Below are 72,089 nucleotides of genomic sequence, written 5' to 3' on the forward strand. Positions count from 1 at the left end.
TAGAGAATCCATATTCATTCATTACATATATGTTACTTTCTATGATATCTCACCTTTTGTAATAGTCCCATTGAATTTCATGGATTTTAGCCACGAATTTAACATCTCTAATGAATTATTAACGTCTCATAACTTCATCACATACAAAATCTAATAAGGACCAGCAATCAACTATATTCTTCATCAGACATCTCCATGAAATTTGAGAAGTTGTAAAGAGATATTAAAACAAAAATAGGTATACTGCCTATATTATTCATTAATTCACATTATGGAGTATAAAGCATTAACAAAGTAGCATAAAACAAGATTAAAAGACACTCAACATTGTCCGACCAATAACTCTATTTAATTATCAATTTTTTTTACTTCAACTACAATAATTTAATCACTTTACTCTTTAATATTATTCCCGATGAAAATGTACAATACATTTTTATTTCCCCCAAATTCATTCAAGAACCCTAACTTTCCAAATTTCAAATTATTTACCCTAATTCACATAATGGATTAAGTTTCTTGTTCCTAAGATAAAATTCCTAGATCTTGGTATTTGTCTATATAAACTTTTTATCCAAATGAATTCAAATTTCATTTAGTTACATATTGATAATTTTATTTCCAGGTAACTCACTCCCAGTAATATTTTATTCACTTTTTTGTATTTTTTTCGTACTTGGTTTGTTTTAATGCTTATTTGGTAGTTCTGATAAATCTATTCTATAAGCATTTAGATTGCTTTTCTACCTATTTTTCAACTGGGGTTTACATTCTCCCCTCCTTATAAGAAGTTTCATCTCCAAATTTGAGTGATGTACCTAAGTTTATAAACAAGGTGAGAGATTTTTGTCTTATTTTTTGTTCTCTCTCCCAGTTTCTTCCTTGATTTGTGAGCTTCGCCATAAGACTTTGATGAAGGGAACTTTCTTATTACGAAGTTCTTTCTTGCCCTAATCAAGTATCTTTATCGATCTTACCTCAAATGTCAAGTCTTCTTACACCTCCACTGGCACTTGATGTAACACTCTTGAAAGGTCTACATCGGCTTTTCACAGCAAAGAAACATGGAATACATTGTGAACCTTGGCCAATTGTAAGGGCAAGTTTATTTCATATGCTACGGGTCTGATACGTTTCAGGATTTCAAAAAGTCAAATGAACCTCGGAGCTAACTTCCCCTTCATACCGAATCTCGGCATATGCTTCCATGGAGCTACCTTCAGAAATACTTTATCTCCAAGACAAAATTCAAAGGGTCTTCTTTGAATATTTGCATACTTCTTCTATCTATCCTAAGCCACCTTTATGCAATCTTTAATGATTCTCACTTTTTCAGTAGTGATTTGTACTAATTTTGCCCCATACAACTTTATGTCCACAACTTCTTCCCAACACAAGGTTGTACTACACTTGCTGCCATAAAGAGCTTCAAATAGGGCATTCTAATTGTTGTCTGATAACTGTTGTTATGCATGAATTCTACTACCGACAAGTGCTCCGCCTAGTTTCCACTAAATTCCAAAGCACATGCCCTTAGTAAACCCTCTAAGATCTGAATAACTCTCTCAGATTGGCCATCAGTCTACAAATAAAAGGCAATACTGATATTCAAATTTGTTCCTAAGGCACGTTGTATGCTTGGTCAGAGATGTGAAGTAAACCTTGGGTCTTGGTTTGAAACAATTGATACTTAGACTCGATGAAGCCTCATAACTTCATTCATATAAATCTTAGCCAACTTGTCAACTATATCCATCATTTTTACTAGTAGAAAAAGAGTAGACTTAGTTAGTTGATCCATAATGACCCAGATTGTATCATTTCCCCTCCTCTTCCTAGGTAGTCCCAGCATAAAGTCCATTAAGATCATCTCCCACTTCCACTCAGGGATTAGTAATAGTTGTAAGAGCCCTACCGACTTTCGGTGCTCTACTTTTACTTGTTGGCAAATACTACATTTTTCCACATCGGCAGCCTCTTCTTTTCTCATATTTGGCAACCAGTAGTACTATTTTAGATCCTGGTACATTTTAGTACTACCTGGATGCACAGTGAACTTAGACTGGTGGGCCTCTCGTAGTAAGTTTTGTTTAAGGACTTTGTTGTTAAGCACATACATACGTCGCCCCAACATCACTATTCCATCATCTCCCATTCAAAAAAGAGTTTCACCCACCGATTCCAGTTTGATTATTACTTTTGACACTTCATCATCAAGCTGTTCTGCCTCTAATATTTGCTCTTGATATCTTAACTTCACCCTTAGTTGAGCCATTAAGGATCCTTCTGGACTCACATTTAATACTGCCCCCAATCTATCTAGCTGAATCATAGCTTTCTCATCCCAAGTTGCTGGTCCACCCATAATTGCCTTGTCTTTACGGCTGAGACCATCTGCAACTACATTCGCTTTTCCTGGATGATAATCTATAATACAATCATAGTCTTTAATTAATTCCACCCATCTCTATTGTCACATGTTCAACTTCTTCTGTGATATCAAATATTTAAGGCTCTTATGATGTATGTGAAAATTTGAACCTGGGATCTGTATAAGTATTACCTCCATACTTGTAAGGCAAAACATATTACCGCCAATTCTAAGTCATGAACTGGCTAGTTGATTTCATGAGCCTTCAGTTGTCTCGATGCATAGGCAACAACTCTTCCATGTTGTATTAGGACACAATCGAATCCTTTTCTTGAGGCATCACTAGAGACTACAAAACCTTCTATTTTGGATAGAAGGGTTAGTATGGGAGCAGTAGTAAGCCTTCTTTTCAATTCTTGAAAGCTCTCATCGCACTTCTTGGACCACTCCCATCTTATATTCTTCTTGGTGAGTCATGTTAATGGAGTTGCTATTGTTGAAAACCCTTCGATGAACCTTCTATATTTCCTTGCCAATCTAAGAAAACTATAGATTTCAGTTATTGTAGTAGGCCTTTCCCATCTCAGAACTCCCTCCACCTTCTAAGGGTCCAAAAAAATGCTTTATGAAGATACTGCATGCCCTAAAATGGTTACTTCTTTTAACTAGAAGTCACATTTATCCAACTTGGCATACAACTAGCGGCTCCTTAGAGTTTGTATGTTCATACTCCGCACGAGATTTACAGTAAACTAAGATGTCATTAGTGAATACGATAGTAAACTTATCAAGGTACGGTTGGAATACTTAGTTCATTAAATCCATAAAAGGTGTCGGAGGATTAGTTAATCCAAATGGTAGCATTAAGAACTCAAAGTGTCCATAGCAAGTTCTGAAGGCAGTTTTCGTAATATCTTGCCCTTTGATTCGCATTTGGTAGTATCTTGATCTTAAATCAATCTTTGAGAACACTTTAGCACTCTTCAACTGATCGAATAAATCATTTATCTATGAAAGCGGATATCTATTATTTACCATCACTTTAATCAGCTAACAGTAATCTATGCAAAGCCTTACATTCCATCTTTCTTCTTCATAAATAATACAGGTGCCCCCTAAGGTGAGTTGCCTGGTTGTATGAACCCTTTATCAAAGAGCTCCTTCAATTGAATTTTCAACTGAACTATCTCCCACCAAGTCATAGCACTATCTGATAATAATTATGTAGCACAATCTAATCATAGATCATTTGGTATCTTAATTTGAATCATCATTTCTCTACCGTTCTAATCCACCTTCCCGCCACTTCAGCATCATGTTCACTTGAGTAAGGTTTACAACCCATTTCTCTCATACTTTTCACCAATTGAACTATATGTACCACATTATTAGTAGTTGTAGCTGCTTCTGAAACGATTTGTATGATGGGTGCAAGTGGGGGTGCTAGCATAAGAGTGACAGCATTATTCATACTTTCCACTACTACTTTGACTAGCTAGGCCAAGAGCATCATATCAACATAAGAAACAGATGGCCCTAGAGGTATAGTCTAAGGGGGCTCCTCTGCTCGTTCTTGTGGGGCTGACACGATCGGTCGGACATCTCTATTTTGCCTTGGTGTCTGTCTGACTTGAGGCCCTATCAATTCTTCATGCCTTGCTTGAGTCGATATTGCTGGTGCATATGAAGCAATATCTTCCAAATGGCTCTCTTCTTGCCCCTTGTAAAAGTCTATATTTTTATTCTCCCTCCTTGTAGAGCATAGATATATTCTAATCTCTTGGCAGGTACATACCATCCTACAATAAATTAACAAACATCAACAACATCTTTTGAATTCTTCCTAGAATATATAACAAGGCTCTGATACTAGCTGTAATAGACCCAACTGTACGATTTGATCAACGCTAAAAGATCCCAACATATGCTCTCAATTTGAGGGTAAATTTTTTTTTTTTGTAAATAATTCTACTAAAATTTTGGCAAAGTTTTGTTTGTGTTTATGACATCACAAGTTATCGACTACTATTAGTTTACTCAATCTACCCATCATCATAAAATCCTATAATTCCGAACCTTATCTCAATTACTAATATTCAACACCTCATACAATCCACATAATATATATATATATATAACATACAAATAAGTTCAATATGAACATAGACCACAAATCATATTATAAAATTTAAAAGAAAATGAGATGCTAACATGTAAAGAGAGAATTTAAAACATAGTAAGTATTCTTAAACATTTCAAAAGGGTTAATTATAGGATAACTAATGTACTACATGCTGAACTAAGACTTTTTATATATATATATATATATATATATATATATATATCAAGGTTTACACAAAAGCATGCTGCATAATCGCGTTAATTTCATTATGCTTAAGTTAAATATTTATATAAACTTAACAAAGTAGAGTCCTAAACAAATGATCTCCCTGGCCATTTGATGGACTTGTTACACAAACAACCGAGTAAGCATACCATTATGTTGATAAAATAAATATATATGATCATGTAATGTATATGAATGAAGTATAAATTTTCTATCAAATCCATAAGAATTCTAACAATCAACTTATAATTTGCTTGTAAAATCATTTAAACCTAATTAAAACTCATTTTAGGCAATTATATTTATCAATTTCACCCAGATCATTCAAACACGAATACCTTTTACAAATCAAGTCTTATTAATCGTTCTCGAGCGTCCCAACGCGGACATCATTAGCCAAAGCTAATCTTGTAATACATTTCCCGACAATCCTATCACGGATGCTAATAGCTTAAGCTAATCTTATGATTCATCTCCGAGCAATCCTATCACGGATGCCATTAGCCGAAACTAATCTTGTAATTCATTTCCCGGCAATCCTATCCCGGATGCCGTTAGTCGAAGCTAATCTTGTAAATACACTTGACTTTATTTACATTGAACATGGCATTTATTGTAATGGCATTCACCAGAAGAACTTTAAATTGCATAAGTGCAAAAAGGAGGGAAAATCACGCACCTTCTTTGCCTATCTTGTGACCTCCCTCAATAAAAGATCCAATCATGGTTGCTCCTCCTGAATCACAATGAAGTTTTTGGTAATTATCTCTTCAAGTCGAATGTTATAGATAAAATTAACCCACTTTATCAGGTTTAATAATACTATTAAAAAATTCTTCATACTTTTAATAATTTTTTTATATTTTAAAAAACAATTGATCAAACCCATAACAAAGCATAGGGAATATTCTAGTAAACTTGTAAGCGTGGATCATGATGTATGGAACATTTACACATGGTGACATGAAATGAAAATCGCTTTAATGCAGGGGAAATGACATGAATGCCTCCTTGGAATGACCCTAATATTGCGCCCCTTTTTATTTTATTAGTCTACTCTCGAGATAATCAAAGGAACAATATGATTTTAAGTGTTTGAACTTATTGATCTTTAAAATTAGGTGTTTGAACTTTATTTTTATTCAAATAAGTATATTCTTTTATTTCACACGATAAAGTGGATGTATATTAGTTAAATGTTTAGTGTCAATAAAGAGTGAAAATAAAAAATTTATATACATGAACTAATGTGTCTGTTAAAAAATTTATTGTCACAAGTTAACTAATAACATTGTCTAGAATTCTAGTTTGCATGTCCAACATATAAAAATTTATTTTCATGCATTTCTTCCTTTTTTCTAACGTCCTTTCCTTTGTATGCAACACAAGATATTTCTTAAGATTTTATATATTCAAAGTTAACTTCATACGAGCATGCATACATAAATTTGTTTAAATGTTCATGTTTCAACACACCACAACCTCTTGTATGATCCATACTTGTTTATTTTAACATGTGTTGATACTCATTTTTGGACCCCACATGCTGAAGATGGTGTGTACCCCTTTTGAACCAAGTGCAGGAGTGTGGCTCATTTTTGCTGGAAAATTGACAAAAGTGGAGGAGAAAGAAATATTTTTTCGAACCCTATTTGAGCTGTTTTCTACTCTTTTTATCCTCCTCCTTTGTTGCCAAAAGCGTCAGGTTTCTTAGGTTGATAAGGAGTCTTTATATAAATCCATCAGAATTTGCATTTTTTCTAAAAAAATAATTATGTTGCTGTGAAGCCCGAGAATAAAGTATACAAAGAGGGGGAGGTTTATAATAATTCGAAATGTTGTTATAATATAAAATAAAGAAAAAATAATAATAAAAAATAATACTGAAAAAAAAAGGGTGAAAGATGGGCCAAAATGGAATTAAGAAGAGATGGGACTATAAATACCCATCCCTTCTCTCATCCATGGCCGGCTGATAATAAGAATAAGGAGGGGGAGAATTTCAGATTTTTCTTTCATCAAAACTTGGAGTAAACACCTAAAATTAGTAAACCCAAATAAGCCTTGGAATTATTAAGTGGAGGAACACAATCGGGTGGAAGAATTAACAAGAAGAAAAGTGAAGAATTGGTGAAGAAAAGAGGGGGGAGAGTGGCTGACAACATACAAGGAGAAGAAGGCTAAGATTCTTCTAAAATTTGTGAAGTAAAGTTTAGATTTCTATCCAAGTAAGGAGTTCTAATTCCAATTTCTATGAAATCAACTTCAATTTGATTAGAAGTTTATGCCTTTCTTGAATTGGGAATTAGGTTTCTTTAACATAAAATGTTGGGAAAATGCAGAAATGAGTGAGGTTAAATGGATTAGATTAATCTATGTGCCTTAAAGAAGAAGAAGAAATGAGTGCATAAAAGAGAGGAAGGGAACTCTTGGTTCCCTTGGCCACATTCTCTGCTGGATATAGCAGAGAGGGAATGAGAACTTATGATGTGCTTAATTAATTAATTTGGTACCAGTTGATTAGTACTTAAAAGTGCATGTTTATCAAGGTTTTATATCATCATTTTGCACTTGAAGTATCAATAACTCCTTAACTAAATCATGTTTTATAATAACAAGTTTGATATTATAAGATACCTTAATTTATGGTAAATGCTCATTTTAAATGCAGGACTATCACATAAATAAAAGGATTGATTGATGAGTTTAAGCATTGAAAGTTAAAGGACAAAGAGATGGCCAAACTTAGAAAAGAGATGTCGGTGTAGTCCAAACCGGAACATTGCTCGGTAATTGGATCATATCTGGAGCTCTAGATTTCGGATTTAGGTCCACTTTATATGGATGGAAAGGTAAGACAAAGGCCTACAACTTTCATGAGGAGCCCAAGATTTGAAAAGGTCGTTTTGAAGTCCAAATGGAAGGAACAACGAAGAAGTCCGAAGCTGTCCTGCAGCCCAAACACTATTTAGTGTTCAGCCCATATCTTGAGTTCTAGAAGTCCAAATGACCTCATCTTTTTTTTGTTGGAAAGCTGAGATAATTTCCTAGAACATTATTGAGGATTCTGGGCAAATTATGATGTTAGCAATGACGTCTTGATCAGACAAGAAGATAAGGATTGTTATCTAGTCAAGATATGGCCACCCACTCATCAATTAGTCAACAAATCAATAGTTCCAAATTTTGGCCTATAAAAGGAGGCACTTACCATGTATTGAGGCATCTTGGTGTTCAGATCAAGATCATGCTCTTGCTTTCTCTCTTTGTATTGCTTATGTCTTGCTTTCATTAATATCAAGTTTATGCACTTAATTTCCTTTCCTTTACTTAGTTAACTTCTTTCTCATTTATGTTCTTACCTTGTTCATTTATGTTTCTTTCTTTCATTATGTTTAGCTAAGTTAATTATGTCAAGGTGAAAAGGGTACACTAATGGTGTAAGAATAAGTATAATATAAACTTAACATGGACCTTAACGTTGGATACTAACATGTTTTATATTTGTTATCTTATTCACTTTTAATACTTTGCTTGTTAAATGGTTAATCTAGATTTATATTGTATAACACTTGGTACAACAAATACTTGGTACTTTCATAGCCCATACTGTATGGTATAACCGACACCTGAGCTATGAAAGGAACTTGATTTGTTGTTAACATAAGTTATAATCATGAATGCCTGCCAACATTTACAAGTATTAGCTTTATTCGAATAAGATGACTAATGTAATCATGTTAACAATTTATAATCTGATTGGAACCTCCTTTATGTGTGGTTTCCAATTGAGTAATAAGAGTTTATATTATACTTGTTTGAAGTACCATTAGTGGATCCTCTAACCTTGACATTTGTTTTTATCGTTGTTTAATCCTTACATCAACTTTACATCTCAAAGCTCTCTTTATTATTATTATTATTATTATTATTATTATTATTGTTATTATTGTTGTCTTTGTATTTATAATTTATACAATTAACCTCTCTGTGGTTCGACCCCGGTCTTGCCGGGTTATTTATTACTTCGACACTCCTGCACTTGGGAGAAGACATCAAGCTTTTGGTCGTGTCAAGTTTTTGGCGCCGTTGCCGGGGAGGTAAATTCTTGTATAAATTATAATATTTAATTTATTTTCTCTTTTCACTTTTCATTTTATCTATTTTTGTTTCCTTTGTTTTGTTTTGTTTCTTTTTCTTCTCTTTTCTTTTCTTGCTTTTATTCTCTTCTTACACGTGCATGAGAGTTTGGTCTCGTACATTAAGTGGTAGACTTTGTAGGGTATCTTCATCATTTTCAGAAAATATGGCCGAAGAAGATAATCAATCACTTCATAATGAGAATAATGAGAATAACCGTATGAGAACACTTAGAGATCACATGAATCCTACAAGAACAAGTGCACCCTCATGCATAGTTTTCCCTCCTGATGCATCTCATTTTAATTTTAAGCCAGGCATTATTCAACTTTTACCATCTTTTCATGGCTTAGACTTAGAAAATCCATACTTGCATTTAAGGGAATTTGAGGAGGTCTGTAATACCTATAATAACTCAAATTGTAGCATGAACACCATTCGATTAAAGCTTTTTCCTTTTTCATTAAAAGATAAAGCTAAAACATGGCTACAAAATTTGAGACCAGGATCTATTCATGCTTGGGATGAAATGCAACAACAATTTTTAAAGAAGTTTTTTCCATCTCACAGAACAAACTCTTTCAAAAGACAAATCATCACTTTCACTCAAAAACCAGGAGAAACATTTTACCAATGTTGGGATAGGTATCGAGATTTGCTTAATACTTGCCCTCATCATGGTTTTGAAACATGGAGATTGGTTTCACATTTTTATGAAGGTTTAACACCTAGAGATAGGCAAATGGTTGAATTGATGTGCAATGGAACCTTTGAAGATAAAGACCCTAATGAAGCAATGGAGTACCTAGACTTGCTAGCCGAAAATGCTCAAAATTGGGATACCACAGGTACTTATGAGGCACCAAGTAAAACACAACCTCATACATCTAGTGGAGGTATGCACAACCTTAGGGAAGATCATGACCTCCAAGCCAAGTTTGCATCTTTAGCTAGAAAAGTCGAAGCACTTGAATTGAAAAGGAGTGGTAAATTAAAATATGTTCAAGACATTGTGTGTCAAATCTGTGAAACCAATGAACATTCAACAAATGATTGTCCAACTTTGCCTTCTTTTAAGGAATGCCTCCATGAACAAGCCCATGCTTTAAACAGTTTCCAAAGGCCCAACCATAACCCATACTCGCAAACATACAATCCTGGTTGGAGAAATCACCCAAATTTCAGTTGGAAGAGTGATAGCAACAATGCACAAACTTCACATCCACCGTTTCAAGCACACCATAATTTCCAAAATTCTCATGGATATGCACCTCCTTATGCTCCACCTCCTAGAAGAAATCTTGAGGACACATTGCATGCATTCATTGAAAAGCAGGAGACAATCAACACTCAACTTGCTCAAAGCATGACCGATTTTAAAGATGCTCTTGCAAAATTAACATCTGCTCTCAGTTTCCAAGAGAAAGGTAAGTTTCCTTCTCAACCACAGCAAAATCCAAAGGGGCAATACAATGCAAATGCAAGTGGTTCTGGAAGCCAACACATGGATCAAGTCAAATCAGTCATCACTCTTCGTAGTGGTAAGGTTATTGAAAAACCCATTCTTGAACCTTGTGAGAAAGATGATGAGTCTATCTCTGAGGGTAAGGAAGGGGTTAAACCTGAACATTGCAAAGAAAAGGCTGATTCCCCGCCAGCACTTCCATTTCCTCATGCCATGACCAAACAAAGGAAAGTCAATCACAACTCTGAAATCTTTGAAATTTTCAAACAGGTAAGGATCAATATACCTTTGTTGGATGCTATTAAACAGGTTCCTTCCTATGCTAAATTTTTGAAAGATCTGTGCACTGTGAAGAGAAAACTGAATGTGAAAAAGAAAGCCTTTTTAGCCGAACAAGTAAGTGCCATTCTTCAGAACAATATGCTTTGAAATATAAAGACCCTGGTTGTCCTACAATTTCTTGCTTTATTGGAGAACATAAAATTGAAAGAGCCTTACTTGATCTTGGAGCTAGTGTGAATTTACTTCCATATTCAGTTTTTCAGAGTCTCAATCTAGGTGAGTTAAAACCAACCTCTGTAACTCTTTTACTCGCTGATAGATCTGTAAAAGTACCTAGAGGAATAATCGAAGATGTGTTAGTACAAGTCGATAAATTCATTTATCCTGTGGATTTTATTGTCTTGGACACGCAACCTGTTGAAGCATGTAATTCATTTCCTATTATTTTAGGACGTCCGTTTCTTGCAACTTCTAATGCATTGATTAATTGTAGGAATGGACTCATGAAGTTATCTTTTGGAAACATGACATTGGAGATGAATATTTTCAACATTTGCAAGCAACCTGGAGATGATAATGATTTACAAGAAGTAGATCTTATTGAAGAATTAATTCATGATCAACTTGAATCTACTTTGAGTAAAATTGAGTTGGATGAATCTGAAGATTTGCAAATGATTTATTCTCAGGAAGAAATCACGGATGAAAAAGGCACCAAAAATATTGATGTTGATCTTGTGTCAAAAGTGACAACAGATTTGACATTTGACATCCCACCAATCGATGATTACTTTCCTGAAGAATCTTTACTTTCTCTCAGTTCAATGTCTTGGTTTGCTAAAAATATCAATTTTCTTGCAAGATTTGCTAGCTCACTGGAGTACCGAAGACAAAGGAAAGTTTTTGAATGAAGTGAAGAACTTTTACTTAGATGACCCTTACTTATTCAAAAATTGTCCAGATCAAATATTTCAAAAATGCATTCCCGACAATGAGGTAAGTAATGTCATTAAACTTTGTCATTCTGAAGCATGTGGGAGTCAATTCTCATCAAGAGAGACGACTGCAAAAATCTTACAAAATGGATTTTATTGGCCCACCATGTTCAAGGACACACATGCATTCTGCAAAACTTGTGAAAATTGTCAAAAAGTTGATACTGGTCAAAAATTTTTGCTTTATAATTCTCAACTCCATTTATTTCCTAAAAAACTAAGATCAAGATGGAGCGGTCCATTTATTTTGAAACATGTGTATCCTTATGGGGCCCTTGATATTGAGAATCCAAAGAATGACAATGTTTTGAAGGTAAATGAACATCGTTTAAAAGCTTACTTTGATGAGTTTCCTAGTGAAAATGAATCCATTGGTTTGAATAATCTTATTGATAACGGTTGATTATTTTGTTTTTCTCACATTTGTTTTTGTTGCTCTTTAGTGTGACTTTTGTTTTGCTAGTCTCTCACCCCGGTCAAATGGCGGATAACGGTACTCCGTGACTTAAGTCGGTTCTTTCAGTTTCCCAAATAACTGATATCTGTATATATTTGTACAATTCTAAACTCTTTCTCCCTTCTTTGAATCTCTTCTCTAATTCTCTTTTAAAAATGGACAGCACTCTTGAAAAGTTGAAAAGGTATTTTCCCGCTCTGCCTCAGAATGTGATTACAAAAATTTACCGTGCTAGGTGTGAAAGATTACGGTTGTTAATGAATCATGGAATTCCTGAAGATATTCGCTGGCTAATTGAAGCAAAGGTCCGATTATCAGGTGAGTCCTCCAATTCTTTCATTTCACACATGCCTGGAACAGGTAAAAGCACTTTTGCAAAGAAACGTCGTGCAAAACGACTGAAAGTCTGTCATCGATGTGCCAGATGGACTTGTAATACAACATGTCGTTCTTTAGGAATGGTATCTGTAAACCGTGAAGATAAGATACAATTCATTAAGGATGGCCTGAGTAAGGGGTCTTTAGATAATCTTTTGTTGACCCTTGAGACGCATCCTAGTGGAGATGTGCATCGTGTAATTCATGATTTATGGCCACAATTCCATAAAGAACATGATCGACTTAGTCTTGGGAATCTGACTAAAAAAGACCCTGTTTGCCAGTTTTTAAGAAAACTGGATGAGAAGCCTATCCCCGACCCATAGAGGGCGTTTAAGCCGTTCTTAGACGTAAAACCAAGGGAAGATGTGAGCCACAATCACAACTACCTGTACATACACATGCCTTTTCAAAATAAATAATTAATAAAGAGAGAGAGAGAGAGAGAGTTTGTGAGACTACAGCTGGCCTACATATAGGTGGTATGATTGCATTTTCAATTTTCATCTATAAATTCTTCTCTTCCTTCCCTTCATTTCTACTCATCCCATACATTCATCAAATATAGAAGTGTGTAGAAATGGCAGGTTCCTCAAGTCATCACATAAAAAATATTTGTGTTTTCGGTGGATCCAGTCCTGGGAAAGAAAAAGAGTTTTTAGAATCAGCAAATCATCTTGGTCGGGTACTAGCTGAGAGAAAGATTCATTTAGTGTATGGGGGAGGTAGCCTTGGGTTAATGGGAGGTGTGTCAATGGCTGCATTTTTAGGAGGCAGTCAAGTTTTGGGGGTTGTCCCCAAAGCTTTAGCAACTGGGGACATCATTGGAAAAACAATTGGAGAGGAACTACAGGTCCCAACAATGTCTGACCGACTGAATACCATGTTTAACCATGCTGATGCCTTCATTGCCTTACCAGGTGGTCTGGGCACATTGGAAGAGATCTTTCATATTTCATCTTGGGCCCAACTGCACATTCACCATAAACCTATAGGTTTGTTAAACGTTAATGGTTTTTATGATAAGTTGCTGTCTTTCCTTGATCAAGCTGTGGAACAGGAATTTCTAACATCTTCGGCACGACAAATCATAATCTCTGCTGCTACTGCTGAACAATTGATTGACCAACTACAATCTTTCATCCCTATCATTGATCCCTGCATGAGTCGCCTAGATTGGTCAACTAAGGAAAGCCGTAAAAAGCTTAGATTAGATTTGAGCCTTCATCTGTGAAACCTTGTGTCTTTTGGTTTTATTAATAGCATATTATTTTGTTTTGTTACTTCTTATGTTTGTTTAAGTGTGTTTCAGGTTTGTCATTGTTCGCTGTTTCAGGTGATGTCTTCTATACTCTATCTTTCTACCTTCGAACATTGAGGACAATGTCTCGTTTTGGTTGGGGGGAGAGGGTAGTAGTTTAAAAAAAAAAAAAATACTAACTTGCTAACTGTTTTTGCTATTATTAAAACCATTTGACAAAATTGTTATTAGGATGGCAGAGTATGGAATCAATTTTATTGACTCTAGAGACGCATCTTAGTAAGTTTCATTACCAAGGTCTATCATAATACTTCTTGAAATATTCAGGTTTACAAACTCTCACATTGTTATCACTTGATTTTGCTCCTATACTCATTTAACAAGTATTATTAAACCTTCATTTTCACACACACACTTTAACATATGATTGTGGGTTGCACATTGGATTATTACATTAATTATGTTCTTTTGTTGAAGGTAACAACTAAGGGAAAAGGATAGTATATAATTTGCAAAGAAAAAAAAAAAGATAGTATTGATGATAATAAAACGTGGATAAGTTTGGTTTCGTAGCCTCCCTAACCTAAGCAATTAAGCCCGAAGGGGTGTTTTAACACTTAATACCCTAAAGTCAACTGACTTGGGAGCTATTGGCCCAAAGCTTGTTACATGGGTTAAGGAGAAAAGCTTAAGGGAATCAAACATTGCACTATCTACGTATCAGTATCTGCAACCCGAGTTGTTAAGCTCGTAGGGGTGTCTCAACACCTAATGCCCTAAGACCAACTGGTCTGGGAGTCATTAGCCTAAAACTCGTTACATGGGTTAAAGATACATTGTGTTTTAAGTTGTATGTGTATATAAATAAAAAAAAAAAAAAAAAAAAAAAAAAGAAAAAAAAAATCCCAAACCAAGGAAGTTCACCTTAAACATTTGAACATAATATTGTTTTCTTCCAACAAAAGCCCCATCATCTATGTTTTCATTGAGCACACAAAAAGAAGGTTTATTAATATCTTGTTTACGAAGTATGAAGCAGGAATATAAATTTAATGAGAGTTTGTTTATCTGGATAGATTAATGGAAGTTGAATGATGAATGCCTTGCTTTGTGGAACTTGCAAATTGTTTCTCTATTTTAACGCTTTAGATTACTAGGGACTAGTAATAAGCTGGTTGGGGGGTGTGATTAGTACTTAAAAGTGCATGTTTATCAAGGTTTTATATCATCATTTTGCACTTGAAGTATCAATAACTCCTTAACTAAATCATGTTTTATAATAACAAGTTTGATATTATAAGATACCTTAATTTATGGTAAATGCTCATTTTAAATGCAGGACTATCACATAAATAAAAGGATTGATTGATGAGTTTAAGCATTGAAAGTTAAAGGACAAAGAGATGGCCAAACTTAGAAAAGAGATGTCGGTGTAGTCCAAACCGGAACATTGCTCGGTAATTGGATCATATCTGGAGCTCTAGATTTCGGATTTAGGTCCACTTTATATGGATGGAAAGGTAAGACAAAGGCCTACAACTTTCATGAGGAGCCCAAGATTTGAAAAGGTCGTTTTGAAGTCCAAATGGAAGGAACAACGAAGAAGTCCGAAGCTGTCCTGCAGCCCAAACACTATTTAGTGTTCAGCCCATATCTTGAGTTCTAGAAGTCCAAATGACCTCATCTTTTTTTTGTTGGAAAGCTGAGATAATTTCCTAGAACATTATTGAGGATTCTGGGCAAATTATGATGTTAGCAATGACGTCTTGATCAGACAAGAAGATAAGGATTGTTATCTAGTCAAGATATGGCCACCCACTCATCAATTAGTCAACAAATCAATAGTTCCAAATTTTGGCCTATAAAAGGAGGCACTTACCATGTATTGAGGCATCTTGGTGTTCAGATCAAGATCATGCTCTTGCTTTCTCTCTTTGTATTGCTTATGTCTTGCTTTCATTAATATCAAGTTTATGCACTTAATTTCCTTTCCTTTACTTAGTTAACTTCTTTCTCATTTATGTTCTTACCTTGTTCATTTATGTTTCTTTCTTTCATTATGTTTAGCTAAGTTAATTATGTCAAGGTGAAAAGGGTACACTAATGGTGTAAGAATAAGTATAATATAAACTTAACATGGACCTTAACGTTGGATACTACCATGTTTTATATTTGTTATCTTATTCACTTTTAATACTTTGCTTGTTAAATGGTTAATCTAGATTTATGTTGTATAACACTTGGTACAACAAATACTTGGTAATTTCATAGCCCATACTGTATGGTATAACCGACACCTGAGCTATGAAAGGAACTTGATTTGTTGTTAACATAAGTTATAATCATGAATGCCTGCCAACATTTACAAGTATTAGCTTTATTCGAATAAGATGACTAATGTAATCATGTTAACAATTTATAATCTGATTGGAACCTCCTTTATGTGTGGTTTCCAATTGAGTAATAAGAGTTTATATTATACTTGTTTGAAGTACCATTAGTGGATCCTCTAACCTTGACATTTGTTTTTATCGTTGTTTAATCCTTACATCAACTTTACATCTCAAAGCTCTCTTTATTATTATTATTATTATTATTACTATTATTGTTATTATTATTGTTATTATTGTTGTCTTTGTATTTATAATTTATACAATTAACCTCTCTGTGGTTCGACCCCGGTCTTGCCGGGTTATTTATTACTTCGACACTCCTGCACTTGGGAGAAGACATCAAGCTTTTGGTCGTGTCACCAGTGACCTTAAGAGGACATAAAAGGAGACGGGAATGCCATGAATAAAGGGAAGGCATGGCTGTGACTGATGAGGAAGTAGGGATTTAAGATGAATTGGAGATACCTTCTCCATTAGCAAAACAGGGCAGGTTCGTTGCCTTGTTTCCTGGGGGGATTTTGGACCTGAAAACTATAAAATTCAGGGAGGGTCCCCTCATAGAAGTATAGCTAGGAGTGTTAGCTTTCCAACGAATCTGACCTCGCCTAATTTGGAGTCCTAGAACTCCAGATACAAATAAAAAACTGAGGAGAGGTCGAGCTGCCACCCCTGTTGGCAAATTCGGCCAAGTTGATAGAACGGCGAAATTTAGCCATATCAAGGGTAGAATTTGTTTTCTTGCCTTTCATAAAGTGTGTCTTGATCTTCAAAAAGAATAAACTGTAATAAAAAATTGAATTTATCATGTCCACTTGGACTACTAATGAGCTGAAAAGTTAAAGGATAATAATGAGGAATGTAAGTGATGAGATAGAAAAGATTTGGTAAAAGAGAAATGAATATTATTTTCAATGTTGATGTTGCGTGTGATATGTGGATTAATATGGAATAATGATGGGTGTTTGTGGTTTCAGGAGGAACCGCAGGAGGAGTACAACAACTACAGGGGAACGCAAGTCGAGCGTCCACAACAGGTAGGTACTTGGTACCTATATCTCCTCTAGTTAATAATTATTTTAACTAACTTTTGAACTATAAAAATTTGGTGCTTATTGATGAGGAAAAAAAAGGGAAAGGAAAGGTTAAATGATGAAAAATAAAATGGAACGAAGAACTAGATTTAATTTATGGGTTCTTTTGGAGGAAATAGATCGTAACAAGGAATTTTGGTAATGATTGTTTCTTGGATTTGATTTGTTTGTCCCTGATATGGGAGGCTAATGATGTTAACCAAGCTAGATAACATCGGCATTACTGGTACGTGAGAGGAAAAATATAAACTTGATTAACTATTCGGTTTCAGAATAGTTAATGATATTGGCACGTGACGTCGATATCGGCAAAAATTATAAACTTGATTAACTATTCTGTTTCAGAATAGTTAATGATATCGGAATGTGATGTCGATATCGGCAAAATGTATAAACTTGATTAACTATTCGGTTTCAGAATAGTTAATGATATCGGCACGTGATGTCGATATCGGCAAAATTTATAAAATTGATTAACTATTCGGTTTCAGAATAGTTAATGATATCGAAACAAGATGTCGATATTTGCAAAATATATAAACTTGATTAACTATTCGGTTTCAGAATAGTTAATGATATCGGCACGTGATGTCGATATCGGCAAAATTTATAAAATTGATTAACTATTCGGTTTCAGAATAGTTAATGATATTGGCACGTGATGTTAATATCGGCAAAATTTATAAACTTGGTTAGTTTTCCGAGGTGAAAGCGAATGATGTCAAGAATTTTGACATCGGCATACCTGAGAACCTCCCAAGGTAATATGAAACAATGATTAACTATTTTAATTTTAAAAATAGTTAATGACACAAACGTTTACATTTGTGTCGGCATTTTCATGAAACTAATTAGTTGTTCCAGGACGGGCAAGTAAAGACACTAATGGAGGTCATTGGTGTCAGCAATAGTCTTTCTGATGAGGGGGGGAAGTAGTTAACAGGAAAAAAAAAAAAAGAGAAGAAGAATAAAGAATTCTTATATAACCATAAAAAGGGGTTTGTGGTTGTATTTAGAATCTCATATGATTTAAGTAGATATATATGTTGTTTAATTTTATTTTGTAAATTGCTTGTATTTTAATCATTTGTTTTTAATTATATGGAAAATTTATATTTTTGCAGGTCCCTCCCATTCACGTCAGGAATAGATTTAAAGTTCTTTGATCCCTTTCCGTATAAGTTAGGAACTTAGGGATTTGTGGTGTAATTTTGTCATGCAGTAAACATGTAACCTATATGGAATACTCTATTCGTAATATTTTGTTTTTGAAATATTAAATGTATCAACCTATGCTTGGGATATTAGAATGTACTAGACTATGTTAGAATATTAAACTATGTTAGAATATTAAACTATGTTGTGTATATATATATTTATATGAAATTTCGTGTTGAAATTGGCTCTTTTAATTATTAACTTGTGTATGTGATGTAAGATGGAGTTTGGGAATGAATATGGTCCTGAGCATAATCTAGAATGAGTTATGTAGTTAATTGTACTAAACATGGATGTGATTGTGGATGAGATGTGATTCAAAATGTGTGCAGGTACATTGTCGATAACTTGGGATCTCCTGGTATAGAGGAGACTGCCGAAATTTCTAACGAAAAAAAAATATTGCTTCATCTACCCTTTATAGGGGGGAGATTAACGAATAAACTAATAGAAAAATTAGGGTTGTTACAGTTGTTGTCGTTATTTTTTGTTCCAACTTAGGCTTTGATTTTGACTTGGTTTTGTACGATCTCTGATCATTTGCTATATTCTGTCACTCATGACATGTTGAGAATTTGACCTACACCTTTATTGGGTACTAGGGATCACTGTTCTTGGGGCAGACTCTTTGTCAGTTTTGGATGCTTGGCATCGTTATATCAAGAAAACCTTATTGACCAACCAGATTCTGTTATCTAAAACAATTTTATCTCACTTCGAATCCTTCATCAAAGTTGTAGTTCGGGACATGTAGATGAATTTGGGCTTTTAAATTGCTTGATTTTGATATCATAAGCTCAAGATATTTCTGTTTGAAATCTAGCATGAAAGCATAGAATCCTGTAGCGAGAAGGTTTCCAACCGAGTTTGGTTGCAATTCTATTCTACAAAACAAATTAATCTCATTTTTTATCCTTCATGAAAGTTGTAGCTCTACAAGGGTAGATGAATTTGGGACTTTTGAATCGCTTGATTTTGATATCAAAACTCATAATATTCCCGTTTAAATATCTAATGTGAAAGTAGCGAATTCTGCCGCGAGAAGGATCCTGACCCGAGTTTTGCACTAAAGACTATTTCTGTCACAAATTTTATTGATTTGTTCTTAGGTCATACTCTCAGTCATATCAGGATGCTCAACATTGTCAGTTTCTGAATTATATCAGGAGACCCTTTTTGACTGATCAGATTACTTCCAGATTATGTTCTCTAAAACAATTTTATCTCACTTTGAATCCTTCATCAAAAGTTGTAGTCCTGGACGTGTAGATGAAATTGGGCTTTTGAATCGCTTAATTTCAATATCATAAGCTCAAGCTATTCCCATTTGAATAACTAATGAGAAAGTAGAGAATCCTGTCGCGAAAAGGGTTTAGCCCCAGTTCGCAGGCCTAATTCAAAGGAATTTTTTTTTTTGGACCAAGGACTGAATTGAAAGGTGCTAAAATGAGGGATTTAATTGAAGAAGGATATTGAAAGCTGGAGAGAGGGGCTGGATCATCATAAATGATGGGATTTCTACCGTACCAAATAAGAAAAATAAGACTTTGCAACATGCACCCTTACCCAACTGATTTCTTTCCTTTTTCTTTGAAAATTTCCTACTGGTTTTCATGTTTCTCTTGCTCGATTGGAGAGCTGCAGACCACATTTTTATTGCCTCATTTCAAAGAAAACAATTGGTGTCTCATGGTCCCAGCTATGGAAGAAAAGAAAGGAGTCACACCATCCTCTAAAATACTGGAAAGAAATCATAAATGATCATAGAATCAAAATCAAAATATTTTGTTTCCTATTTTTGCTCACCCGAGATTACACCCTAGAGTTAATGTAATATTTGTTTCCTAAATAGAGCTGTGTTTTAGGTTATTAGCCTCCTCTGCTACGGGAGAAAAGAGGGAGAAAAAGGCGGAAAAAAAAGGGAAGCAGGACAAAAAAGAGGAAGAAAAGAGCAGGAAAGGGAGAGAGCAGAAAAAACAAAAAAAAAAAAGGAAGAGACAGTGAGAGGAGAGGATAGTGTAGATAATAAGGGAACAAAAGGGTTCTTTCTCTGATCTTTTCGTCATTCTGAAAGAAAAAAAAAGAGGAGAAAAAGAGAGGCAGGCGACAGGGAAACCAGTAAAAGCAAGAGAAATAGAAGGAAGAACGTTCAATTCACTAGCACATCAGCTTTGTTCGTCATTTACCAGTAGCTAAAGAGGCACGCATGAGCTGTCTTTCGATCTTTGGTTTTATTTGCTGCAAATAGGATTTGCAGGTATAAGCCTTAATCTCTCCTCTTGTGTTATTTTTTTATACTAGGCATTCGTTGGTCATTTGGTTGTAAAGCTTTTTCTTCCCTCTGAATAATTGATTTTTGTTTAGACAAAGCCAATGCTTGTCCATTTCTTCCATGATGTTTGTGTTTAGTTGTTGTCCATATAAAAGGGGTTGTCTTCATGCTTAGGAACTTTTACATTGAGGGACTTTCATTTTGTTTTCCTTACACCCGCTAGAGGAGAGATTAGCCGGCCATGGTTTTGTCTTTCTTAATGATTGCTCCCAATTTTATTGTTTCCTTGCTATCTGCGTGGGATGAGTTGGCTTTGAAATTTTCTTTAATTGCTTTTAGCTTATTATAAATCTTAGAATATATGTGACGGCTGGATAACTTTTATTGCGATTTTTTTGTTTAATTGTGATGCTTATGTTTCAATAAAAAGTTAAAAATTTTCTTGTATGTTGTATACGGCCAATACCCTAACATGTTTTGAACGTTCTTTTAAAAAACAAATATTGGAAGTTTCAAAAATGTGTTTTCGCATGGATTTCTTAAACACAACAAAAATTATTTTCTTGCATTTCTTGATTTTACAACATATTTGCAAAACTCCAAAGGGTATTAGCCAATATTCCAAAAAAAATACAAAAATCTTATTTCGAGAGGAATTCATCTATTATTCACCATTAATGTTTGGATAAAGAAATCCCAAAAAGATGAATATCAAAAATATTATTGGGAATAATTTGTTATTATTCACTGTTAATATTTGGATAAAGAAACCTTAAGTGGTAAATATCAAAAATAATTTTCTCGGAATAATAAGTCATCACACATCCTTGAAAGAAGCCTTGATTATAATTAAGGACATTTCAATTTTTTATTTCATGATTTACGAGTCGTGAGAGTATGAAACACTAAGGCAAAAATAGGCTTTTAAAGCGCCCTGAATTTCCTTCGATTTCTAAATTTGTGTCCCTCCTCCTTGCGATTTACGAGTCGCAAACTCTTGAAATATTAAGGGAAAAATGAGCTTTTAAAGCACATGGAATCTCCTTGGATTTCTATCTTAATAAATTTAGTTTGAATCAAACATAGGAAAACTAATGGAATTAGAAAACACCAACACCATAGCAATTATAAGGCAAACCAAACACCAAACAGCTTACCTTAGGTAGGGCGTACTAGGGGTGCTAATTCCTTCCCTTTACGCAATCACTCCCTTGCCTTAGAATCTCTGAAAGACCTGTTAGGTTTCCTAGTGACCATAACACTAGATGGCGACTCCCTTTTACATAATAAACAAAAAAACCCAAAATCAATCCAGGGTCGCCGCGCTCCGCCGTGAGGGTACGACAACATGTAATACATAATTCAACATTAAAAGTGCCCCTCCCATCTCCTTCATGTCTAGCTAAAGGATTTCTCTCCTATTTCACACTCTATTCTTACTTCTATTTACCCAAGAAAAATCCTCAAAACCCTAATCTAAGAGACAACTTTTGTACAACAGTTAACCAATGTATTAGAAATTGTTCTAGGAAGGTTTTGGGTTTATCCTAGTTGCATTTTCTACTCCCTAAAAACTCTTCTCCCTCATACTTTCTTGGTCTCTTTCCACTCCTCCTCTACTGTCGCTAGCCTCCTGTCTTCCTTTCCCTCAATTTGTTTTGCTTTTGACGCTTTAATCTTCACTCAAACCTCTTCTTTTCTCTTATGTGTTTGCTTGCATATGATTTTCTCCACCTGTTCTTTAGAATAAGGTGCTGAAGAGAAGACTGTCTCTTCCTTTTCCCCTCCTTTTTATTCTGCCATCAGCCCTCTTATTCTTCTCAGGGCTAACGTGTTTTTTTTTCTTTTGTCCCTCATTTGTTTATATATTTTCAGTTTAGTCCCCTCACTCTTGTCTTTCTCATATCGAAACCCAATTTCTCCTTATTCACTTATGTGTGTTTCATACTTCAAGTTGGAGCTCTTGTCTTTTACAAATAGGTTCTTCTCTATTTACCAAATCTCATGCATTCATGTTTTAGGAGTTTACAAAAAAAAAAAAACCCATAAATGCATGCCTATATTTTTTCCTTTTGTCTTTTTCCAGAGGTGAAGAAATTTTTTTACTATATTCTATGAAACAAAAATACAAACAAAACTATTGGTATACAATTCTATTTTTTTTTTGGGATAAATAATTCATTTTACTGTGTAAGATAAGGATACCCTTTATTAATTTTCTAATAATTAATGAGCAATTAAAAATAGATAGAACTTGTAACACCCTCAATTTAGTTTATGTAATACTCTTTGAAAAATTAGTATTTTTTTTTCATATGAATGTCTATGTGTGTCTATATATATATATATATATATCATGATCCCTGATCCCTAATTATCCTAACAACAATTTTAAGCTTATTATTATTATTATTATACTGGCTACAAAAATTTCAATAGTCTCCTCTATAAATTGATCTTTTCAAGTGTCGACATCAACTTAAAACATAATTTATCCTGCATAGTTATGATTCAACCATTCTAGAACTTCAACAAAAACTGAATTCTCATCACTTCATCCACTTCGACTTATAGCTTCACCATTTTTCATTCTAATAGTAGTGTCATATATCTTTTCTCTTCATACATGATGTCATTAAAACAAAGCATATTATAAAGTTATCTACATGCATACTAAAATTCTTTAATGTCTACACAAAAGAGATTTAATTATCTAAAAAGTGGAATATGACTTAACATTAATTACAAGACCAAAGATAATTTCAAATCCTAGTGAACTAGAATATTACATAATCCACCTACCCAAAATATACCTAGTAAATAACTACCCATAAAAGAAGACAATCAAGGTTGTCTTGCGGTACGAGAAGGACCTACAACAATGCAACATAATTTATTTAGTAATACTAATTTAATTTATTTACACATATATATAGTTTACTCATTTTCTTCTTTTTTTTCACCATAATCTCTAATAAATTTTCTATAGACATATCTTCCAACTTTGGTTACTTGAGATGACTTCTCGATTATCAAGCTTCATAGTTTGCTTGTAAAGTTTACTTCTTTTAACACCCTAGTCCCCATCTTAATGGCAATCAAGTAATCACACAAGTAATCCAGGTCTTCCTGAATTCCTGATCAAATTCATTACCACCTTAGCCATTTCATGCATAGATGACTAAATTCTATATCCACACCTTAATTTATGTTCTTAAGGATGACTAAGTCATCTGTCCGTACCACCTTAGCCATGCCTCTACAAATAGCTAAGTCTAATACAATTCACCTTAGCTCTCCACCACTTTGGAAACTAATTCAAAATCAAATGTTTATACCTCCTTAGTTTCTGACCATTTAGACAACTAAGTCATACTCATTATCTTTTATATTAATTCATTTCATTCATCGAATAAGTCTTTTCATTCTTAACCATGTGTTCTCAATATTCTCTTACATCCATAATACAGTTTAGTTCTAATAATTATCAAACGTACATAACAAAGACAACCCAAATCACATATAAGAAAACAAAAGAATAACTACAATAACTTTACATGGTTAAAGAGTTAAACACCTACCTGCAGCTTAAGGTGTTCGAGCTTGCTCCTCTAAAGTTTCTGCCATGAATGCTTCTCCTATAAATAAAAGGAAGGTATGCTTGTTACAATATTCATATCCAGAATTGTAAAAAGTACATAATTTCATTGTCACATTACATATTTCAACATTACATATTCCAATAAGTTCTCATCTCAACATTAATTCCATTCATACTAATTAATTCTTCCGTTGGTATCTCTTATCAAAAATACATATTTTCCTAACTTAATTTCCCTTAAAATGCATCTTTATTTTCGGTAGTAAATACCTTCAATCCTCATTGATTTACACTTTTATACTTCAATTATTTCTTTTTCATTACTCTTTTATTTATTTATTTTTTGTTTATATTTGATTTTACTAAGCATGACAAAATAAATATGTCATATGATCATCAAAATAAATCCTCACACCATTCCTTATACCTTCATAATTAACTAACTTGTTTATGAACATATAATTTAATACTCTTTCCAATAATTTGCATTGCAATACATTAATTTCTCTACCTATACATATTAGCATGCATTGACATTAACCATTTATTTACATAACTTTTCCACATATTATTATATCCCTATATACAATTTAATCATTTATGCATCAACACACCACAATCACACACAATTATACAAGCTTTAATACATTCCATGTTCATCCTCATTTATTTTTTCTTCAATTGTGACCGACATTGTTGTTTTTCATGACACCCAATTTTTATCTTCCATCCTTCATTATTTTGCATCATTATCAACCTATCCTATCACAATGTATCAATTTCAACAATTTCACATTTTTTCCCATATTCTCTTCTAAAAACCCTAATTCAAGAAATCTAAGAACAATGCATTAAATCTATTTCTTTCCACCCAAACATGTTTAAACAACCTTAAACTCATTTCCCAATACTAAAATGAACTTTGAAAGCTAACCTGATGATGCTTTTTTTTCCTCCCATTCAATTTTTCTTCTTTTTCATGACTTACAAACCCCTTTGTCTCCCTTCTCCCTCACTTAGTTTTCTTCTTAAATCCTTGCTTGAGGGAGTGATTTATTGTTTTACCCCTTTTAGATCCTTGATTCTACACAATTTCTACTCTTTTACTCAAGGTAAGTTTTTGTTTCAAGGTAAGACGGAAGAATAAATTGCTAGACTTTGTCAGCTCATCAGATTATTTACAAAATTGTATTTGACAAATTTTATGTTATTTACTATCCGACTATTAGCATTTTTTAAAAATATCTTCCCAAACTCGATTGCCATAAAATTTTAATCGAATGTAGGACTATATGTTATGAGATTTCTCATAAAAGTTTAGTTTTATCTAACAGTCGGATTGAGCGTTTGCTTAATAGCATGAAACTAGTTAATATGAGAAATTTATTTTTTTAATTATTTTAACGTTAACTATTTATTTTAATGTAAACCTCAGGAAAAAAAAATATAAATAAAGGTTTCTTAAATTGCAAACTAACTACATGAGAAATAAAAGTAAAGAAATTCATGCATACTGTTAAATAAAAACAGGAATTCAAAAATGTTTTAATATAAATTTCCAAGCGAAATAATTCGAGACATTATTATAAGCTCGGTAATGTTGAGGGTTAAATTTAATTGAAGAGAATAATACACTTAAAGGAAATGAGGCCTAAATGCAAATAAGAGAAATTATAGAGTATAAATACTCTCTCCTCATGAAAAATCTGCAGGAACCATAAGGAACGAAAATAGGGAGTTTTGTATCCATTCTTGCAAAATCAAGAGAGAAACACTAAAATTTCAAGAACCCATCCAAGATTAAGGGTTTATAGATGGGATAAACACTTGAGAGTAAGGGATTAACTAGAAAAATTAAACAAGAAGAAAATAAAGGAGGGAGTTGAAAATCTTCAACTAGTTGAAAATCAAAATCTTAATTCGTACCGGGTAAGGTGTTCTAAACATGATCTTAAAAATTCATTTCAAATTCGATAATGAATTGATGCCTTAATATTGAATTATAGGTTAGGGTTCTTAGACATGAATTGATGAAAGTATTGTGTGGAGGGAAGGGGGTGACGAATCTAGACAGATCTATCTCCTGACTTTCAGTGAGATTTCGAGTAGGAGGAATGAGGGAATTAGGATTGGGTTCCTTCATAGAAATTGTATATTTGGATGTTAGCTAACCAAGAAAACTGGTCTTACTTAATTTAGAGATGTAGAACTCCAGTTATGGGTTACCAACCAAGACTGAGTTGTGACTGATTCTGTAGAGCAGTAGGACTAATTAGTTGATGAGAAATTGACTATCTTGGAGGCAGAATTGGGTTCTCCTTCCTTCAGAGAACTTGTAGCCTCGTGTCTTAGCTTTCCAACAAGATCTACCTCATTTAAAATGGAGTTCTAGAACTCTAGATATAGTTACAAATCGGATGAGTGTTTAGATAGTAATAGTTGGACATTAATAGTTAGGCAGTAACAGTTCAATGTCTAGATAGTAACGATTGGTTAATAACAATTCAATGTCTAGACAGTAATAGTTGGACAGTAACAGTTCAAAGTTACACAGTAACAGTAGACTTTCACGTGAATACTTTATGTAAGAATATAAAAGAATTGTGTCATACAAACACTTGCACATTGAGATACTAATTCTAAAAATATACATGTCATATGTATGTATGTTACTATAAGGAAATGAACATGTATAGAAACTAACATATGAGTAATGAAAGAATATGGATTCTCTATAATATTGACTTGAAGGAATCATAACCAAAAACTTCCTTGTGATTTAGGAGGAGCAACCAGGAATGGATCTTTTGTTAGGGGAGGTCATGAGACAGGCGGAGCAGATGCGTGATTTTCCCTTCTATTTGCATTTATACAATTTAAAATTCTTCTGGTGAATGCAATTACTAAAAATATCATGTTCAATGTAAATAAAGTCTAGCGTATTGACACGACCAAAAGATTGATGTCATCTCTTAAATGCAGGAGTGTCGAAGTAATAAATAACCTGACAAGACCAGGGTCGAACCACAGGGAGGTTAACTATATAAATTATAAATAACAACAACACAACAACAACAACAACAACAACAACAACAACAACAACAACAATAATAATACTAATAAGTAGTAATTCAAGAGATGTCGGTATAGTCTTCAGGAGATTCCAAGTCTTGTTCTACACCATCTTCCACTTTCATGAGAGGGATCACTCTTAACTACAATTTATCTGAGTAGGGCTTCTGTTTCTGCGGGTTTAAGTCTTTGGTTCTTGGTGAATTTCTTCAGCTCTGGTATTACGTGTATGCATGCCCCATGCATACCTTGGTGGTTCTTTTGTCTTTTGCTGACGGGCCTGCGTGCTATAGGCCAGCTTTTCTTTTGTATTTATAAACTTGTCCTGTCTAAATGGTCCTGTTGCTTGGTTTCATTTTGCTTGGTTATCCTAGGCACCTATAGTTTTTGGGTTCCTAAAATAACCAAGGGATTGGTATATTTGCATTATTCTCATGCTCTTTCTAGGAGCCTGTTCCCATAAGCTTGTTCTGTATAGATGTTTCTTTGTTGCTGGTCATCCAGCTTGTTTATATTTTGATATATAAAATTCTAACATTTCAACAAAAAATAATAATAATAATAATAATAATAATAATAATACGAATACTAATACTAATAATAGTAGTAGTAGTAGTAGGAGTAATAATAATGATAGTAACAATAGTAATAGTAATAAGTAATAATAAAGAGGACTTTGAGATGTAAGATTAATGTGAGGATTAAACAATGATAAAAACAAATGTCAAGGTTAGAGGATCCACTAATGGTACTTCAAACAAGTATAGCATAAATTCTAATTACTCAACTGGAAACCACACACAAAGGAGGTTCCAATCAGATTATAAATTGTTAACATGATTACATTAATTATCTTATTCGAGTAATGACAATACTTGTAAATATTATCAGGTATTCATGGTAATAACTTATGTTAACAACAAATCAAGTTCCTTTCATAGCACAAGTGTCGGTTATAGCATACAGTGGAGCTATGAAAGTGCCAAGTATTTGTTGTACCAAGGGTTGTTCAACACAAATCTAAATTAACCATTTAACAAGCAAGGTATTAAGAGTGAGCAAGATAATAAATATAAAACATGTTAGTATCAAGTATTAAAGTCCATGTTGAGTTTATACTATACTTATTCTTACACCATTAGTGTAACCTTTTCACCTTGACATAATAAATTTAGCTAAACATAATGGAAGAAAGAAACATAAATAAATAAGATAAAAACATAATTATATAAGTAAAGGAAAGGAAATGAAAACCATAAACAAGAGATTAATATAACATAAAATAACTTAAACATTACAAAATACAAAGAAAGAGCGCAAGAGCATGATCTTTAATAATATTTATGATATTAATAATAATATTAAAATTATCTTACCTAAGTTTTTATAGTTTTTAATTCCCTCAAATAAAACTTGTTTTTGTTCAATAATAATAATATTTTTCTTCAAATTCATTAATTTAATAATAATAGTAGTAGTGATAATAATATTTTTTTCCCTTCAAATCAAATCTAGGGTTGTTTTTTCAAAATTAATTATATATTTTTAAAATTTCGTAATTATTAATAATATTAACTATAATAAAAACAATAAAGTTTATAATACAAATAATAATATTTTAAATATTAGCAATATTAATTATAATACAAATAATAATATTTTTAATATTAATATTAATAAAATTAAAAATATTTCTAATACAAATAATAATATTTTTAAAATTAATAATAACTATCGAATGTCACCCACACGGTATCGCGACGACCCTCGATTGATTTCATGTTTTTTTTTTTGTTTGTGTAAAGGAGTCGCCACCTAGTATTTTGGTCACTAGGAAACCTAATTGGTCTTTCAGAGATTCTAAGGCAAGGGACTGGTTGTGTAAAGGGAAGGTATTAGCACCCCTAGTACACCCAACCTAAGGTAAGCTACTTGGTGTTTGGTTGGCCTTATAATTGCTATGGTATTAGTGTTTTCTAATCCCATTAGTTTTCTAGGATATATTTTGCTATAATGAACAAACTCGAACTGAAAGTCTAACAAGAAAGAAACCTTGGTCAATGTGGATCATACCTTTAGATGTGTCTATAAAGTACCAAGGAGAACAAATGCAAATCTCTTGCAATCTGTGTCTGATTCAGACTAAACTTATTAAGATAGAAATCCAAGGAGATTCCATGTGCTTTAAAAGCTCATTTTTCCCTTAGTATTTCAAGAGTTTGCGACTCGTAAATCGCAAGGAGAAGGGATACAAAATTAGGAATATAAGGAAATTCAGAGCGCTTTAAAAGCTTATTTTTGCCCTAGTGTTTCATACTCTCACGGCTCGTAAACCATGGAGTAAAAAATATTGAAATGTCCTTGATTATAATCAAGGCTTCTTTTAAGGATGTGTAATGACTTATTATTCCTAGAAAATTATTTTGGATATTTACCACTTAGGGTTTCTTTATCCAAATATTAATAGTGAATAATAACCAATTATTCCCAATAATATTTTGGATATTCATCCTTTTGGAATTTCTTTATCCAAATATTAATGGTGAATAATAGATGAATTCCCCACAAAATAAGATTTTTATATTTTTTTTGAAATATTGGCCAATACCCTTTGGAGTTTTACAAACATGTTGTAAAATCCAGAAATGCGAGAAAATAATTTTGTTGTGTTTAATATATAAAAAAAACATTCAAAACATGTTAGGGTATTGGCCGTATGCATGAAAACATTTATATATATATATATATATATATATATGTCCCATTGCGTTGAAAACCGGGTATTCTAAATATGAGATTTATATTTTTACAATATAAAAACACAAAAACCACAAAGTAAATAAAAAAAAATGATATTAATCATTTTTTTAGGGACTGGGTCTAGCTTGGGCCATGTGATTGGGCTGAACCTAGCATGCCTAGCCATGTCACTGGCCCAAACCAGTGACCCGGCTGGGCACAAAGGCATTCGTGACTTTCCTCGTGCATGCCTTGGCTGGTTACTGTTCAAGTGAATTAAATTTCACTTGAACAGTAACAATGCAACCAAGAATGCATGCAAAGCTAGTAAGAAAAGAGAGACAGCTTACCTGGTTTGCTGGCGAACCCGGTTTCTTCAATTCTCCGCTGTCTGCACTCATCTACTGTTCAAGTGAATTAAATTTCACTTGAACAGTAACAATGCAACCAAGAATGCATGCAAAGCTAGTAAGAAAAGAGAGACAGCTTACCTGGTTTGCTGGCGAACCCGGTTTCTTCAATTCTCCGCTGTCTGCACTCATCTGCTGTTCTCTTGTGTCTCCATTCTTTCTGGTTTGTTTTGCTTCTATTTCTCTTCTCTCCCTCTCCTCCGTTATGTTTTCCTTTCTCATAGTAACGAAAGGATGAAGGAAAGAAACTCTCTTTGTTCTCCCCTGTTATCTGCGACATTCACTCTGTAACGGCCCGGCCCAACTTGCCATATATTGTCCGCTTTGGGCCTTACCACCCTCACGGTTTTGTTCCTGATGATGCGAGCCCACTTCTGAGCCTGACGCCCCAAAACGCGTATGACAAGTTGGCAACCAGCAACACATCCCTCACCCGCCGATGTGGGATCTTACAATCCACCCCCCTTAAGGAGCCCGATGACCTCGTAGGCATAACCGGACAGCCAATGAGGTCGGCTCTGATACCAAACTTCACATATAATTTGGCTAACTTATCTACGGGGTTCGTCATTTTGATGGGCAAGAATAGAGCCGACTTTGTCAGTCGATCTACCACTACCCATATAGCATCATTGCCCCTTTTCCCCTTTGGCAATCCGGTTACAAAGTCCATGGCTATATTTTCCCATTTCCATTCTGGAATTGGTAGTGGTTGTAATTCTCCTGCCGGCCTTTGATGTTCTATATTCACTTGTTGAAATATCCCACATCTTGACACATATTCTGCTTTCTCTTTTTTCATATTTGGCCACCAGTAATACTCCTTGAGATCCCTATACATCTTGGTGCTCCCAGGATGGTTTGCAAACCGAGATTCATGAGCTTCCTTCAATATCTCACCCTTTAAGGTCTTATTCTCAGGTACGTAAACTCGTTTTCCCATCGCCACCAACCCTCCTTGCAACACTTGAAGGAATAACTCTTTGCCTTGCTTTATCTTTTCCTTGATTTTCCTTACACCCTCATCCACCAACTGAACTTCTAAGACTTTATCTCGTAACACCGATCTGATCTTCATATGAGCTCTTTCTCTTTTCGGTGCTGCCAGGAGTAATACCGTTCCTCGAATTCTTCTCGAAAGTTTCCCCACCTCAAATCTTCTCCTGCCCTTCTTTCTCTAATGGTCTCCCACCAGGAGTGGGCACTCTCTGTTAATAGCTGGGTCACACAATCTACTCGAGTTTCCTCTGGCACCTGCATCTGATCTATAACCCTTTCTACCTTCCTCAACCAATGCCCTGCTACTTCAGTGTCTTCTTCCCCTGAATAGGTCGTGCAACCCATTTCTCGCATGCCCTTCACCCATTGGACCAGGGTGATTACTCTTTCCACCCGAGGAGTAGAATTGGATGCACCTGCAGCCATCCCTCCTACTACTGCCTTGACCAATTTTTCGAGAAATGTGGGGTCCGAATAGGGATTTGGGGTGACCGTTGATGTCACTGGCGGTGGCCTGTCTTCTGATCCTTGGCCACCCAGTGTTTCAGCCGGCGACACTTCTGTCCGAGAAGTGATAGGGTCACCCTGATGTCCCCTTAAATCTCCCCTCTCTGAATGGGCTGACGCCACAGATTGATGGGAGGCAGTGCCCATTAATGGGTCCCTTTCGGCTTCATCCCCAGAAAGTGAGTCATACTCTCTTCCTTGTACAGGGGACGGAACAGCCCTGGTGGCTTGCCGTGTACGAGCCATCCTGTAACATTTTTCCAAAATCACATTAGTATTTCAATCCCTGAAACTACAACCAAATGCTCTGATACCAAATGTAACGGCCCGGCCCAACTTGCCATATATTGTCCGCTTTGGGCCTTACCGCCCTCACGGTTTTGTTCCCGGTGACGCGAGCCCACTTCTAAGCCTGACGCCCCAAAACGCGTATGACAAGTTGGCAACCAGCACCACTTATAAGGCCAGCAACACATCCCTCACCCGCCGATGTGGGATCTTACAATCCACCACCCTTAGACTACACGGAGTACCCATATCGATGGTGTCAGATCGAGACCCAAGATTTACCTCGAGGTTATGGCCATGCTTACAACGAGCTTTGGGAACTGAGGTTAACCTGAGCACGACATTCCACCCCCAAACAGATGGCCAATCGGAAAGAACTATCCAAACACTTGAAGACCTTTTAAGGTCATGTGTGCTAGAGTTCGAGGGAAACTGGGAAGACTTGTTACCGTTGGTAGAGTTCACGTATAATAATAGTTACCAAGCTACTATCGGGATGGCTCCATATGAAGCTCTTTATGGGAGAAAATGTCGCACTCCGATATGCTGGGATGAAATTGGAGAAAGGAAACTCCTAGGTCCTGAAGTGGTACAAATAACAACTGATAAAATAAGGATGATCAGGCAAAGAATGAAGGAAGCCCAAGATAGACAGAAGAGTTATTCAGATAACCGGAGGAGACCTTTAGAATTCCAAATAGGGGATAGAGTATTCTTAAAGGTGGCACTATGGAAGGGCATCATTCGGTTTGGAATGAAAGGAAAGCTTGCTCCGAGGTACATTGGGCCATTTGAGGTGATAGCTAGGATAGGGCCGGTTGCTTACCGCTTGAAGCTACCAGCACACCTAGAGAAGATTCACAATGTATTCCTTGTATCACTATTACGGAAGGCGAAAGTGGATCCTTCCCGAGTGTTACCTCCAATTCCTATGGAAGTAAAAGAAGATTTGACACTTGAGACCAGGCTAGTCAAGATCATGGATCGGAGTGAAAAAACATTGAGGAATAAGAGAGTATCACTAGTCAGAGTGTTGTGAAGGAACTCAAAAATTGAGGAAGAAACATGGGAGAGAGAATCAAAGATTAAGGAAAAATACCCCCATCTATTCCTTGAGTCAGGTATGTAGTTTAAATTTCGAGGACGAAATTTTTATTAGGTGGGAAGAATGTGAAGCCCGAGAATAAAGTATACAAAGAGGGGGAGGTTTATAATAATTCCAAATGTTGTTATAATATAAAATAAAGCAAAAATTGAAGTATACAAAGTGGAGGAACACAATCGGGTGGAAGAATTAACAAGAAGAAAAGTGAAGAATTGGTGAAGAGAAGAGGGGGGAAAGTGGCTGACAACATACAAGGAGAAGAAGGCTAAGATTCTTCTAAAATTTGTGAAGTAAAGTTTAGATTTCCATCCAAGTAAGGAGTTCTAATTCCAATTTCTATGAAATCAACTTCAATTTGATTAGAAGTTTATGCCTTTCTTGAATTGGGATTTAGGGTTCTTTAACATAAAATGTTGGGAAAATGCAGAAATGAGTGAGGTTAAATGGATTAGATTAATCTAAGTGCCTTAAAGAAAAAGAAGAAGAGAAAAACGGATAGAGAGAGCTGCAGATTTTGGAGTAAAACCAATAATACTCCGGTGGCCATATATTAGGACTCCACCGTTGGATCATGCTAAGTTTTGGATATGTTGTTCTTATTACACTTATCTACTAACTGACCGGTGGGATTGGAAGGAACACCATCCATTTGACAGAAATTATCATCGGGAACTCTTGGTTCCCTTGGCCACATTCTCTGCTGGATACTGCAGAGAGGGAATGAGAACTTATGGTGTGCTTAATTTATTAATTTGGTACCAGTGACCTAAAGAGGACATAAAATGAGATGGGAATGCCATGAATAAAGGGAAGGCATGGTCGTGACTGATGAGGAAGCAGGGATTTAAGATGAATTGGAGATACCTTCTCCATTAGCAAAACTGGGCAGGTTCGTTGCCCTGTTTCCTGGGGGATTTTGGACCTGAAACCTACAAAATTCAGGGAGGTTCCCCTCATAGAAGTGTAGCCAGGAGTGTTAGCTTTCCAACGAATCTGACCTCGCCTAATTTGGAGTCCTAGAACTCCAGATACAAATAAAAAACTGAGGAGAGGTTGAGCTGCCACCCCTGTTGGCAGATTCGGCCAAGTTGATAAAATGGCGAAATTTAGCCATATGAAGGGTAGAATTTGTTTTCTTGCCTTTCATAAAGTGTGTCTTGATCTTCAAAAAGAATAAACTGTAATAAAAAAATTGAATTTATGATGTCCACTTGGACTACTAATGAACTGAAAAGTTAAAGGATAATAATGGGGAATGTAAGTGATGAGAAAGAAAAGATTTGGTAAAAGAGAAATGAATATTATTTTCAATGTTGATGTTGCATGTGATATGTGGATTAATATGGAATAATGATGGGTGTTTGTGGTTTAAGGAGGAACTGCAAGAGGAGTACAACAACCACAGGGGAACGCAAGTCGAGCGTCCACAACAGGTAGGTACTTGGTACCTATATTAATAATTATTTTAACTAACTTTTGAACTATAAAAATTTGGTGCTTATTGATGAGAAAAAAAAAGGGAAAGGAAAGGTCAAATGACGAAAAAATAAAATGGAACGGAGAACTAGATTTAATTTATGGGTTCTTTTGGAGGAAATAGATCGTAACAAGGAATTTTGGTAATGATTGTTTCTCGAATTTGATTTGTTTGTCCCTGATATGGGAGGCTAATGATGTTAACCAAGTTGGATAACATCGGCATTACTGGTACGTGAGAGGAAAAATATAAACTTGATTAGCTTTCCGAGGTGAAAGCTAATGATGTCAAGAATTTTGACATCGGCATACCTGAGAACCTCCCAAGGTAATATGGAACAATGATTAACTATTTTAATTTTAAAAATAGTTAATGACACAAACGTTTACATTTGTGTCGGCATTTTCATGAAACTAATTAGTTGTTCCAGGACGGGCAACTAAAGACACTAATGGAGGTCATTGGTGTCAGCAATAGTCTTTTTGATGAAGAGGGGGGGGAGAAGTAGTTAACAGGAAAAAAGAAGAAGAAGAAGAAGAATAAAGAATTCTTATATAACCATTAAAAGGGGTTTGTGGTTGTATTTAGAATCTTATATGATTTAAGTAGATATATATGCTGTCTAATTTTATTTTGTAAATTGCTTGTATTTTAATCATTTGTTTTTAATTATATGGAAAATTTATATTTTTGCAGGTCCCTCCCATTCACGTCAGGAATAGATTTAAAGTCCTTTGATCCCTTTTTGTATAAGTTAGGAACTTAGGGATTTGTGGTGTAATTTTGTCATGCAGTAAACATGTAACCTATATGGAATATTATATTCGTAATATTTTGTTTCTGAAATATTAAATGTACCAACCTATGCTTGGGATATTAGAATGTAGTAGACTATGTTAGAATATTAAATTGTGTTGTGTGTGTGTGTGTATATATATATATGAAATTTCGTGTTGAAATTGGCTCTTTTAATTATTAACTTGTGTATGTGATGTAAGATGGAGTTTGGGAATGAATATAGTCCTGAGCATAATCTAGAGTGAGTTATGTAGTTAATTGTACTAAACATGGATGTGATTGTGGATGAGATGTGATTCAAAATGTGTGCAGGTACATTGTCGATAACTTGGGATCTCCCGGTATAGAGGAGACTCTGCCGAAATTTCGGCGAGTAAAAAAAAAAAAAAATTGCTTCATCTACCCTTTATAGGGGGAGAGATTAACGAATAAACTAATAGAAAAATTAGGGTTGTTACACACTCCCCTCGCTGTCTCTTCTTTTTTTCGTTTCCCTAGCCTCTTGCTTTCTCCTTGTTTTACCTGCCTCTCGCTTTTTTCTCTCCTCTTCGTTCCTATGAAGACTTTCACAGTCAAAAAGATGAACCCCTGTTCTCTGTGTTTGTTTTCTTCTCTCTTTTTCTCTTCGGTTTTTTCTGCTCGTATTCTACCTCTCTCTTGTTCTTTCTTTCCTCCTATTTGCGTTTCTTTTCCCCTCCTCTTCCTTTCTTTTTTTTCCCCTTTGCTAGGTCATTAGAGGGGCTTATATATAGTCTAACATATCTCTTTTTAGGAAATATTAAATGCATTAATTCTAGGATGCAAATCCCTACTGATTTGCAGTAAAAAAACACAAAAAGGAAACTGCAATATTCTGATTCTGATTTTGATTTTGTGCTCACGTCTGATTTCTTTCCAGTTTTAAAGGATGGTGTGGCTCTTTTCTTTCCTTCCATAGGGTCAGCTGCTCCTTTTGAAATGAGGCAATAAAAACATGGTCTACAGCTCTCCATTCAAGTGAGAGAAACATGGAAACCAAACAAGAAATTTCAGATAAAAAGGAAAGAAAGAAAACGGCTAGCTGTACAGGTAAACGTGTTTTCTTCAATGTCTTCCTTCGGCAGAATTCCTTTCTATTTTTTATCTTCAATCATCCTCCTTATTTTAGCACCTTTTCCATTTGGTCCTTGGTCCAAAAGGATTCAAATTGGCCTGCAATTGGTCTTCAATCTTATTGCAATTGTGTCCCTGCAAACTCGGGCAAAAAAAATCCTTCTCGCGGCAGGAATCTCTACTTTCACACTAGATATTCAAACAAAAATAACTTAAGCTTCTAATATCAAAATCAAGCAATTCAAAAGCCCAAATTTATCTACGCGTCCAGGACTAGAACTTTGATGAAGGAGTCGAAGTGAGATAAAATCATTTTAGAGAACAAAATCTAGCAGTAACCTAGTTGGTCAAAAAGGATCTCCGGGTCTACTTCAGAAATTGACAATGTCGAGTGTCCTGATATGACTGAGAGTATGAACTAAGAACAAAACTCACAAAATTTGTGATGGAACTAGAGTTTTTTAGTGCAAACTTGGGTCAGTATCCTTCTGTGGTAGAATTCTTTGCCTTCACGTTAGATATTCAAATAGGAATATCTTAAGCTTCTGATATTCAAAATCAAGCTATTCAAAAGCCCAAATTCATCTACGTGTCTAGGACTACAACTTTGATGTAGGAGTCGAAGTGAGATAAAATTGTTTTAGAGAACAAAATCTGGCAATAATCTAGGTTGTCAAAAAGGTTCTTGATTTGACAATGCCGAGCATCCAAATCTGACTGAGAATCTGCCCTAAGAACAATGATCCCTAGGACCTAATAAAGGTGTAGATCAATTTTTCAATATTTCATGAGTGATAGAATATAGCTAGGATGATCAGATATCGTACGAAACAAAATCAGAATCAGAGCCTAAGTTGGAACAAAAAATTGCTACAGCAGCAGAACCATTTTTTTAGTGCAAATTCTGAGGGATTTATCCTACCTTAAAGACTAGATAAAGAAGGAACAAATTTAGCATTATGAAAACTCCTGATCAACCTAAGAAAACCTGACGATTTTGGTAGCAAAGGGGAAGGATAAAAAGAACAGAAAACAACTCAAACAAGGTTTTCAAAAAAATATATTTCTTTCTCTGCTTTTGTCAATCTTCTGGCGAACACGAGCTAAACTCCTACACTCAATTCAAAAGAGGTATACACCGTCTCCAACACGTGGGGTCCAAAATTGAGTAACAACAGATGCCCTCTCAAATCAAATCTATGGTTGTTTTTCAAAATGAATGATATATTTTCAAAATCTCTTAATTATGATATTTATTATAATAAAAACAATAAAATTTATATAAAAATAATATGAATTATAACAAAAAAAAAATAAAAATAATAATAAAAATAATAATATTTATAATACAAATAATAATATTTTTAATATTAATCATCATAAAAATAAAAATATTTATAAACCAAAATAATTGTATTTTTAATACAAATAATAATATTTTTAATATTAAAAGCTCTTATCCCTACATATTTGAGCATTGCTATACCTGAAGGAACATATGCTTGTATTGGTAAATCTCACTTCGTACCTTTTAATTTATGTTCACATATGGTTTGGTTTTGTTTCTAAAATTGAGTTTTGTTGTTTTAGCACTGAGATTGGGATTGGCATGGAAGCACTCGATTGATGTGGGTGTTGGTGTCATAGATGATGATTACAGAGGCCCTGTTGAGATTATTACTCTAATGTTAATACCGAGGTAAAGGTTGGCGATGGAATTGCGCAGTCGATTCTTGAGAAAATTGTAACTCCTGATGTCATGCAAATTGAGGATATGGATGCAACTGAGAGGTGTTGGAGGGTTTGGATCTAATGGTGTTTGAGCTTCCTGTGATTTGTAATGTTTTTTCTTAAATGTTTTTGTTTCTTGGTGTTTAAATTTAGCGAATAGATGGTGGACTAAATAGTAAAAGTTTTGGGTTTGGTAAAGGACTTTCTTTTGTTAATGAAGACACCTGCAACAAGGCTATACATACATATATATATATATATATATATATATATATATATATTTTATAAATGATTTGTTTTTCATGTGTTTTATGGTTTCGTTTCCTTTTTTATCCTTTTATTACCCACCTGTGTAAACCCCGGGAAAAAATAATTATATATATAATAAATAAGTAAAAGTGAAGAAATCCATGCATATGGTTAAATAAAAACAGAAATTCTTGAATATAAATTTCCGAGCGAAATAATTCGAGACATTAGAATAAACCCGGTACTGTTGAGGGTTGGATTTAATTGAAGAGAATAATACACTTAAAGGAAAAGGGGGGCCTCATTGCAAATAAGGGAAAATATAAATACTCTCTCCTCATGAAAAAAAAAATCTATGGAACCATAAGGAGACAAGATACGAGTTTTATACCCATTCTTGAGAAATCAAGAGAGAAACACAAAAATTTCAAGAACCCATCCATGATTAAGAGCTTATAGATGGGATAAACACTTGAGAGAAAAGGATTACCAAGAAATTGAAGAAGAAGAAAAGAAAGGAGGGAGTTGAAAATCTTCAACTAGTTGAAGATCAAAATCTTAATTTGTACCGGGTAAGGTATTTTAAACATGATCTTAAAAAACTTTATTTTTTAATTCGATAAAGAATTGATGCCATGATATTGAATCATAGGTTAGGGTTCTAAGACATAAATTGGGGAAAAAGTACTTATTATTGAGATTAAGTTCATCCATGTGTGTGGTATGTAGTTTATGAAAGTATTGTGTAAAGGGGAGGGGGATACGAATCTGGACAGACTTGTCTCCTAACTTTCGATGAGATTTTGGGTAGGAGGATGAGGGGATTAGGATCGGGTTTCTCATAGAAATGGTAGATTTGAATGTTAGCTAACCAAGGAAACTGGTCTTGCTCAATTTGGAGATGTAGAGCTCCATTTATGGGTTACCAACTGAGACTGAGTCGTAACTGATTATGGAGGGCAATAGGACTAAGTAGTTAATGAGCAATTTTGACCATCTTGGAGGCAAAACTGGGTTCTCCTCCCTTCAAAGAAGTCGTAGCTTCATGTCTTAGCTTTCTAACGATATTAATCTCACTTAAAATGAAGTTTTAGAACTTTAGATATAGTTCAAAATCTGGTGAGTGTTTGGCAGTAATAGTTGAAAAATTGGACAGTAACAGTTGAAAATTAGACAGTAACGGTTGGACAGTAACAGTTGAAAATTGGACAGTAACAATTCAAAGTTATACAGTAACAATAGACTTTTACGTGAACACTATATATAAGAATATAAAAGAATTGTGTCAAACGAACACTTGCATATTGAGATACTAACTCTAAAAATATACATGATATATGTATGTATGATATTATGAGGAAATGAACATGCATAAAAAGTAACATATGAGTAATGGATGAATATGGATTCTCTATAATATCAACTTAAAGGAATCATAACGAAAAACTTCATTATGATTCAGGAGGAACAACCAGGATTGGATCTTCTATTAGGGGAGGTCGTGAGACAAGCGAAGCAGATGCGTGATTTTCCTCCTATTTGCACTTATACAATTTAAAATTCTTCTGGTGAAAGCAATTACAATAAATGTCATGTTCAATGTAAATAAGTCTAGCATAAATACAAGATTAGCTTCGGCTAATGGCATCCGTGATAGGATTGTCGGGATATGAATTACAAGATTAGCTTCGACTAATGGCATCTGTGATAGGATTGCTGAGAAATGAATTACAAGATTAAACTTTACAAGGTCACCCAGTTCATGCAAGTAAATTAGAGTATTCAAATTAAGAGTATACAAATGAGTGTTAATTGGGTTTAAAAGACTTACAAGCAAATATAAGTTCTCTTTTAGAATTCTTATGGATCCGATAGAAAGTTAATACTTCATTTGTACTCATTACATGAGCATATATATATATATATTCTTTATCAATATAATGGTATGTTTATTTATGTATCATGTCCTTCAAATATCCAGAAAAATCATTAGTTTAGGACTCTACTTTGTGAAACTTATGTAAATATTCAACTTAAAACAAAAGGGAATTAATGTGTTTATGTAGTATACTTTTGTGTAAACCTTGATGTATCTACAAAGGTTCAACTTAGCATGTAGTATTTTAGTTATCTTGTAATTAACCCTTTTGAAATATTTAAGAACACTTCTTATATTGTAAATACTTTCTTTGCGTGTTAGTATTCATTTTCTTTTAAATTTTATTTTTTTTGATCAAATGTAAGAAGTATATAGATCAAAAATGTTTTGCAAGACAAGCTTGCGGTACAGGCTGGCTGGAAACCAGCAAAACAACTGGATATAAAACCAGGCAAAGGGGACAGATTCCCTTGAGCAGGCCAGAGCAAGACAAGCTTGCAAATAAAAAGTAATACAACGCTAAGGGAACAAACTCCCTTGAATACAGGAAAATATACATAAACATGGACAGCTCCCATGTAAGCAAAGTTGAAATATTTAAGCCGCACAGGGCAGCTGCACAAGCGCTGCTGAAAAGCAGCAAGCCGAGACAAAGAATCATCAACAGCTTTAAGAAACATAAAAAGTGAAACTCTGGGCAGGAAATGCCGGAGCCAGGAACAGTCAGGCTGAAGCCAAGAGCAGTCAATCCGATGAGCACAAGAGGAAGCCATAAAGCCTCGCAAAAGAATAATGACGCCAGATGATTGGATTCAAGCCACCAGATTGGAACTAACAGCTACCATGTGAAGCCAAGCTACCATGAGAAGCCCCCACGTGGTAAGAGATCACAGGCAGCAGCATCAACGAGGTAAGGAAATCATAGGCAGACATGAATGCTTATCATGGGGGAAAGAATAACTATCTGCCACCCATAGGACACAATTATCAGCACCAGCTATGTATAGGAAACAAAAGCAACTAACGGCTGGAGCAGCAAGCAAACAAGGCCCCGATCAAGAGGGGGCAGAGCCCTTTAATCATCACGCTTAGAGAATAGAGTAGAGCCACTCAGAAGCTCCCACACATTAAAATGAAAAATCATGCAGAGGCTGGAAAATAAACCCCTGCATGCCCAAGCCACGTATTATCTCCCACCAGCTCAGCAACGGGAGACAGCCAAGAAGCGGACAGCTGCTCCACCCATGTAGAAATTTTCTTTTCTTTTAAAATTTTATGATATGATGTGTTGGACTATGTTCATATTGAACTTACTCATAGGATATGTATATTGTGTGGATTGTATGAGGTGTGGAATTATGAGTTTTGATATAAGGTCCGGAATTATGGGACCTTATGATGATGGGTTGATTGAGTAAATTGATAGTAGTCGATAACTTGGGATGTCTTAAATGCAAACGAAACTCTGCAAAAAAAAATTTTGGAAATGAAAAAAAAAAGTATCCTCAAATAAAGTGGATATGTTGGGATCTTTTAACATTGATTGAGTCGTACACTTCAGACTGTTACAGTTGGTATCAGAGCCCTGGTATAGGTTATGGTAAGAAATAAAAAGAGGTTGTTGATGTTCATTAATTTATTGCAGGATGGTACGTACCCATCAAGAGATTAGAACAGATTTATCCTCTGTAAGGAGGGGGAATAGAGATATAGACTTTTCTGAGGGGTAAGAACAGAGCCCTTTGGAAGATACTACTTCACATGCACCGGTGGTATCGACTCAAGCAGGGCATGAAGAATCGACGGGGCCTCAAATTAGATAGACACCAAGGCAAACTGGGGATGTTTGACCGACCATTTCAGCCCCATGGGAACGAATAAAGGAGCCCCCTCAGACTACACCTGCAGGGCCATCTGTTTCTTATATTGATCCAATGTTCCTAACCCAGTTAGTCAAAGTAGTAATGGAAGGTATGGCTAATGCTGCCACTCCTATGCCAGCACCCCCACCTGCACCCATCATACCAACCATTTCAGAAGTAGCTACAACTATTAATGACATAGTACAACTAGTTCATTTGGTGAAAAGTATGAGAGAAATGGGTTGTGAACCCTACTTAGGTGAACAAAATGTTGAAGTGGCGGGAAGGTGGATTAGAAAGGTGGAAAAAACCATGATCCAAATTAAGATACCACATGATCTATGGGTAGATTGCGCTACTCAATTACTATTAGACGGTGCTATGACTTGGTGGGAGACAATTCAGTTGAGGAGGGCTATAGAAACCTTATCTTGGGATGATTTCAAGATAGAGTTTGAGAATCAATATTACTCCAAATATCATCGAAAGATGAAGGAACATGAATTCTTAGCCATGAGATAGGAGGGAATGTCAGTACTTGAGTATGAGAGACGATTTCATGACCTCTCACTATTCACACCACATTATGTCCCATCAAAACAAAACATGATAGAAAAGTTAAAGGATGGCTTCAGACAAGAATTGAAGCAGGGTTTGATTGCTTTGCAATTCAGGATAGGAATGGAATTGATTGAAGTAGCACAGGCCTTGAAGACTTGTATGGAAGAAGGCCAACAGAGTCATAGGGTGCACGAAAATGAAAGGATATTGAACTTTTAGGCAGACCACCGCTTCTAAAGAAAGGTAGAGGCGAATAGTTACTTCAATTCAAAAAGAAAAGGGGGACGTCAACTAGCTTCCGACAGGATATCGGTGGGAGGTTGTGAAGTGGTCAAACCATTCCAGGGCTATAGCTACAAGAGGGCATAATGATCAGAAGGAAATTGGCTACCCTCGATGTGCCCAGTGTGAACAAAGACACCCCGGGAGTTGTATGGTTTCTCCTGGATGATGCTATATATGTCGTGGAGAAGGTCATAAGTGGAAAACCTGTTAGTACTTGGGAAGATGATGTCATCACTGTGGTGAGAAGGGTCACTTTAAAAGGGAATGCCCCCAGTTAAACACTGAACAGCCTTAGAGACATAAGCAGCAAATTCAGAGTCATCAGCAGTCTATCACAGTAAACAGACCGGGAAGGTCAACTCAGTTATAAGCTAACTCAAATAAGGGACGACTCAGAGTGCAAACTGAAAGGGATCAATGAAGGGTTTTCCATATGACCCAGAAGGATGTCAAATCAGCATCAGATGTGGTGGCAAGTATGCTGCAAATGAATGACTATCAAATGCATGTTTTGTTTGATTCTAGTGCCACTCGCTCTTTTATAACAAATAAAAATGTAACCAACTTGAGTAAGGAAACAAAAAGGGTAGAGAAAGGATTTATTATTAGGACACCTTTGGGTGAAACTATGGAAACAAATGTTGTATTTGAAGGGGTGGGAATTAACATGAATGGGTGTGAACTAAAAGCAGATTTAATACCCCTAGAATTAAGTGATTTTGATATAATTCTAGGTATGAATTGGTTGGGAAAAAATAAGGCTCATCTAGACTACTTTACAAAAACAGTAACCTTCCAAGGGGCTAAGGGTGAAACAATGGTCTTTAAAGGGGGAATTTCCAACTTTACAAATATGATCTCGGGTATGGTTGCGAGAAAACTACTAAAGAAAGGTTGTATAACATACCTTGCCTATGTGATAAATTCGGAAAAAGGGTAAAATAGGAATGTCTGACATTCCAATTGTGAGGGAATTTCCGAATATATTTCTGGAAGAATTGCCAGGACTACCCTTAGAAAGAGAAGTTGAAGTCACCATAGATATATTGCCTGGGGTGTTTCCTATAGCCCAACCACTGTACAGAATGGCCCCAAAAGAATTGGATGAGTTGAAAATTCAATTGCTAGAGGTTTTAGACAAAGGGTTTATGCGACAAAGCAACTCACCTTGGGGGGCACCTGTATTATTTGTGAAGAAGAAAGATAGAACGTTGAGGCTTTGCATAGATTACCATTAGCTGAATAAAGTGACGGTAAAGAATGGATATCCACTTTCACGGATAGATGATTTGTTCGATCAGTTGAAGGGTGCCAAAGTATTCTCAAAGATTGATTTAAGATCTGGATACTACCAAATGCGAATCAAGGGGCAAGATGTGCCGAAAACTGCCTTCAGAACTCGCTACAGACACTTTGAGTTCTTGGTGCTACCCTTTGGATTAACTAATGCTCCAGCACTTTTTATGGATTTAATGAATCGAGTATTCCAACCATACAAGATTAGCTTCGGCTAATGGTATCCTTGATAGGATTGCCAGGAAATGAATCACAAGATTAAACTTTGCAAGGTCACCAAGTTCATGCAAGTAAATTAGAGTATTCAAATTAAGAGTATACAAATGAGTGTTAATTGGGTTTAAAAGACTTACAAGAAAAATATAAGTTCTCTGTTAAAATTCTTATGGATCCAATAGAAAGTTAATACTTCATTTGTATTCATTACATGAGCATATATATATTCTTTATCAATATAATGGTATGTTTATTTATGTATCATGTCCTTCAAATATCCAGAAAGATAATTAGTTTAGGACTCTACTTTGTGAAACTTATGTAAATATTTAACTTAAAACAAAAGGGAATTAATGTGTTTATGTAGTATACTTTTGTGTAAACCTTGATGTATTTACAAAGGTTCAGCTCAGCATGTAGTATTTTAGTTATCTTGTAATTAACCCTTTTGAAATATTTAAGAACACTTCTTATATTGTAAATACTTTCTTTGCGTGTTAATATTCCTTTTCTTTTAAATTTTATGATATGATGTGTTGGACTATGTTCATATTGAACTTACTCATAGGATATATATATATATTGTGTGGATTGTATGAGGTGTGGAATTATGAGGTTTGATATAAGATCTGGAATTATGGGACCTTGTGATGATGGGTTGATTGAGTGAATTGATAGTAGTCAATAACTTGAGATGCCCTAAATGCAAACGAAATTCTACCAAAATGTTTTTTGGAAAGGAAAAAAAAAAATTTACCCTCAAATAAAGAGGATATGTTGGGATCTTTAAACATTGATCGAGTTGTACACTTCGGACTGTTACAACCTGAAACAAGGGTATATGTATTTTATTATTGTTTGCATTAATCAAATCACACAATCTTGCTGCATAACCTCAAGCATTACTCAGTTGTAAGAAACTTGACCGACTAATTTCACAAATACATGGAGGATAAGTCGTTCTAGCAAAAAATAATGTATGAACATTTCTTTGCAAGCTTACATGCACACACACACACACACACACACACTGAATCTCCCTAATTGACTAGTAAAAAGATGATGGCTTCACCACTTTAAGTGAGAAAGAGAATGGCATAATGCACCTATCACCTCTAAAAGGCTCTGAACATAGGTGCTCACTAGGGAAAGTGCAAGCATTATAGCCTATAGTACAGAAATAAAAGAACATTACACAGTTGTAGTTTATGCGCAAATACAATAACATGAAGAGGGATTAGTAAAACCAAGAAGGAAGGGTTTTGAGAGAACTTGCTGGGTTGTTGGAAGAGAAAATGGCTGATTGTGAGAAATCACAGTTCAAAAGATTTTTATTAGAAGTTGGATAGAAGAGATTCATGGCATAAGAGATGCTATTGTGTTCAGTTCAAAGCAAGCCCCACCTGGTTGGATCGTATCACGATCAATCCCTAGTCCACAAGCAAAATCCAAATTGGCCTATAACTATGCATCTGATACACCAGACTTGGGCACACATCATGTTGATTTGTTTGTTAGGCTTTGGAGATGGTGTTGCTAGAGTTTTTGGTTTAGTTGGAGTCTTAAAAGCATAATAGATCATGTTAATAATTTTTTTTTTTATAGTAATCGAGAATATTATAAATAATACATCCCCATTAAGAAGATGAGGGCTGCAAGATAAGGAAGATTACAGGGGGGAATTAAAAAACGTAAAGAGAGTGAGGAATTTATAGCCTTGACTAATTAGTCCAGTTCATGATACATTCAGGATTTCTATAAAGATCGAAGCCTGTATAGTTGAAATTTTTAATAGAGGACTTCAACCAAAAGGCCAACTAATGAAAGGTGAGGTCAAAAATCACATCTTAGTCTGGAGTTTTGGAGTCAAAGATCATATGGTTGCGCGCTATCCAAATTGACCAGTATAATCCTTTACAAAGAAGGGTAATTGCATGACGCTAAAATTTTCCTTTTACCAAGCCAGACCATTCCTGAAGGTTATGATTCGGGTCTTTTGGCAGGTAGCCTACACACCCAAACCAACCAAAGAGTCTACCTTATAGAGACCATGATGTAGGACAAAGATGGAATAGATGATGTATAGTCTCAATCTCCTTACTACAGAAAGGACAAAGAGCTTCCTTATAATTGATGATTCTCCTCTCAACTAAGAAACCTTTTGTGCAGATACTGCTGTTTAGAAGAGGCCATATGAAAACATCTATTTTTGGAGGCGCAAACCCTTTCCAAAGCAGAGTAGGGGAGTGAAGATTTGTTGAAACATTATAACCATAAAAAAGATGGCACCCTGAGGAGACTACGTAAATGTTGGAACTGTAGGATTTCCAAATCTTGTTGTCTTCACCATCAGAGAAGACTAGACCACATTCCACATCTACTATCAAAGGGGTCTTCTCCAAGAAAGATTGATGGAGTTATCAGTTGGGTTATGAACTTTTGCAATGTTTAATGATTGCTGCAAGGAGAGGTTGTAAAGCCTAGGAAACATGAACTGGAGAGGGGTTGCGTAGCCTAGCCAGGAATCAGACCAGAACCTGATGTTTCTCCAATCACCCATCTTGAACCCGACATTGGATTAGAGGGAAGCGGCTATGCTGTGATTTAAGGAAATTGCAGATACCATGCCACGCCAAGTTGGAGATAAAGAACCTGCAAACACCAGGAAGGCCATTTGCAAAATGTGGTCGGTACTTCCGTAGGATAATTTCTTGCGAACCTCCTACCGCTACTTTATCAAGGTTCCAAAGCCATTTAAACATCAAAGCTAGATTTTTGTTGTGAATCAAACCCAGCCCGAGACCTCCAACGGGCTTCCTCTTAATTACCTTGTGCCAAGCAACCTTACAGATACCATGTCAATTTGAGGTGCCCTTCCAGAGAAAACAACGGTTGATGGAGGATATAGCTTTTGTAATGCCCTTTGCCATTGTAAAAACAGACATGTAGTATAGAGGTAGAGAGTTTAAAACAGACATGTAAAAACAGGCATGTAGTATCCACCCAACCATGCTAAGAAACTTCCCTTTCCATTTGTTTAACTTTGCTATGATTGTGGACAATACTGGTTTCCAAGTGGAGAGCCTATTTGGGTTAGCACCAAGAGGCAACCCAAGGTATCTGATTGGGAAGGTTTCATTGCGACAGAAAATTGTGTTAGCCAGACCTGAAATGATCTCAAACCAGCGTAGGATCCTCTTGCCATGCAGAAGAGAGTATAAACTATTGTTACAACGGAGATGAACCGAAAGAAATAGTGGCAACATGGAAGGCATGGATAGGAACTATAAAAGAGGCATCATGTAAAAATATTCACAATTCCGCCAACGAAATCTACCAAAATTGAGGTTTCTGATACTCGTAAGGATCACATTTCTACCAAATGAGCCAGTTGGTCCAGATATAAAATATATAAAGAAGTCACAATGCCTAATACGGCATTACCTTTCCCCATCCCATTGGATTGGGAACTGAGTGCACCGTAAAACTGTAAATCAAGCTAGCTCGTAAACTTAATTTTTCTTTTCTTTTGTCTTTGGTTAAATTGTTTTTTTAATAAAAAGATTAATAATAATACTCAACCAACAAATATCTCTTCAATTGATTTTCCAATTATTTTTTAATTTACTCCTAAACAATAGATTCGATGGAGAAACTTATAAAATAGAGAGAAAAACCTTAACCCATCTTCATCATCTCTTTACAACTTCTTATTCTAAGTTTGCAAGTCATAAAAGAAAAGGCAAATTAAAGAAAGTCCCACAAACCCATACAACAAATCTAAATTGAAAATCCTAATTAAATATACTTTGTTGCTGCCGCTGCTGATGCTGATAATGCTCGTGCAATTACACGTGCAATTGCACGTGCTCGTGCTCATGCTCATGCTGCTGTTATTGTTGCTGGTGTTGGTGGCTGCTGCTATTAGCGGTTGTGATGCTGCTGCCAGTGACCGGGTCTGTTTCAATAAATTAAATGAGTTTTTGCAGGTGAAATATGAAAGAATATTTTGGATTTATTTGTCTAAAAATGATGATTCCATGTATTTCAAATATTGTTGATAAAGATGTTAGATTAAAAAATTGAATATTTCATTCTTCCTTTTTTTTTCATTATTAATAGAGACATAGAGAGCGATTAAAAAAATTTGTGTTTTTCTTTTCTTGTTAATTTCCTAACAGAACAAGCCTATTCCAAAAATCATAATGTTTAGGATCGAAAATCAGGATTTTTTTTGTTCAGAAGTTAAGATCAAGCGGCCGTTTTTTATTACAATTTGTCCATTCTGTTAACAAACAAAATGCGTAGTGATGTTTTAAAACCCATCTTCGCAACCAAACACAGAAATTTAAATGCCAAATCAAAGGAAAGCTCAGGAATAGAACACTTGGCTGTTGAAAACTCGAAATACCAATGAAATGCACGTAAATTTTGTTCTTACCTGGCTACTTGTAGAGAGTCCAGCATCATAAACCATGGTGAGATCAGTCTTGAAAAGTCCAAATGATCGCTCAGAACCAGGTCCAGGTTTCGAGTCTCCGTCATAAAGAGCAAAGAGGAATGTATCCACTGATTTTCCTGGCATGAGTGGAGTGCCCACCATCGATCGAAGGTGTGCAATCAAATTGCCATTGTAAGCCTTGGCATTCTCAATGCTTGGCCCTACGTCGTTGTCATCTCTTTTAAATGGCCATCCAGTCTCAGCCACCACAATCTCAACATTCTTAAATCCCATAGAATTCAGTGCAGAATAAACTGCATCCACCTGCAATTGATTAAACCACTTGTCAGTAGCATTTTTATTCGATCATCTAGTGATACAAAGCTTTCGCACTTGCAATTAGATTTACTCTCACCTGAGCATCGAACATGTTCATGTACTTGATCTTAGTGTTTCCATCCATTCGTCCTGCATTCGGCTGGAAAAGGCAAAAAGCAAGAGTCTCAGGCCTTGTATCGCTTCTGTAGGCAAAGTAAGGGTAGGGATTGATTGCGAAAGGCGAACCAGTCGCACTATTAAACTCCAACAAGCCCTTCATCAGATCCCCATAACTTGGATCAAAGCTTCCAGAAGAAGGTGGCTCAGACTGCTTAAGCACTCCCATCGAATGAACTGTGGTGACCTTAATCTTACCCCCGAGCGATGCATCATTTAGAGCATTCTGTACATTTTGCATTGCTGGTAAGAGCTTGTTCATGAGATTCTGGTCATTGGAAGTCATGACCTCGTTGCCAACAGTGATGAGGATGATATTGCTAGCTGGATAGAAGGGAAGCACGTTTGTGTTGATCCAGGTCTTGGCAAAATTGGGATCAGAGGCTAGTCCTGGAATGTCACCATTTGCAGTGCCGATAACAATTCCAATTCCGGTGTTGGCTAAGGCTTTGATTATGGCGGGGTCCGATCCATATAATCGGACCTTTTGGATTGAAGTGGATTGAAGAAGCTTTGCGGTGGATGGTGGTGGTGGAAGGTTGTCCTCAAGTTGGCCATAATTTATACCGATGAATGATTGCGAGTCTGCACAAAAAGCAGCAAAAATTAAAGCAGATGATCCAACATCAATTTTTAAACGACAAAACAGACTGAAATGAAGACAGCTCAATTAAAATAGAAAGAGACGCAAACTTGCTTGCGATTTTTACAGTCTGTAAGGAGGAAAGGAGAAGGAAAGCAACAGCATAAGGAAGCACCACCATGGCTCAGGAGGAGCGGTTTCTATTCTGCATTATTTGAAACTGGAGTGGGCATTAAATATAGAATATGCTACAAGTCGAGGGCAGAAGCGTAAAGATGACTTAGGATGTATTATTGTTATAGAATATGGGTGGTGAAACTTCAAATAGAAACCAATTACGATGAACTAGTTTGGTGGCCATAACTACGCCGTGGATTCACCTTTTAAACTATTAAAAAAATATAAAATGTAAAAGCATTATAAAAGCATTAAGTTTAACTGGAATGTCAAACCCAATAATAATATTTTATAATATTAATAATAATATTTCATTTATTTGCTAAATTTTTTTCTTTTTTTCATCTTTAAAAAAAATTATGGTTTTTCTTTGATAGTGATAATAGTTTTTTAAAAATTTATTAATGATAACGATAATAATAATAAAATTATTATTAATTTAACACTTCAAATCAAATCTATGGTTGTTTTTCAATATTGATAATAATATTTTTTCAAAATTATTTATTATTTTATTAATAATATTAATTATAATAAAAATAATTATATTTATAACACAAGTAATACTATTTTTAATATTAATACTTTTAATTATAATAAAAATAATAATATTTATAACAATAATAATAATAATAATTTTTATATTAATACATTTAATTATAATAAAAATAATTATATTTAGAAACCTAAGATCCAAGAATCATGGGTCTTGATACAACACCCATTAGCCTTGGGTACTGATATCATATCTAAGTGCTTTGGGTCCTGACTGAGCCCAAGGGAACTAGGTCCCGACGCAGGACCCATTAGCCTTGGGTACCGACACCAAACCCTAGTGCTTTGGGTCTTGACACAACCCAAGAAAATTGGATCCTGACGCAGCATCAATAATGTTGGGTTAGGCAAGTCCTCATGGGGCAGGACCCAATATTGGATCGATCCAGTGGCAGCTAGACCCAAATTTATTTTGGCTCGGTTCGATTTGGTTATTTCAGAATAAAAACAAGTTCAAATTGAACAGTTTTGGTTCGGTTTGATTTGGCTCGTTTCTTTCCGGTTTTGGATCGGTTTTTTTCGGTTTGGGTTCGATTTAGTTTTTTCAGTTATTTTAATAGTGCCTTTTTAGTCGTTATAATTTTTATTTATTTCATGTGATTTTTTTGAGTTGATGATATCTTATATTTATATATTCTTCGCAGGTAATTGTCGGAACTTGATCCAAGGCAAAGTTGATGAGAAAAAGTTTAAATTTATAGCATAAAAACATATTTAAAAGAAAAGAGACCAAACATAAAAAAAAATAGAATGGCTTTTCTAGAATTGATGCGAAAATATACTTTAGCATAGTAATTTAGTCAAACCAAACTGATTAATTATTCTGTTCATTAAACTTTTTTGTTGCCTTGGTTAATTTTTATAAAATGAACTCAAATCGATTGGAAAGTTGTGGAACGATGACAAACACTTCAAAGCTAGCTTGTTAACGTATAGTTCCTCCAGCCCGAACAACTAACACTAAGCATTGTCAAAACCATTGCATCTGAACCTACTAATAAACATGCACAATTTTCCTTTATCTGATCCTACACAACGTAGATGACGTTGAAATAAACCGCGACCTCTAGATTTAGAAACGTGTGCTAACAAAGTACGCAACAACACAAAATTATTATCATATTAATCAAATAAATATATTGAACAATGACGCACCAAAAATATAAATCCAAATTAGAGGTCATTTTCATCCACATGCTAATAAATTGGCTCTACCACATACTATAAAAGACAAGCCATTATAAAAATAAAAATAATAATTAATGTTTAACTATCATTTTTATTAAATTCAGTCTAACTTGGTATGTTAATTTGTCATCTTAGTTGAAACTATAAAAGCAGAGAATTAAAAAAAAACCAACATTATTCTACATAAAAATAATAGAGTTAAATTCTTACCTTCGAAGACGGTTTATATATATATATATATACACAAATCAAAGCTCAAACCAATTTTCAGAAGTTTACATAGCAATTTGATCTATGGATTTCACACCAATAACCCTTCGCGAGTCTCAAAAAAGAGGAACCTTCTCGTCTTCTCCGTTACACTTGTAGGATTGAAGGGTGGAGAATGCTTTTCAGTTTTCAATACTTCTTTTCAACATGAACTTGGCCCCTGACGATCTACATACAGGATTTCAACGTCATCTACGTTGTGCCCACGTATGAGTAGGTTCAGATAAAGGAAAATTGTGCATGTTTATTTCTACATAGAAGCTTTGAACCTTGGAAGGATAACTTGTCTTCAAAGAATTTATAAGCAGATGCAATTGTTGTGACAATGCTTAGTGTTAGTTGTTAGGGCTGGAGGAACTATACGTTAACAAGCTAGCTTTCAAGTGTTTGTCGTCGCACCATAACTTTTGTTAATGCACTACTAAAAAATGTAGTAATTAGCAACGGACTACTCCGTTGCAAAATACACTAAAATCCGTTGTTAAAACAATTTAGCAACGGAATCAGCAACGTCAAAAATCGGATGCAGATTTGTCGTTGCTGATTTCGCAGCAACGGATAATCCGTTGCTTACAAATAGCAACAGATAATCCGTTGCTAACTGTAAGCAACGGATTCTCCGTTGCTCATTTGAGCGACGGATAAATCCATTGCTATTTTTTGAATCAGCAGCGGATTCTCCGTTGCTGATTCATGCATTCACCAATGGAGAATCCGTTGGTGATTATATTATTTTTTATTAAATTAATTTTTATTTATTTATTAAAATGACTTTTAATTTATTTATTTAATTATTTATGGATATTTTAAAAGTTGTAGAATATATATAACCAACATAAATTAATATTAAAAATAATTATATAATTAATAAAAAATAGAATATAAATAATATTCATATTATAAAAATTTAGTTAAACTTGTATTAATACAATTAAGTTCAAATACAATAATAAAAAAAAAACAACAAAAGATACAATCATGGTGCTGGTTGCGAAGACGAACCATGATATTGTGGATTGATACAAGATTGATCAGGATATAAAGGTCGAGGTGTAGGTTGATAAATTGGTTGAGATGTGGGACCCATAGGTGTCATTATCTAAGGAGCCATATGTGGCGGTATTGATGGAGTCAAAGGTGGTGGCATACCTTGATCAATATTTGATGTCCCACCATGGTATCCAAGATTGTTCACAAGATATTCTTTCATGGAATCCATCTGCCGTTTCATTTCAAGAATAAAATCATCTTTTTTCTTTATCTCCTCTTCTTTATCCTTTATCTCCTTTTGCAATGCTCGATACGATGAACTGGGATATGATGACTCCACCGAGTAGGAATGTGATGAAGAGCTTGTACTAACTATAGATTTTGGCATACGAGGTGTACCATATTCCCTACCCTTTGTAACTCCTCCTGAAGCCACACACCAAGCTGCTCCATCAAATGAAGTATGATTTTCCCGATCAGTTCCATACTTTGAAATCATCTCCATTTTATAATTTTCCTACAAATAAAATACATGCAACAATAAATTAATTTGAATGTTAAATAATACTTAAGTTATATTAAGAAATAATCAAATAAAAATACATACAACCACTTTTTTAGACTTGTTGTCAATGAAGCTACCAGACTGCTTAGTACTTTGATACAAAGCTGAAAAGACATCATCTGTAAACACCCAAATGAAAATATAATATTTAGAGAGAGAGAGATGATGATGAATACAGTTTTCGCTGCCGATGCAGAAATCGGCAGCGACACAGTTTTCGCTGCCGATTCTGGATTTGGCAGCAGCGCAGTTTCGCTGTCGATGCAGAAATCGGCAGCGACGCAGTTTTCGCTGCCGATGCAGAAATCGGCAGCGACGCAGTTTCCGCTGCCGATTCTGGATTTGGCAGCGACGCGGATTTGGCTGCCGATGCAGAAATCGACAGCGACGCGGATTTCGCTGCCGATGCAGAAATCGGCAGCGATGCCGTTTTCGCTGCCGATTTCTCAATCAGCAGTGACGCAAAGCTGGGAGGGAGGGGTAAAAACTGGTTTTAGATAAACCAAACAAGGATAAGGATACACCTAAACCAACCCCCAAACAACCCATTTCATTTGATGGGTAGTATAAATACAAAGAGGGGAGAGAGAAGGACCCATCTTCTTCCCAAACCAGCAGCTGCATGCATTCTTCCCTTCCCCTTTCACAACAGAAACGTGAATCAAACTAGTAGAGATTAACTTGTGAGCTTGTGAGGGAAAGATGAGATCTTGAGAGAGGAGTGGGCAGCTGCATAGAGGAGAGGAAAAAGAGAGCTGGAAAACGTGAGAGGAAGAAGAAGGAGGAGGACCAGCAGCTGAAGATAAAAGAATAGTGTCAAACCTTCCTCAAACTTAGTAAAATTAAGGAGGTATGGGTCATGAAACTCCCTTTCCTCTCCCCCTTAAGATCAAAAACGAAAATGAAGAAGAAAAACCCTAAGAAAAATTGATCTAAGACCTAAGCTAGCTATGAGGGAAACTGAAATTAACTAGGAGAACTAGCAAACAGAAGTGAAATAAAGTCAATTTCAGAACATCTAACAATTATGGTAGAAGGCTGGCTTTAACTATGGGGTAGGCCAGCATGCATGTGTGTGTGTGTTCTGCTGAAATTTAATGCTTTCTGCTGTGATATTGCTGCTGGAATTAATGTGTTTTTCTGTGATGGTTGTTGCTGAAATTTAATGTTTTCTGCTGTGATGTTGCTGCTGGAATTAATATGTTATGCTGTGATGATTGTTGCTGAAATTAATGGGTTTTGTTGTGATAATTGTTGCTGAAATTAATGTGTTTTGCTGTGATGTTGTTGCTGAAATTTAATGTGTTCTGCTGTGATGTTGTTGCTGGAATTTTTGTTGAAGAACTATGTGCTGAAATTGATGGTTCCGAATTGTGTGTTGCGCAGCGAAATTCTGTTTCGCTGCCGCAACCGAACCTCCTGCAGCGAATCGATATTTGCTGCCGATTTGTGTATTGCACAGCGAAATTCTGTTTCGCTGCCGCGACTGAACCTCCTGCAGCGAATTGATATTCGCTGCCGAATTGTGTGTTGCGCAGCGAAATTCTGTTTCGCTGTCGCAACCGAACCTCCTGCAGCGAATCGATATTCGCTGCCGATTTGTGTATTGCGCAGCGAAATTCTGTTTCGCTGCCGCACCCGAACCTCCTGCAGCGAATCGATATTCGCTGCCGATTTGTGTCTTGCGCAGCGAAATTCTATTTCGCTGCCGCAACTGAACCTCTTGCAGCGAAATTCTGTTTCGCTGCCGAAACCGAACCTCCTGCAGCGAATCGATATTCGCTGCCGATTTGTGTATTGTGCAGCGAAACTCTGTTTCGCTGCCGCGACTGAACCTCCTGCAGTGAATTGATATTCGCTGCTCAATAGTGTGTTGCGCAGCGAAATTCTGTTTCGCTGCCGAAACCGAACCTCCTGCAGCAAATCGATATTTGCTGCCGATTTGTGCGTTGCGCAGCAAAATTCTGTTTCGCTGCTGCAACTGAACCTCCTGCAGCAAAATTTTGTTTCGCTGCTGAAATCGAACCTCCTGCAGCGAATCGATATTCGCTGCCGATTTGTGTATTGTGCAGCAAAATTCTGTTTCGCTGCCGCGACTGAACCTCCTGCAGCGAATTGATATTCCCTGCCGAATTGTGTGTTGTGCAGCGAAATTCTGTTTCGCTGCCGAAACTGAACTTCTTGCAGCGAATTGATATTCGCTGCCGAGTTGTGCGTTGTGCAGCGAAACTGTGGCACCAACAGCGATGCAGTTTTCGCTGCCGAACGGGCTGCCAGCAGCGAAACAGTTGTCGCTGCCGAACTGGCAGCCGGCAGCGAACCAGTTCTCGCTGCCGAATGGGGCAGCCCACAGCGAACCAGTTCTCGCTGCCGATTTCCTACTATAAGCCTCCTAGGCAGGAATGATTTAAATGCTAGTAACAATTTCATGATATGATGGTGTAAAATATGGAACACTTGAATATGAACTCTTGAAATAAGTGTGATGATGAATATGATTAAAAAATAAAATAAATACAACTGTGCTGATTTGTGACCATTAATGTCTTAGGTGGTGCGGTCGGGATTGGACCATCATCAAGACAAGAACGACCCACAGGTGGAGCAGGTAGGTGACTTGCACCTTCTTTTTTCTTACGTTGAATCTTGAAATATTTTAACTTGAGTACTATCATATTGTTAGAACCGATATTAGATTGTTGAACGCTTAAATGTTGATTAAAGATTGATTAGCTTCGGCTAATGACATCCGAATGGATGGCCAGGACAAAAGAGTGATTAGCTTTGGCTAATGGCATCCAAACGGATGGCCGGGACAAAGAATGATTAGCTTTGGCTAATGGCGTCCGAATGGATGGCCGGGATGAAAGATTGATTAGCTTCGGCTAATGGCATCCAAACGGATGGCCAGGACAAAGAATGATTAGCTTGAGCTAATGGCGTCCGAATGGATGGCCGGGGTGAAGGATTGATTAGCTTCGGCTAATGGCATCCAAACGGATGGCCGGGACAAAGAATGATTAGCTTTGGCTAATGGCGTCCGAATGGATGGCCGGGATGAAAGATTGATTAGCTTCGGCTAATGGCATCCAAACGGATGGCCAGGACAAAGAATGATTAGCTTGAGCTAATGGCGTCCGAATGGATGGCCGGGGTGAAGGATTGATTAGCTTCGGCTAATGGCATCCAAACGGATGGCCGGGACAAAGAATGATTAGCTTTGGCTAATGGCGTCCGAATGGATGGCCGGGATGAAGGACTGATTAGCTTCGGCTAATGGCATCCAAACGGATGGATGGCCGGGATAAAACAGGGACTCCGCTGCCGATGTAGAAATCGGCAGCGACGCAGATTGCGCTGCCGATTCTGGATCGGCAGCGACGCAGATTGCGCTGTCGATTCTGGATCGGCAGCGACGCAGATTCCGCTGCCGATACAGACATCGGCAGCGACGCAGATTCCGCTGCCGATTCTGGATCGGCAGCGACACAGTTTTCGCTGCCGATTCCTTGATCGGCAGCAATGCAGTTTCTGCTGCCGATTTTGGGATCGGCAGCGACGCAACTTTCGTCATGGAATCCGGATGGATGGCCGACACAAATGAATGAATAGTTTTGGCGAATGGCATCCGAAAACTTGTGTATCTTTATGTACTACTTGTTGTTATAGCAAATACATGAAGAAATTATAATTGTTAATGCTTTACATAATTGCCAAACCGTTAGTTATCATTCTTATTATTATTATTAAGTGTTTGCATTCTCTTAAATGTTTGTACTGCTGCAGGGACTTCACACCAACGAGATGCCTAGGAAACCCGATACACGGGAACCTACTTTTGCAAGGAATTACGTAGATGTATTTTAAATCACAATGTATTTTGTAGGGATCAATGTACTGAATGTATAACTTTTATTAGATCCTTTTTGTTAAAATTGTGATGACTATTAGTAGGTTAAGACTGCAAACTCATGTCTATGTATATATTTTTAATACGAACTTCAAATCAAGCAACCTTAATATTACGTGTTTGTGTAAGTTTCACTTTGAAATGAAATGTTGATTGTATGGATTGTATTTTGATGATGTGAGGATTTAGATCCATTGATTGCCGGCACCATGTGGATTGAATGCATATATATATATATAAAAAGAAAAAAATTACTGTGTTTTGGGCTTGTAAAGTCGGGTTGTTATAGTTGGTATCAGAGCACTTGGTATGGATCCTGAGGATCATTAATAAATGTGTTGTTGTGATGAATTTCAGGATGGTACGCACCCGACAAGGGACACGAACTGAGCCGCCCTCCTTAGAAAGGAGGGGTGTGAACCGAGGTGCCCAAGGTTGGCAAGACGAAGATCCCTTGGATGATACGGCATCTCATGCTCCGATAATACCACCCGAAACCTTGCAGGGGGAAGATACGGTGGCGGGGGAAGGCTCGAGGCCTAATCAAACAGAGGGAACACCCCCCGTTGCAACAGAACAGCGAGAAAGAACAGAAGCACAACCATCTGCTGTTCCAACTGGTGTGCCCCCACAATATGTAGATGCGGGATTCCTTGTACAAATAGTTAAAGTAGTGATGGAGGGCATGGCTAGTTCAGCGGCACAAACAACTCCCACCACGCAAATTCCACCAGCAGCCCCTATGACTAGCATGACCATGGATAATGTGGTGCCACTGGTGCGACTAGTCAAGAGTATGAGGGAAATGGGTTGTGAACCGTATATGGGGGAGCAAGATTCAGAGATAGCTGGAAGATGGATCAGGAAGGTAGAGAAGACAATGATTCAAATAAGCATACCCGAGGGTTTGAGGGTAAATTGTGCAACCCAGTTACTGTCTGATAGGGCCATGACATGGTGGGAAACGGTTCAGCTGAGGCGTGCGACTGAGACGCTAACTTGGAGTGACTTCAAGATAGAGTTTGAGAATCAGTTTTATTTCAAGTATCATCGCAAGGTGAAGGAACAAGAGTTCTTGGCATTAAGACAGGGTGATATGTCAGTATTGGAGTACAAAAGGAGATTCCATGACCTCTCTTTGTTCGCCCCACATTATGTGCCGACAGAGGAACATATGATTGAAAAGTTGAGAGATGGCTTACGACAAGATTTGAGACAAGGATTGATCGCTTTGCGATTTAAATCGGTGAGGGAGTTGATTGAGGCTGCACAAGCTCTGGAGGCGTGTATTGGAGAAAGCCAAGGTGGGTATCAGGGTATAAGCAAAAAGAGAGATGTGGATTATTTCAGCGGCAGACCACCGCACCCGAAGAAAGGAAAAAGTGGAGTGTTTGAGCAGCACGGAAAAAGGGGGAATTTGATATTACCGCCTCACCAGCAGTCAAGTGGGAGAGTGATGGTTGGACAATCGCACTCGAGGGCAAACTCTTATACTGGGGCCGGTGACCGCAAGGGTGTGGACTATCCTTTTTGTGTAAAGTGTGGACAAAAACACCCTGGGGACTGCTCAGTTTCCCCTGGGCGATGTTTTGTGTGCAGAGGAGAGGGTCATAGGTGGAGGAACTGCCAGTATCTTAGTCAAGGGTGTCATTTCTGTGGTGGTAGAGGTCATTACAAGAGGGACTGCCCCAAACGGAACACCGGACAAGTGCAGAGCTATAAACAGCCTAGTCATAGCCACCAACAGTCAGTCACTGTTAATAGGCCAGTGAGATCTTCTCAATCAGGGGCAAACTCCAGTCGAGGGAAGCCGAGGGCACAAAATGATCGGACCCCGGGGAGGGTCTTCCACCTGACACAGGAGGAGGCCAGGGCTGCATCGGATGTGGTGGCAGGTACACTACTATTGAATGATTTTAATGTGCATGTGTTGTTTGATCCGGGTGCCACCCACTCATTCATTGCTAAGAGAATTGTTGCTAAATTGAGAAAGGAAGTAGAAATAGTAGAGAAGGGATTTGTAATTGGAACTCCAATGGGAAACATGGTTGAAACAAATATTGTATATGTGGATGTGGGGGTTAGTTTATCCGGGTATGAAACAGAAGTAGACTTGATTCCCTTAGAGCTGCATGATTTTGACATAATATTAGGCATGGATTGGTTGAGTAAATACAAGGCTCTAATAGATTGTTATGCTAAAACTGTTACTTTCCAAACACCTAAGGGCGAGAAAATGACTTTTGAAGGAGAGAGAGTTATCAAACTGAATGCTTTAATATCGGTGGTAACACCTCTAAAACTTTTAAGAAAGGGATGTACGGGATACCTCGCATACATCTTAAACTCTGATGATGAAGGTCCACTATTGAAGGATATTCCTGTGGTGAAGGATTTCCCAGATGTGTTCCCTGAAGAACTACCAGGACTACCCCCGGAGCGAGAGGTAGAGGTGTCTATAGACACTTTTCCTGGAGTCCCACCCATAGCCCAACAACCGTATCGGATGGCTCCAGCAGAACTGAACGAGTTAAAGACTCAATTACAGGAATTATTAGACAAAGGGTTCATACGGCCTAGTAATTCTCCTTGGGGAGCACCAGTCCTATTTGTAAGAAAGAAGGATGGAACCCATAGACTTTGTATTGACTATAGACAGTTGAACAAAATAACAATGAAAAACAAGTATCCGTTACCTCGGATAGATGATTTGTTCGACCAATTAAAAGGAGCGAGGGCATTTTCGAAGATAGATCTGAGATCAGGGTACTATCAGATGAAGATTAAAGAAGCGGACATAGCAAAGACCGCATTTAGAACTCGTTACGGACACTATGAATTTTTGGTGTTACCGTTCGGGTTGACGAACGCCCCAGCCCTCTTCATGGATTTGATGAATCGGGTTTTTCAACCATACCTGGATAAGTTTGTGGTGGTATTCATTGATGATATATTGGTGTACTCGAATTCTTTCGAGGAGCACGAGGAACACTTGAGACAAACCTTACAAACCTTGAGGGATCACCAGCTATATGCAAAACTGAGTAAATGTGAATTTTGGCTGAAAAGAGTGACGTTTATGGGACATGTCATTTCAGCTGAAGGTGTTTTTGTCGACCCCCAAAAAGTCGAAGCAGTCTTGAAATGGGAAAGACCGACTTCGGTCACTGAAATACGTAGTTTCCTGGGACTTGCAGGATACTATCGGAGATTTATCGAAGGTTTTTCCTTGATTGCAACCCCTTTGACCCAGCTAACTAGGAAGGATAAGAAATGGGTGTGGTCGGAAGAATGTGAGGCAAGCTTCCAAGAATTGAAGAGGAGGCTCACCACTGCTCCAGTGTTAACTCTCCCCTCAGGGACCGAGGGTTTTGTGGTATATAGTGATGCCTCGGGGAAGGGATTGGGTTGTGTTTTGATGCAACATGGGAAGGTGATCGCCTATGCATCAAGGCAATTAAAGATTCATGAGGTGAACTACCCGGTGCACGACCTGGAGTTGGCAGCTGTAGTATTTGCCTTGAGGATATGGAGACACTATTTGTATGGGTCTCGAACCCAAATTTTTACTGATCATAAGAGCCTGAAGTATCTGATGTCACAAAAGGAGTTGAACATGCGGCAAAGAAGATGGATAGAACTCATTAAGGATTATGATTGCACCATAGAATACCACCCGGGGAAAGCAAACGTGGTGGCAGATGCCCTCAGTCGCAAAAATAAAGCCTCCTTGGGAAGCTTAGCAGTGGGAAAGGGGCGGCAATTGGCAGAATTAAAAGAGTTGGGTGCAGATTTGGGAATCGATGCAGGAGGTGGGTTAGTAGCCCAATTAGTGGTGCGACCAACGTATTGAGAACAAATACTACATGCCCAATTCCATGACAAGGTGGGGTCCAAGATTAGAAAGAATGTGGAGGCCGGGGTAGAAATGAAATTCCGAGTAGCGGATGATGGGTCCTTGATGATGGGACAACGGTTGTACGTGCCTAATGACGAAACAGTCAAACGAATGGTTCTACAAGAAGCACACGAGTCCAAGTTCTCTATACATCCTGGCAGCACTAAGATATATCGAGACCTGAAACACCTCTATTGGTGGCCTAATATGAAAAGGGAAATAGCTGAGTATGTGTCAAAGTGTGGGATATATCAACAAGTCAAGGTTGAACACCAAAGGCCTGCGGGACCATTACAACCATTACAAATTCCAGAATGGAAGTGGGAGATGATCACCATGGATTTCGTGTCGGGATTTCCCAAAGGGAGGAAAGGAAATGATGCGATATGGGTCATTGTAGATCGGTTGACGAAATCCGCACTATTCTTGCCTATAAAGATGACCGACTCGGTGGACAAGCTTGCCAAAATCTACGTAAATGAGGTGGTACGACTTCATGGGATTCCGGTGTCCATTGTATCGGATCGAGATCCTAGGTTCACCTCTCGACTTTGGCCGAGCATACAACATGCCTTGGGGACAAGATTGGACATGAGCACTGCGTTTCACCCTCAAACGGATGGCCAATCAGAAAGAGTCATCCAAGTCTTGGAAGACCTATTACGGGCTTGTGTGCTAGAATTTGGAGGAAACTGGGAGGAACACATGGCATTGGTGGAGTTCACGTATAACAATAGTCACCAAGCCACAATAGGGATGGCCCCATATGAAGCCTTGTATGGTAGGAGGTGCAGAACTCCTTTGTGTTGGGAGGAAATTGGGGACCGGAAGTTATATGGTGCAGAGTTGGTCCAAGTCACCACGGAGAAAGTGAGAACTATCAGGGATCGCATCAAAGCCGCACAGGATAGACAGAAGAAGTATGCTGATGTGAGGAGAAGACCTCTCGAGTTCAGTACGGGGGACCAGGTGTTCCTGAAAGTAGCCCCATGGAAGAACATGTTACGGTTTGGATTAAAAGGGAAGTTAACTCCCCGCTTCATCGGACCCTTCAAAATCTTACAACGAGTAGGACCAGTAGCCCACAAGGTAGATTTGCCCCCACAGCTAGCCAAGGTCCATGATGTGTTCCATGTCTCCTTGTTAAGGAAGGCTGACGTGGACCCCGCCCGAGTTCTACCCCAGGTCCCAGTAGAAGTTAAGGAAGACTTAACACTGGAATTGAGACCCATAAGGATACTAGATCAAGAAGTGAAGGAGTTACGGAGCAAAAAGATCCCCATCATCAGAATCTTATGGCGAAATGCTCAAGTAGAAGAGGAAACTTGGGAGAGGGAGGCGGAGATGAGGAAAAAGTACCCCAATTTATTTGAACTACCAGGTATGGAGTGTGAAACTTCTTAAATTTCGAGGACGAAATTCATATTTAGGAGGGGAGAATGTAAACACCCAAATGAAAATATATATATTTAGAGAGAGAGAGATGATGATGAATACAGTTTTCGCTGCCGATGCAGAAATCGGCAGCGACACAGTTTTCGCTGCCGATTCTGGATTTGGCAGCAGCGCAGTTTCGCTGCCGATGCAGAAATCGGCAGCGACGCGGATTTCGTTGTCGATGCAGAAATCGGCAGCAACGCGGTTTTCGCTGCCGATGCAGAATTCGGCAGCGATGCAGTTTTCGCTGCCGATTTCTCAATCAGCAGTGATGCAGAGCTGGGAGGGAGGGGTAAAAACTGGTTTTAGATAAACCAAACAAGGATAAGGATACACCTAAACCAACCCCCAAACAACCCATTTCATTTGATGGGTAGTATAAATACAAAGAGGGGAGAGAGAAGGACCCATCTTCTTCCCAAACCAGTAGCTGCATGCATTCTTCTCTTCCCCTTTCACAACAGAAACGTGAATCAAACTAGTAGAGATTAACTTGTGAGCTTGTGAGGGAAAGATGAGATCTTGAGAGAGGAGTGGGCAGCTGCATAGAGGAGAGGAAAAAGAGAGCTGGAAAACGTGAGAGGAAGAAGAAGGAGGAGAACCAGCAGCTGAAGATAAAAGAATAGTGTCAAACCTTCCTCAAACTTAGTAAAATTAAGGAGGTATGGGTCATGAAACTCCCTTTCCTCTCCCCCTTAAGATCAAAAACGAAAATGAAGAAGAAAAATTGATCGAAGACCTAAGCTAGCTATGAGGGAAACTAAAATTAACTAGGAGAACTAGCAAACAGAAGTCAAATAAAGTCAATTTCAGAACATCTAACAATTATGGTAGAAGGCTGGCTTTAACTATGGGGTAGGCCAGCATGCATGTGTGTGTGTGTTCTGCTGAAATTTAATGCTTTCTGCTGTGATGTTGCTGCTAGAATTAATGTGTTTTTCTGTGATGGTTGTTGCTGAAATTTAATGTTTTCTGCTGTGATGTTGCTGCTGGAATTAATATGTTATGCTGTGATGATTGTTGCTGAAATTAATGGGTTTTGCTGTGATAATTGTTGCTGAAATTAATGTGTTTTGTTGTGATGTTGTTGCTGAAATTTAATGTGTTCTGCTGTGATGTTGTTGTTGGAATTTTTGTTGAAGAACTATGTGCTGAAATTGATGGTTCCGAATTGTGTGTTGCGCAGCGAAATTCTGTTTCGCTGCCGCAACCGAACCTCCTGCAGCGAATCGATATTCGCTGCCGATTTGTGTATTGCGCAGCGAAATTCTGTTTCGCTGCCGCGACTGAACCTCCTGCAGCGAATTGATATTCGCTGCCGAATTGTGTGTTGCGCAGCGAAATTCTGTTTCGCTGCCGCAACCGAACCTCCTGCAGCGAATCGATATTCGCTGCCGATTTGTGTCTTGCGCAGCGAAATTCTGTTTCGCTGCCGCAACTGAACCTCCTGCAGCGAAATTCTGTTTCGCTGCCGAAACCGAACCTCCTGCAGCGAATCGATATTTCGCTGCCGATTTGTGTATTGTGCAGCGAAACTCTGTTTCGCTGCCGCGACTGAACCTCCTGCAGTGAATTGATATTCGCTGCCGAATAGTGTGTTGCGCAGCGAAATTCTGTTTCGCTACCGAAACCGAACCTCCTGCAGCGAATCGATATTTGCTGCCGATTTGTGTGTTGCGCAGCGAAATTCTGTTTCGCTGCCGCAACTGAACCTCCTGCAGCAAAATTCTGTTTCGCTGCTGAAACCGAACCTCCTGCAGCGAATCGATATTCGCTGCCGATTTGTGTATTGTGCAGCAAAATTCTGTTTCGCTGCCGCGACTGAACCTCCTGCAGCGAATTGATATTCCCTGCCGAATTGTGTGTTGTGCAGCGAAATTCTGTTTCGCTGCCGAAACTGAACTTCTTGCAGCGAATTGATATTCGCTGCCGAGTTGTGCGTTGTGCAGCGAAACTGTGGCACCAACAGCGATGCAGTTTTCGCTGCCGAACGGGCTGCCAACAGCGAAACAGTTGTCGCTGCCGAACTGGCAGCCGGCAGCGAACCAGTTCTCGCTGCCGAATTGGGCAGCCCGCAGCGAACCAGTTCTCGCTGCTGATTTCCTACTATAAGCCTCCTAGGCAGGAATGATTTAAATGCTAGTAACAATTTCATGATATGATGGTGTAAAATATGGAACACTTGAATATGAACTCTTGAAATAAGTGTGATGATGAATATGATTAAAAAATAAAATAAATACAACTGTGCTGATTTGTGACCATTGATGTCTTAGGTGGTGCGGTCGGGATTGGACCATCATCAAGACAAGAACGACCCACAGGTGGAGCAGGTAGGTGACTTGCACCTTCTTTTTTCTTACGTTGAATCTTGAAATATTTTAACTTGAGTACTATCATATTGTTAGAACCGATATTAGATTGTTGAACGCTTAAATGTTGATTAAAGATTGATTAGCTTCGGCTAATGGCATCCGAATGGATGGCCAGGACAAAAGAGTGATTAGCTTTGGCTAATGGCATCCAAACGGATGGCCGGGACAAAGAATGATTAGCTTTGGCTAATGGCGTTCGAATGGATGGCCGAGATGAAAGATTGATTAGCTTCGGCTAATGGCATCCAAACGGATGGCCAGGACAAAGAATGATTAGCTTGAGCTAATGGCGTCCGAAAGGATGGCCGGGATGAAGGATTGATTAGCTTCGGCTAATGGCATCCAAACGGATGGCCGGGACAAAGAATGATTAGCTTTGGCTAATGGCGTCCGAATGGATGGCCGGGATGAAGGACTGATTAGCTTCGGCTAATGGCATCCAAACGGATGGATGGCCGGGATAAAACAGGGACTCCGCTGCCGATGCAGAAATCGGCAGCGACGCAGATTGCGCTGCCGATTCCTTGATCGGCAGCAATGCAGTTTCTGCTGCTGTATTATTGTTGGGACACATAATTGCCAAACCGTTAGTCGTGTTTGCATTCTCTTAAATGTTTGTACTGCTGCATGGATGCCTAGCCGACACAATGTACTGAATGTATAACTTTTATTAGGCATCCGTTAAAAATTGTGATGACTATTAGTAGGTTAGACTGCAAACTCATGTTATGTATATATTTTTATACGAACTTCAAATACAACCTGAAGAAATTGTTGATAATTGTATTTTGAATGTGAGGATTTAGATCTTTTGCCGGCACATGTGGAATGCATGCCAAACCGTTAGTTATCATTCTTATTATTATTAAGTGTTTTGCATTTCTCTTAAATTATCATCATGTTTATCCAGGCAGGACCTTTATCAAGGCAATCTATAATATTTGTAGTGTTTTCTTTTGACATGGCTTTCTTGCGCGCTCGTGTCAATTGTTGATTCAAAGCTATCCTAGCCTTATCTTCCCAAATATTACGAACAATCGACTCATCTTCCTCAGGAAAGGAATATTTTTTCTACCAAATAATATATATACCAAGTAAAAAGAGTGCATAAAATTTCAAATTATATAAATAATTAATCATATTGTGTTATCTTGTTCAGAATTTGCAAGATGATGTAATAACTAAAGAAAGTAAATGATATTAAAGAGTAAAAAAAAAATAAGAACATAACACAAATCAGTCATAGCTATGCAGTTGATAATTTTCATAATGCTACATTAAAGTGATCAAAATTGAAAAGAATATTATGGCAATTAGTGTTGGTTCTTACCTTAAACTCTTTAAAGAGTTCATCCCTGCACATTGAATCTACTTTTTCCCAAGAGTGTCATGCTCCCTTAAAATTGGACCTCAAAATATCTCTGATTGCACGTCCACATGATGCGTTATTGAACCTAAAAATATATAATAACAAACTTATATTAAACAAATAATTATACAATAATAATTAATTTTTTCATACCTGAAAATATAACCTTAATCAGTTAGTTATTAAAAGTTTGAACTTACTCTGTTGTTCCATACAAACAAAGCTCTTTTTTTCTTGTTATTGGATCTATTGGCGTGTCAAAACCCTTTCTTCTAACAATTTGATCATAATTGTATGGAGAAGATGTTGAACCGTGATATGATAGAACACCATATTGATCCTCATCACATACACCTCTCTCATTACTACCGTCTCCCTCATCTTCATCTCTAATGTTCACATCATCATCATCACCATCAACTCTCCCATGACTCCCATATAAATTATGTCCTCCAAAAACAAGTTGGTTATCTCGAGAGAAACCTCCTTGAGTTTGAAGCAAATCCTGAAAACGAAATCCCTCACAATATTGATATGCATCAAGCCTCCCATAATCATGTTGAGGAGGATGTGTACTCCCCAAAGTAGGTATATAATACTCATTTGCGTTCTGATACACAGGTTGATGAACTGTGAATCCTTTGTTATTATGCCTTGATGTAGTTTGCAATGATTTGGATGAAGTGGACTTGTCACTCTTTGATGTGGACCTGTCACTCCTATAATCTAATATGGATCCTCGTCGAGGCATACTAAAAACCAGAAAAAATATATACATTATCATATGAATATATACAACATAACAATAATAGCCATCACTCCAAAAAATATTATACTTCAAATATAATAATTACTGTAACAAAACCAAATATGTAAACAACATCAAGACAATTTCATTAAGCATTCCTTGCAATGACAAAAATCAGCCATGAAGTTTAAATTGTCAAAAGCCAATTAACACAAAAAATAATAAAAATAAAAATCTAAATAATTAATTAAGCAGAAATCAAATTTATGAGTATGCTTACCTTAATATTTGGTCCAATAAATCAAAACATTGAGTAGGAAAAACCCTTTCTTTCACGCTTCAGCACCTATAAGCAAGAAAACGAATCACAAAATAAAATATAACATCAGAATCACAATTTAAAGATTGATACTTGAAAGGTTATAAATGGTTTCAAAGGTCAATGAAAATGATTTATGTAATGTGATGCATAACACACACTTGAATAAAATAATAATAATAAAAAAACATTGAAAGCCTAAATATTGTCAAATAATATGAAATCATCCATACATATAATAAAGATAATTCATTACATATACTACGAAATATAATTAACTTGTGCTACTCATTATTATCATCACTCCTAACCATCACCACCATAACAATCATCCTCATCATCATCTTCTTCTTCCTCTTCTTCACCATCACCATCACCATCATCTTCTTCTTCTTCTTCTTCTTCTGCTTCATCATCTTTGTTTCCCCAATTTATGTCAAGTTGAATCAATTCATGTTGCCCGATTTCTTCATAATAAGATGATTCAACAAGTATATTTGGATTATCAAGTGTTTGAGTAGGAAGGACAAGAGATGGTTGAGAAATCTCATCTGATTGATCAACATCAAATGATCTCACATTGTTGGCATCTTCAATAAATTCACCCATGTCAACATTATAACGACTTCTAGCAGTTGTCTTAATAATCGTCCACCATTCAGATGATTTATTACCAGGTGGATATGTATAGTAGACTTGTTGACATTGTTGTGCTAACACAAAATCTTCATTTTCGTGTAGTCGAGATGTATGCTTGATTTCAACCAAACCATTCGAAGGATGCACTCTAATCCCTCGTTTTGTATCATACCAATTACATTTAAACATAAATAACTTGCACTTACTCCCCAATAATTTTAGCCGAACAACTTCTTTAAGCATTCCATAATAATCATGTTCATCATCATCATAGCAACTTCCTTTCACACAAACTTCACTATTCATTGTCTTTTTAAAACGACCATAACGTTGAGTATGAAATTTAAAACCATTCACATAATACCCATTATAACATTTCACTGAAGTTGAAGGGCCCATAGCAAGTCCAAAGAGCTGATTTTCAATTCCGTTAGATTGGTATTCCACCTAGCATAATAGTTAACTCCATAAGAAATAATGATTTAAAAGAGATTAATAATATTTTTAAAGTAGCTAATTGACATAAAATATAAATTAATTTATTAAGATACTTACATTATTTTTTAACCAATTTGGAAAGATCGCTTCGCATAATTTTTCAATTTCACCATCACTCGCATGTGGTTGTTGTGACTTTAGCTCTTGTCGACATTGCCTAAAATTTTAAAATGTTAAAGTTAATAATAAATTATTATAAATTTAGTACAAAATAATATTTCATACTTACTCTAAATAAGGCTTCAGTTCTTGACAATTGAATATCACATAGTTATGCGCAATTTGCATTTCAGCATGTGACAACTGCCTTTTATAAAATCTTTTGGATAATTTTTTCCCTAGATAGGAAAAAATAGAGAGACATCCATCTACACTTCTAAGGCCACCACCATCATTCCGTGGAACTCGATTCCAAATTGTTTGCACGTCATCACCAAAATAATAAGATGCAAAATTGGTAATTTCATCAATCAAGTATGCTTCACATATGGAACCCTCAACTTTAGCTTTATTGGTCACTTTCTTCTTCAAATAAAACATATACCTATATCATTTCTGTCAATTAGTTTATTTGTTAAAAATAAAAAGTTAATAAAATTAACATAGTATGAAAACATACCGTTCAAATGGATACATCCATCGATATTGAACTGGTCCACCAACTTTTGCCTCGTAAGGTAGATGTATCGTCAAGTGTTTCATGGAGTCAAAGAAGGATGGAGGAAAAATCCTTTCAAGTTTGCAAATTATTTCAATTATATTCATTTGCATTAACTCCATGTGTTGGGCATTTAAATTTGTTGAACAAATATCTCGAAAAAATACGGACAATTCAGTTAATGCCTCCCAAAGTGGCCTAGGTAAGTAAGGTCGGAAAGCGGTTGGAAGAAGTCTTTGAATGAAGACATGACAATCATGGCTCTTCATCCCCGAAACCTTACATTGTGCCTCTTTCACACATCGTGAAATGCTTGAAGCATAACCATCAGGAAATGATAATTCCTTCATCCATGACAAGACTTCTTGTTGTTGTTTCTTGTGTAGACAATAAGTGCCTTTAGGTTTGTAAACCCGACCACTCATATCTTGTTGCAAATGAAAATTTGGCTTCTGACAATACAATTGAATATCCAACCTAGCCTTTAAATTGTCCTTGCTTCTATTCGGACAATCCATTACTGTATAAAAAATATTGTCAAAAACATTTTTCTCAACATGCATGACATCAAGATTATGACGAATCAAATTTGTATGCCAATATGGAAGCTCCCAGAAAATGCTCTTCTTCACCCAATTGTGCTTAACACCAAAGCCAGGAATTTTATCATTATATGATGAACCTCCATTATGTCCCTCAGTATACATGGACACTTCGTTTAACATTTCCAAACCAGATGGACAAGGTAAAGGAGGGAGCATTTCAATTACTCCTTTCATAAACTTATCAAATTGAAATCTATATGGGTGGTTCATGGGTAAGAATTGTCGATGACAATCAAAAAATGTAGTTTTCCCTCCATTTTTTAATCTAAAAGCCTTGCTATGCTCCATACAATAAGGACAAGACAAATTTCCATGAGTACTCCACCCCGATAACATGCCATATGTTGGAAAGTCACTAATGGTCCACATCAAAGCTGCCCTTAATTGGAAATTTTCCTTTCTGTATACATCATATGTTTCAACACCAATAGACCACAAATTCTTTAACTCATCAATCAAAGGTCTTAGGAAAACATCAAGCTTTTTACCTGGATTCTTTGGCCCAGGAATCATCATTGTCAAAAACATGAATGGTCTAGTCATGCACTTCCACGAAGGCAAATTATAAACAGTCACAATTACTGGCCAACAAGAGTATGTATTTGAAGACATGTCAAATGGACAAAACCCATCAGTGCACAACCCTAACCGAATATTTCTCGGATCTGATGCAAAGCTTAAGTGGACACGATTAAACTCCTTCCATGCCTCCCCATCAGATGGGTGCATTATAACCCCATTATCAAAATTATGAAAATGATGCCATGTCATATCTTTGGCATGATATGGAGACATGAACAGTCTCTGAAGCCTTGGTGTTAAGGGAAAGTATCGGAGTTGCTTCTCCGCCTTATTGGAACCTTTACTAGTTGGATTTCTAGGTTTGTATCGTGAACTTCCACAAAAATCACAATTTATTTTCATTGCATTTGCCCCATAGTACAGCATACAGTAATTAGGACACACATCATATTTCTCATAACCAAGTCCAAGTGGTCGCATAAATTTCTTGGCATCATAAAAATTGGAAACCAAATTTTCATCATTAGGCATGCAACTTTTTGTAAAGTCAATAAAATTGTTGAAGGCATTCTGAGTCAAATTTAAAGTTGACTTCATATTAAGCAATTGTACACAAGCAGATAATTTGGATTGCTTGGTACACCCATCCCACAACGGCTCCTCCGCAGCTTTCAAAAGGTTAAAAAATTTAGTTGCCTCCGGATTTAGAATTTCCCCAGCTACCACAGGACTAGACACATTATCATTATAGAATGCATCACCAACCCTCATTGCATCCATAACCAGATTCCTATATGGATTCTCTAGACAAACATCATTCACAACATGACTCCTAATCGATGAAGGTCCAGCCAATATTGGTTCTGCGACATAAGGCTCCCCATGTACAGTCCAATTTTCATAACAAGGTAAAAAACCTTTTGTCAATAGATGTTTACAAACATCATCTTTCTTTAAAAACTTTTGATTTTTGCACCTCACACAAGGACATCTAATTTTTCCCCTAGATA

The 72,089-nt window shown here is 36.6% G+C and overlaps 1 protein-coding gene across 1 annotated transcript; it reads right to left on the minus strand.

Moving 5' to 3' along the window:
- Nucleotides 1-48,437: 48,437 nt before the first annotated feature.
- Nucleotides 48,438-54,041, minus strand: LOC118050915 (glucan endo-1,3-beta-glucosidase 7). The gene is made up of 4 exons (XM_035061381.2): nucleotides 53,696-54,041; nucleotides 49,694-50,358; nucleotides 49,279-49,602; nucleotides 48,438-48,795 (listed from the first exon to the last, which is right to left on the minus strand). Exons 1-4 carry the CDS (start codon nucleotides 54,039-54,041, stop codon nucleotides 48,553-48,555), a joined length of 1,578 nt encoding a protein of 525 aa, XP_034917272.1. The 3' UTR covers nucleotides 48,438-48,552.
- Between the last annotated feature and the right edge of the window lie 18,048 nt (nucleotides 54,042-72,089).

The sequence above is a fragment of the Populus alba genome, chromosome 14 (assembly GCF_005239225.2).
Source record: "Populus alba chromosome 14, ASM523922v2, whole genome shotgun sequence".
NCBI lineage: Eukaryota > Viridiplantae > Streptophyta > Magnoliopsida > Malpighiales > Salicaceae > Populus > Populus alba.

What these genes read in the sequence shown, in the direction of transcription:
- LOC118050915 (XM_035061381.2), bottom strand. Translation starts at nt 54,041, where the DNA reads ATGGAGATGATTTCAAAGTATGGAACTGATCGGGAAAATCATACTTCA. An exon ending in GACATCAAATATTGATCAAG is followed by an intron (nt 50,359 to 53,695) that starts GTATGCCACCAC and finishes CTTTTTGTGCAG; the next exon opens with ACTCGCAATCATTCATCGGT. An exon ending in TGAACATGTTCGATGCTCAG is followed by an intron (nt 49,603 to 49,693) that starts GTGAGAGTAAAT and finishes AATCAATTGCAG; the next exon opens with GTGGATGCAGTTTATTCTGC.